The sequence below is a fragment of the Podarcis vaucheri genome (assembly GCF_965113315.1).
Source record: "Podarcis vaucheri genome assembly, chromosome: 3".
Taxonomy (NCBI): Eukaryota; Metazoa; Chordata; class Lepidosauria; order Squamata; family Lacertidae; genus Podarcis; species Podarcis vaucheri.
In genome coordinates, this window is record NC_138761.1 from 63032147 (window position 1) to 63104235 (window position 72089).

A 72089-nucleotide genomic window follows, 5' to 3' on the forward strand; every position below is an offset into this window, starting at 1 on the left:
TGTACTTGTCCTCCGCTCTTCCCCAGTAGCATGTTGGACACCTTCCGACCTGAGGGGCTCATCTTCCAGTGTCATAACTTTTATATGCCTGTTGTCTTTGTCCATGGAGTTTTCTTGGCAGGGATACTGGAGTGGCTTGCCGATTCCTACTCCAGGTGGATCACGTTTGGTCAAAACTCTCCACTATGACCTGTTCATCTTGTGTGCCCTGCTCGGCGTAGTTCATAGCTTCTCTGAGTTCTTCAAGCCCCTTCGCCACGGCAAGGCAGTGATCCATGAAGGGGATGGGAAAAATTACAACACTGTAATGGGAAGCAAAATGTTGGAAGCCCACCCCCCACCCCCACCCCTAGCTGGTCTATTTGCTTGTGTGTGTGTGTGTGTGTGTGTGTGTGTGTGTTAGCTGACCCTTGTATATAAGATTACAGCCCAAGAAGGCAAGATGCCTAGGTGGGACAACCTTAGGAGTCCATCTGGCTTCAAATCCCTACTCAAACATGAAGCTCACCTTGGCTCAGTTACTGCCTCCCAGCCTAACCTACTCCACAGGCTTATGGTGAGAATACAATGGGGAGGAAATAGGCAGGATGTGCGGCAGTTGCATTAAACAAACAAATGCAGTATTAAATAGGAAGGCGCATGGTGCCTTGAAGCACGTCCTTTGCTAACTGCCACAACACTTGAGGATGTATTTATTTATTAAATTTGTATACCAACCTTCATCCATAGATCTCAGGGGAGTTCACAGCATTAGAATACAAGATAAAAATGCAAAATGCATAATAAAATCAAGACCGAAACAAACCAATAACACCCCCCCCCAAAAAAGTACTCAAAATAAGAATATTCCAATACTATTGTGGATGAATGAATGTGCACCTCATTACTTTTGGATAATCCAAAGGGAATACTGCACTTTGCTCCCCATTCTGACCTTCTACTTAGTATTCAAAAACTACAAAAACATCAGTACACTATGGATTGTCTGTACCAATACTTTAGGTCGAAGTCAATACTACCCTATCAAAGATCTGACCCAAACGAACCCAGATCATTTAGTGTGAGCCATCTCAGCTCTGGAGTTGTTTTTGTGGGGTAATGTGCAGACAGGCTGCCCATGGGGAAAAGTGGTGAAGTTTCAAACTTGCGGGTTAATATTTTAAGTTCACTGTGGTGTGGGTGGGTGCGTTGTGTATGAGAGAGAGAGAGAGAGAGAGAGAGAGAGAGAGAGAGGCGCAAGGTTGGCTGCCAGAGATGGGCTTCCGTCCCTGTATTATCAACTGTCTTGACCCTGCTAAGCAACGCTTCCAAGAGGGCGCGAGCACCACAGATGTAGAAAACATGCGGGCGGGTGGGACGTGCTTTATTCACAAAGCAATTATCGCGTAGCCTCCTTTTTACAGCCATATAAACCTGCCATGGGTGTTTGCTTACTGCAAAACCGATTGCCTCCGTAGATACCGGGAGGCCGGTCAATCCTGCAGAGCCGCCTTTAGCCCCAACCTCCCGAAGTAAGGGCAAGTATACACTGCTGTGGCTCATGTTTGTTTACTAAAAAAAAAAAAAAAAAAGCGGGGAGAGGGAGGGGAATGCCTGGGCCGAGGATCGCTGGATTTGTTTGCAGAGCAGAGACGCCTCCGTTTGAGTGCCAAAGCTACCAGCAAAATGTGCACGGAGAAGCCGCGCGTCACCTCGAAAGCGTGGCTTGGATCTCGGTGTGCGTGCCCTGGAGGACGCGCTCCTCCAGGAATCCTGCAGGCTCTTTTTGTGCGGGTGTGCTTGCGCGCGCGCAACACACCACACCAGTGTGCATGTGCAGGAGGCAAAGGGGAGAGGCTGCGAATAAGTTAGCCCTTGCTCCAAAGTAGCCCTATTGAAGAGCCCTCCCTGTTCCCACGTGCTGGAAGGGAGCGCAGCCATTGTGGGAAGATAAAGGGGGCCAGCTTTCTGTGAAAATGCAAGGGCTTTTCTCTCTCCAGGACTGGGGAAGGACGGTGACATTATATACAGATGGCTAATAATAATAATGATGATGATGATAATAATAATTCCCATATCGAATAACCCTGCAATAAACGTCCACGCTGGGAATGTACGACAGCCAGCACCCTAATAGCGTGATAGATCAGGGCGAGGGAAGGGATGTAAACAGATCGCGGCTGAACACGAAGTGCCGCTCCATCCATAATGGTGAGCGATGGCTCTCGCCGCGGCCAGGGTTCCTGTTCCCTCTCATTGCTCTTGCCCCCCGGCAGCCCCCGATCCATTTCCGAGATCTGTGAAATGGAGGTCCTTAGCAAAGCGCGCCGACCGGAGGACATCAGCAAACCCACGTGTCACTCAGGCAGAAGGAACAGGATTCTTTGGATTCCTTCCAGTTCCGCCTGGCTTGTTGGGTTTTCTCCCCCCCCCCCCTTCTTCGCCTGCTCCAGGTTTTACTTCTGGTTGCCTGTGAAGGCTTTCGCTCCTCCCTTTTGAAATCCTATATTAGCTGTGGCCAAAGCTGGGTAGGAAATACAGCTCATTGTTGGCAAGTGCTGATGAGAAACGCGCCGAGGAGGGAAAGCAGCGGCTCTGAGACTGGTTTATGCAGCAGCAGCAGCAGGAATAGCAATAATATAAAGATTATACTCCACTTACGCGAGCACAGAGGAGGGGAAAAGACAACCGCTTGCTCTATGCTGGGAGATCTTTACTGACTGATTTTAGCAACACGTTTGGAGCAAACAAGAGAGAGGGCGTGAGGTGAGTGGCGCGCAAAGTGGGGGTCTCTTTTTTGACGGGGGGTGCTTCTTCCTGCAATGCGCTCAATGGGGATGTTTGGAGGGGAGAGGGGGCCAAGGAGTGCATTTTCAGCAGAACCCCTCAATCCACTTCTTCTCGGATTGCAAAGAACCCTTGCAGACTTTAAATTCCCAAAGTTGCTCTTGACAAGGAGAAAGGGAGAAGGTCGCGCGCCGCTCTGCCTGCCTTATGTAAGCCGTTTTGTGCAAGGGCATGCTAAAAAAAAATTAAATAAAAGAAACGTACGCGGTTGGAGGCAAATGAATTCGGGTTGGGAGGAAGGGGGATTGTTGATGGTGTGCACGCTCATTTAGCTCCGGGGTGTGCACGAGTTGCGGTGGGAGGGATAGGCGGCTGTATCCTTCCCCTTTTGCACAAGGTGCCTTCCTGCCTATTGCAGGCTGGAGAAAAGAAACCCAGAGCCGCCTGAGAACTGTAAGGAAACATTGCTGTCAGGAGGGAAGGACCCGTCCGGGGTAGAATTCGTGCCGCGAGGCGTGATTACCCTGCAGACGGTTTCCTAAGGAGAAAGGCAGTTTAGTGAGAAAAGCGGCGCTGGTTGCTGGCAAGCGCGCACGCACACACAATGTTTATCTCTTTCTTTCTCTCTCTCTCTGTAAACATTAACTTTTAAAGGCTGGAAATGGCAGACCACATGATGGCCATGAACCACGGGCGCTTCCCCGACGGAACCAATGGGCTTCATCACCACCCAGCACATCGAATGGGAATGGGTCAGTTTCCCACCCACCACCACCAGCAGCAGCAGCAACATGCCTTCAGTGCCTTGATGAGCGACCATATACATTACGGAGGTGGAAATATGAATGCAAACAGTGGGATCCGGCATGCCATGGGGCCGGGGAACGTGAACGGGGGGCACCCTCCCAGCACCCTGCCTCCGACGGCGAGGTTTAACAATTCCCAGTTCATGGCTCCTACGGTTGCCACCCAGGCGGGGCCCTTGACGGCCAGCATGCAGCTGCAGAAGCTCAACAACCAGTACTTCAGCCACCACCCGTACCCTCACAACCACTACATGCCGGACTTGCACCCTGCCAGCCACCAGCTCAACGGAGCCACCCAGCATTTCAGAGACTGCAACCCAAAGCACGGCGCAGGCAGCGGAGGCAGCAGCGTGCCGGCCTCTGTGCCCCACGTCCCTGCAGCAATGCTGCCTCCCAATGTCATAGACACTGACTTCATCGACGAGGAGGTGCTTATGTCCTTAGTCATAGAAATGGGCTTGGATCGCATCAAAGAGCTTCCTGAGCTGTGGTTGGGACAGAACGAGTTTGATTTCATGACGGACTTCGTTTGCAAACAGCAGTCCAGCAGAGTGAGCTGCTGACTTCTTGCCAAACAAGATTTGACTTTTTTTATCTGTATGAATGAAAACATTCCCTCTAGACACAGTATTTCAAAGGCTTTTAGGAGCTCAAGTATCTGGGAAGCAGAGTAAACTATAAGCTTGTATAATTGTTTCCCCCCTTTTAAATTGGCTACCACTTTTTTCTTCTTCTTAAACGTGGACACTCCATTATGCCCTCCCCTTCCCTATAATAATTTTAACTGATTCAGTCTTTTTTTAGTAATTCCTCAGCTATAATTTCTTCACTGGCAACATACCAATTATTTCAACTGTTAGATATGAATATTGGCAAAGTGCTTAATATTGTGGATTTTCTATAGGCTATCATTTCAGATGACTGAAAACTGCATTCAAATTCTGAGTTGAAGGACAAAAATATTGCATTAGTTGGTTGCATGAACTTCAGGGTAGATTCCTGCACAAATACTGCCCTCTTGCTTTGTTTTTAACTATGCATTTGCAGTGAAACTAATTTTTTTTTTTTTAGTCTGCTGAACTGGAAGCTTAACAAATGTGGGCCAAACCCTCTCTGATCAGGAAAAATAGTACTGTTACTTAAACTCTGCTGTCTGCACCCTTTCTTTCCTCCCTACCCCCCAATCTGTACAGACAATAATATAGTGTGAATGGAATGGTGTCTAGTTGTTGGGGAAAGCATTTCATAGGATTTTATTTTATTCTGGTTCTATCGTCAGCATATTTTCATTTTGGCATTGTGCATAGTTTATTCAGTACGGGGGGAGCAAACTACTGTGTTGAAAGCTTTTTAGGAAATTTGACAGTATTTTTGTACAATTTTTTTGAGAACATACTTGTTAATTTATTCTATTTTAATTTGCCAATGTCAATAAAAAAAGTTACCTGCTTTAATTTTTTCTAGACACCAGTTACCAATTTTTTTTTCTTTAGAATTTTATTTTTTCCTCCTCTCCACCTCACAAATGTTCGATACATATAACCCATTTAACTTGTTGAGCTGTTGGGTTGTGTGAAACATTCTGAAAGAAAATCTACATGACACCATTGTATGCTATATGTCATGATCAGTGCAGAAAGTTTTTTTAAAAAAAGGATTTAAGCCTAATTATGACATCAGTCTCATAAGTAACATTGTAACATGCCTGTGTGATTTTATCTAAAGTGAAATTGCCAAGAGGCAACAACTTTGTGATTTGCCAATTTACTTGCTTTAAATGTAGTCGTCCAGAATTATGATGCATAAAAGTATTTATTCTATTTATCTATTAAACTTTAATTTTATAAATACTCTCACTTATCTTATCCATAAGACTTGATTCTTCATGTAAATATATTTGCTGTCATCCAGAAGGGTTCAACAAAAGACAGGTTTTGTTCCCTCTTTAGCATCTAACGCTGTTAGCAAATGATAACCAAAAAAACCCCTTGCATTCCATGAGTTTTCATTGGGCAGAAAGAAAAGAAGGAGAACTTTGGTGGGAAATGTTTTCATTGGGCAAAGTTAAACGAGTCTTCCTGTCTAGAAGGTGAATCCTGACACCAAAAATGGATAACTTCCACATTTTGGCATAGAAGAGCAGAAACTGTGTATATACATTAAGGCAAGAGTAGGCACTATCCCCCCCCAACAATAGCTAGGATCAGGTGAAATGCTGTTTCAGTAGTAATATGAGTAAAGGTCGTGTCTTTGACAATGGATTTAATCACATTTTTTTTACAAGGTCACAGCAATTGAATGCGCTGACCTGACCCCTCATTCACCAAACTCTCTTGTAGACTAAAACTGAAATACGTGCAACAAGTTTAGACCTGCCCCCCTGTCTCACAGTAACTTCCAATGTGGTGGCATGTCATGGTTCAAGACTCCATGTGGGAAAACCTTCTGGGAACAGAAGAATTATTGGGTTTGAACTCTCTTGTACTGTATTTATAAAATAGAGAAAGGTTAGCTGGCCAGCCATTCTTATAACTGCATCTAGATCTGTGGCAGTCAGCTTGGGTGTATGTCTTGGGTTTCCGTACTTTTTCTGTTGTAACGCAAGGCTTGCCTTCGTCGCCCATCAACATTTTTTCCTTTCCAGGTGCCCTGCACCTGTTCTCTGCCATGTGGCCTTGGGATAGGTGGTTGTGGCTTGAGAGAGAGAACAACTGGACTAGAACTTATTTTGGTTCTTCTAAGTCTTCCATATGAAGATAATTCAAAAATTTCCCCATGGTTTATGCTTGTGCATCAACAAAATCATTGAATATGGGAAGGCAAGGGCAACTGAGAACAAGGGCATTGACATAAGCAAATAATATTTGGGGTTGTGCATGCTTGGTTTCAAGCAGTAATTGCTTCCAGCCATCTTACCATTACATTAGGATTTTATATTTTTGCCTGCATGTACTATTTACAGGAATACAGGTATAGCTGTGTTGAAACCTTGCATCAGTTTATTTTAAGGCTCTCTAATCTGCATCTTTGACTTGGACTTAACAAAGGTCAAGTTTTGACCTAGATGGCTTGGGGTATTTGGCTAGGAAAGTGTGTGGATCCAAGATGGCTGACATTCTATACTTCTAAAAAATAGTTACCTGGCTACTAAAGCAACTTAGGGGTCTAACATTACTTAACAATATGCTTTTAAACTAGAAGGCGTACTATTGGAATTTAAATACTCTGCGTAAACTTCATGGGATAGTTCTGCTTTCTTTGGTGACTGATCGAGCAAAGAACTATAAAGTTATGTCTAGGTAATTCTTTAGGTAGGAGATCCTTCAATAATTGGCGTCTCTTGATCATACAAGGAAAAACTTCTTGTTTACATGCAGCAAACTGCATAATAAGTTTAAGTTTATCAGGTGCTACAAAGCTGTCAAACTCTGCTATCAAGTGTTTTTTTCAAAAAATATTTAGGGCTTTTGTAAATTTATTTAAAGGGAGAGCAATTTCATGTATTACATGGCCACAAGCTCAGATTTTTCCAGTGAGTGTACATTTGATAGGGAGTTATAGCCAATATTGGCTCTTTTGAGTTTCCATATGATATATGACAGTTCAAAGGTACACCTACAGCAGAATCCTGTGTACAATTACTTGGTAGTAAATTCCATTCACTGCTTTTAGAATTGCAACCTTCACAGATCTTTCCATATAAAGCAACCCTAAGCTTCTAGAGAAGCTTAAAATATACTGGGAGTTGGATTACTCTAGTGTTTGTTTTGTAACAGTATATAAAGTCACAACACAGGTTCACATACAGTTGAAAAGCAACGTTTTGCAAACATTTTCATGAACCCTATCTCTGAACTGAAGTTTGGGAAGCGTCAGAGCTTAACACCTCAACTTCTGGCAGAACAGATCAGGTCCAGGGTGCTCCATAATATTTTCTGTAACTTTCTCTAATAATAAAAATAATAATAACTTTAAACCACTTATTTACACTAGACCAAAGTGTATAATTATGATGTGAGCAGTGACCTAGTTTGCCAGCCATTGCCAGATTATTTTGCAAACTAGGCTAGGGGAAAGAGTGTTACGTTCCTGTTTAAGTTGCTTATAGCACAGGAAACTTGACCTCTGTACTTTGGCTCTTTTTCAAAAAGTTCTCATATGGTACATGAGCTCTACTGTTCTTTAAGCCTTGGCCATAAATAGACACGGCGCTTTATTTGCAATGGAGATCAACGATAAGCCGTGCGCAGAAGCAGCACAAGAGACACTTGTTAAGAAAATAGGTGCTGATGAATAATAAAACGGCGTCGCTCTCTTGCGGCGAGCGGTGACAGCCACTTTTGCTGGTGCTGAGAAAGACGTCTCGCTGCTGCCATGCAGCTGGCAAGAACAGTTAGCTGCTCACAGCTGTTTATGAGGTGCTCAAGGGAGGCACACTAAGAAGAAGGTGACATCTATTGTGCAGTTTATAGTCTGGATGACTTTTACAACTGCAAAAGCCTACGCGGCACATAAATTGATGTCAACAGTAAAGGCCAGATCCTTTAGAGCAAAATATTAATCCCCTAATCTGTTATGGGTGGTCAGCTTTGAAATGTAAACACTCTTCTTCATGCCTGAATATATTAGGCATTGGTGCCACCTTGTGGAATGTAGATCGGAATTCAATTAAAAGAATTCCTTTCTCCCCATCCTCCACACAAAAGGAGCCATATAGAGATGTTAGGCAAATACCTAACTAGACTATGATAATTGTGTGGAAAACTGGGCCTGAAAGAGAAGAAATGATGATTCTGGCCAATGGGACATTTACCTTTCAATGTACTCCTGGATTAGTTGATCCCTATAATAAATTTTTAAAAAGTTTCAGTTATTTTGGTGCAGTAGATTTAGCCCATAGCACTTTGAATCTGGAAATTGGGGTTTATATACTAACTCAAAGCCAAATGACCCAGTGCAGTAATAGCATGCTTAGGAGTGACCGTGCTTCTTACTTACTTTTTTAACAATAGCATCTGTGATCTAGATTTGGGGCTGCAGCACAGAAGCAGGGTTGTTGTTTTTTAAAACCCTTTCTCCCTGGGCCAGGCTGCATCAAGGTCCCCATGCTAGGGATTATCAGAAAAGGAATTGAAAATAAAACTGCCAATAGCATACTGCCGTTACGCAAATCTATGACGTGACCTCATTTGGAACACCATGTATAGTTCTGGTTGCCTCACATCGAAAAGCATGTTGTGAAGTTGGAGAAAAAGTCGAGAAATGGGCCAATGAAATAATCAAGTGGATGGATCAACACCCCCTCCCCTATGAGGAAAGGTGGCAACATTTGGGACTTTTCAGTTTAGAGAAATGGTGAGTTGGAGGTAATGTGATATAAGTTTATAAAATGATGCATGGCATGGAGAAAGCAGACAGAGAAAAGTGTTTTCCACCACATAAGGCTAGAATCCGTGGATGTCCATTGAAGCTAAATGTTGGAAGTTTCAGGGCGGTATGCCCCTTGCATAGTTTTTTAAAGTATTTTTATTAAGCAATTTCAACATAACAAATTATCAAACCATATAATCACATACGTTATTTCCCCCCCCTTTCCCCCCCTTCCATCCCTCCCTCCTCCCCCCCCCATACCCTCAGCTCTTGCATAGTTAAACTATGGTGCTCGCTCACACAAGAGGCAGTGATAGTCACCAACTTTGATAACTTTAAAAAAGGATTAGGCAAATCCAGGGAGGATGCTTCAATCAATGGCTACTAGCCATGATGAAGGTGATGCTCTGTCTCCATGGTTGGAGGCAGTCATTCTTCTGAATACCAGTTGCTGCAAACTGCAGGAGGGGAGAGGGCCCTTCTGCTTGTGAGTTTCTCCCAGGCATCTGGCTGCCCCTGTGATGCTGGAGTAGAGGGGACACTGGCTTCATCCAGCAAGCCCTTCGTATGCTCTTAAGAGGTGTGGCCAGTCCTCAACATGCTGTTCCTGTTAACATGTCATTTGGCCTCTAGGGCTTTATACTGATGGAAAATGAGCCAAGTGGGGCCCCGCTCCAGAATGGCCCATGCTGGAGGCCCACATCTGTTTCTTGCTGAGAAGCAACTTTCCCCACTGCTATCTGGCCTCAAAGGGGACCTCTGAGGCAAATATCAACTGGGGAGGAGATTTTCAGCAGGAAACCAATGTGAGGGCTCCATTTAGGTAAGGAGCCTGTTTTGGATTGGGGGTCCCATGTGATTGTTCTTTGGTTAGCGTTAAAGCTAACCAAGTTTACGCACACTGGATTCATTAAACTTATCTCTTATATTCATTCACCTGTTGAACCAACCATCCTTTTCCATGTAATGCCAAACACTTCCATGACCAAGGAGCAAGCGTATGTAAATGAAGGGGTATGACTTCTAAGGGTTAGCTCAGTTCTTAGTGGCTCCAACTGCTTTTCTTAACACCTGTCATTTTTGAAAGACGAATCCTATTGCTGCAGTATAGCTTTTCGTTTCACTACATCAAAGACAGACACAACAGCCTATTTTAAACAGGATATTTTACTTAGCAGTACCAGGAGTTTCTAGATATAACAAAAACAAAGAGAAACTAGGCAGGCAACTCGGGATGCCACAGCTTTTTGTTCATTGGTATATTAACCATTCCGTGGCTGGTTTTCTCTCACTGCAACGGATGTTAATTAAAAGCTGCGGCTTTTTCCAACAGTTGCCAAGACTGTCAGTCAAGCATGACCCCTTTTAAAATAGAGTCTAAAGCATCGTACATATATGTCAAGGAGATTTCATGAGTTCTTGGGACATTAAATCCAGAGTATTTTTGATCTCAAGTCGAGTTTTACATAGTTCAAATGAAATAGGAGTAATTTAACATGATAGATGACAGGCCATGGCTGTGCCTGTGGGAAATTTGCAGTAACCTACCTGCAGCCACTAGATGTAGCTGGCACTCTGTGCACTTTGGATTGTAACTTAGTTGTAGATTGATTTCTAATACAGTGGTACCTCGGGTTAAGAACTTAATTCGTTCCGGAGGTCCGTTCTTAACCTGAAACTGTTCTTAACCTGAAGCACCACTTTAGCTAATGGGGCCTCCTGCTGCCGCCATGCCACCAGAGCACGATTTTTGTTCTCATCCTGAAGCAAAGTTCTTAACCCGAGGTACTATTTCTGGGTTAGCGGAGTCTGTAACCTGAAGCATCTGTAACCTGAGGTACCACTGTACAAGCCTCAATTTGTGCTGCAATGTCCTGCTCTGCCCAATTTCACCTGTGCGATTTAAAAATGCTTTTCCGCCTCTTCCACTGTTAGCGCACCTGTGTGGAAGGCAGACGCTCTTGTGCCAGGTTTCTAAAATGAACTGATGGTCAGAAAGGCAGGTAGATCTGCAATCAACTTTAGTCTTCCGCCAGTAATTCCACACACACCCTTAATTTGGGAATGGCTTTAAAAGAAACCCACAAACATTTTAACCTTTCCTCTCTGCATAGAAATGACTCTTTGGTGACAGGTGTGCTGTTGGAAGTGCCCAGAACAATGTTTCTGGATGGTTTCAACAGCCATGCTGAGGCTGCCTTTAGTGTTCCAGCTCGGGGCTTCAAGGCATCCATGATGACCAGGGTAGCCTTGCATGGGTAACCTCCAGGTTGGATTACTGCAATGCACGTTGTGTGGGGCTGCCCTTGAGGGTGATCCAGAAACTGCAGCTAGTGCAAAATGCAGGGACTTGACCGCTCACCAGAGCAGGGTATTACTACCATGTTATGCTGCTGCTGCTGCTGCTGCTGCTGCTGCTGCTGCTGCTGCTGCTGCAAGAATTGCACTGGCTCCCAGTTAGCTACAGGGCTAAGTTCAAGGTGCTGGTTCTGGTGTATAAAGCCCTATACTGCTTTGAACCAGGATACCTAAAAGCTTGTCTCGCCTCTTATACGGCTAATCCATCCCTATGCACTGCAGGTGAGTGCCTTATCAGCACATCCATTCTACGGAAGATTGGAATTGGGTTTTTAGTGCATAGTCCCCTTAAATATCAGACATGTGCCATTTCTGTTGCCTTTTCATCACCTTCCTGAAGACCTTCCTCTTCCAAAAAGCCTTCTAAGTAAAGATCTTTCCCACTTTGCTTCTGTATCAGAATCGCTTTTAGAGGTTTCACTTTATCCCTTGTGCATTTGCCCCCCTGAGCTGCTTTGGGAGGAAAGACAGGTTATAAATTTAACAAATAAATAAATATTAGAAGTCCTTCTGTTTTAAAAGTTGGAGAATTCCACTCCTTCACCACAGTCTATAGCCCAGGTTTGTTCTTGGCTGCAGATCATGGTTAAGGAGGAGATAAATTCCACATTCGGAATCTAATTATACTACTAACCATCATAAAAATAATTCTGCATTTTAAACCACATAATTCAATAAATGTCTCCAAACAATGTAGGTGACAGTTATACAACCCTTCTATTATCTGATTTCTTTCGAAAACCTCTGCTGCATTTAGGGTGCAAAATTATTCCTAATTCTGAATAAAATACAATCTACAGTGTCTCTTGTATCGGTAATTATCATAGGTTATGGCTTGGAATAGGCTTGGAAATCTAGGTTCAAATCCCTGCTAATTCATGAAGGTTATCAAGCGACCTTTCAGTTTGCCCAACTCACATGGCTGTTTTGAGATACTTAAAAACCAGATAATCCTGCATATTCCACACTGAGAAAGGTTGCACTAGAAATGTGGGTGGATAGATTTGCTTTCACTGGGTCTGAATCTGGCTCCTTCAGCTTTGACTGAAGATACACACCAGGCACCCCCAACCTTCGCCCTCCAGATGTTTTGGACTACAATTCCCATCATCCCTGACCATTGTTCCTGTTAACCAGCGATCATGGGAGTTGTAGGCCAAAGCATCTGAAGGGCTGCGGGTTGGGGGTGCCTGATATACACTGAAATTACCCTCAGTAAGTGTATGCAGATCTACTCAGAAGAAAGCCCTACTGAGCTCACTAAGGATTGCTAACAGGTTAAAAGAGTTTAGGATTACAATTTAAAACTCATGTTTTGATTTATTTACATAGTATAAAGCCATAGTAACTCTTGGTCAATCCTTAGTCAGTTCAATCCTTATTTCCTAGATTTTTCATAATATTAATAATATCAGTGGGTTGTATCTGTGACTTAATGATTACATGCCTTACCCAAGGGATACACTCACATATTCACTCACTAACTTCCTACAGACTCACTCGCTAACTTACTTGAATAGCACAGAGTGCTGCATAAATGAAACCATAATAATTAATTCCCACCCACCTTGAAGGACTTGGGAAATTTCAGAACTCTTAAATCCAGAGCCAGTGGGGAATTCCTCCAGATCCTTGGAGCAGCTTTCTTACACAAATCCAACTTTATACATGGGTTTAGAATAACATTATTTGCAATAAATCTGTCGTATTTAAAAGGTTTTTTGTGTCACCTAATTGGTTCTGCAATAGTTGGCCTCCACCACCTGGGTACTGAAGAAGAAGGCCAACAAACCAAAGAAGCTGTTCAGCTCAATAAAACCTTTTCAGTAATATGATGGTGGAAAACTGGGGAAATAGCTGTTACAAAAGAAACCTGATTGGAACATTCAAAAGATGTATATTATCAAAACCTCACTTAGCAAAAGGTACTAGTTCCTATTGATGACCAAGTCAGATTAACACTATATTCAGAACTTTGTAGGATAAGATCTGTGTCCCTTGATATGGGACAACCTTGTGATGTTGTCTTGTCCTCCAGAGCTTCTGGGTTGGAAGATCCTTGGTAGTATCCCACTTTCTCTTTCCTTTAGTGTTTTCTAGAAGGGACTGGTGCCCATTTGGACTGGTGAGAAGGCAGGGACCCCAACAATAAGTGGAGTCAGAGGCTATGCCTGGTGGAGCCAACCAATTCTACTTTTGTTCCCATCTTCCTATTGCTCTGTTCTATAAGAGTAACTGCAAGGGTGGCTGAGTTTTTGTCAATAGCATCTCTCAGAGTGGTGAATGGCACTATTTATCGGGAACAAATGCCAATGAAAATGCTCATTATTACATATTTTACATGGCTGTTTATTTGTATATATTTTAAAATTTTATATGGATGTTTTATGATTGCCTATACTTGTAATACCTAATAAAGGTTTGGTGAAGAAGAAGAGAGAGTAACACTGATACTAAGGAGAAGGAAGCTGACGGACAGCACACACACACACACCCAGTCAGTAGGCAGGCTGGTGAAGATAGGGTTGCCATATGTCCAGAATTTCCCGGATATAGCCAGAATATGGCAGTTGGAAACAGTGTCCAGACAAAAATCGCCAAAATGTCCAGGAAAATCTGGACATATGGCAAACCCATGTCGGAAGTCTATATCTGGTGAATTTAATGTGGGGGGGGGTTAGAAAATCTGTGTTCAGATTTTCACTTTTTGAAATATGGCAACCCTAGTGGAGACCAACCATTACTAAGAGGTAAAAGAGTATAGGATTACATTTTAAAACTCATGTTTTGATTTTATTTACCATATTTTTCTGTGTATTGGATGAGGTTTCTTGACTCAAAAATCACATAAAAAAACTGGGGTCATCCAATACACAGATAGTAGCACAGCGGGGGGGGGAGTACCACGCCGCCAGCCATTTGGTTGATGGGAGCACGGTTTCCCCAGATGCTGCAGCAAGCGGGGAGCGATCTGAGGGGTGTTTTCTGCCCGCAGCTGTGTTGAGGGGGAGAGAAGCTGCGCGCCGCCAGCCAGCTCTTTGGCAGGAGCACAAATTCACCCGATGCCACTGCACACGGTAAGCACTCCCTGGATTGTTTCCTGTGTGTGGCGGCATCGGGGGAGGTTGTGCTCCTGCAAACCAGATGGCGGGAGGGGGACAAATTCACCCAATGCCGCTACACCCGGGAAACGATCTATGAAGTGTTTTCTGCCCGCAGCTGCATGGGAGGAGAGGGTCAACAACTTTGACCCATCTCCCCTCCTTTTCTTAAAATTTAGCCCCCCAAAATTTAGGGGGGGGTCTTATACAACTGGGCGTCTTATAGACGGAAAAGTACAGTATATAGAATAAAAAGCCATAGTAACTCTTCGTCAATCCTTAGTTAGTTCAAGGCTTATTTCCTAGATTTCTCATCTTATTTAGAAGGATAAAGCATCAGTGGAGGCTTATCCACAAATCGGATGCTCTCCCCAACATCCCCAGTCGGCACTATGCTTTTAAAGCAACACCATACTACTTTAAACAGTGGTCACTTCCCCCAAAGAATCATGGGAACTTTAGTTCCATAAGGGGGCTGAGAGCTGTCAGGAAACCCCCTTATTCACCTCACAGGGCTACAATTTCCAGAGTTCCCTGGGAAAGAGGGATTGATGGTGAAAGCATTCAAAGATTAGCAGCTCTGTGGGGGGAAATAGGGGTCTCCTAAGCAGAGGCGGAGCTAGCTACTCCGGCCCCCGGGGTGGCACACATGTTGTGCACCCGGGGGTGGGGCTAGCTGCCCATGGGGGTGGGCCGAGCGTCCCAGGGGGGCAGCGCAGCAGTGTCACCCCCCCCAGGGATGACACCCAGCGCAGTCCGCACCTCCCACACACCCCTTCCTCCACCTGTGCTCCTAAGCAGTCTCAGCACCCTTAACTTCCTGCTGCCATTTGGGAACAGCATTCTGGAGAAAGGGCAAGCGGAGGACAAGGGGCTTCTCCCTTGGTTGCCGGGAAGAAGGCAATCCTCACAATTCTTGGGAGCAGGGGAGCATGCTTTCAATGTACGGTGTGTGTGCAGAGTGCAACTTTTCCCTGCCTGTGTGTTGAGCTGCACCTGCTGAAATTCCTTCATCATTCCACACAGCTGTTAAAGGCCCAAGAGCTCTCTTCTATTTGGCATTTGGTCTTGGGAGCTCGCAGCCAAACTCTGGAGAGGAGTATTCTTGCCTGCTGTGTCATCCACTCCTCCCGCCCTCTGTGGCAGGAACTGAGGGAAAGTTTCCTATTGCTGTTGGTTCTCCCTTTCTTGTCGTTCTTTTGGGCCTCCTCCTGCCATCTTCTTCTCTTCTGCTCCTTGTTGTCTCCCCAGGTAAGTGTGACAAAGTCGATAGCTGGCAGCATGGTTGAGAGACAACTATGGAAGTTTTCAAACAATATTTTGGTGCACGAGCTTTAAATAGTGTGAGCATGTGATTGCGACTATGGGAAAAGAAACTTCAGCTGCAAGCCCGTATCCACTAACCTGGGAATAAGCCCCACTCAATTCAGTGGGCCTTACATTTGAGTAGTCACATATAGAATTGCATTGTGAGGTAAATAGCCTTACCGGAGCTTCCAGTGAAGGAGACCAATGTGAAGTCGATGTTTTTGGAGCAGGGAAATTTAAAGCAGGATTAGGCTAAGACTGTGCGGTATGAGGAAACTCTTGTGTTTTTGTTGCAAAAATAAATAATGGTGGTTAAGATTTAAGCACAAAGCAAAGAAGCCTATATGTGTTTCTAGAACAGTTTTGGCTTGGGGGCTGTTTTGAAACTCTGACACTATGGATTTCACATCTCTGTGAATTCATTGTGCATAAGAGTGCCTTTCCGATGTCCGTTTTGACAAACTACAGTGCTTAAAGCCTTACAGAAATTGCACAACTGTAATTCTGTATCCAGAAGAACCATGCAGCAAAAGCAGCACTGGACACTGGACACAACAGGTGTGTTGTTTAGCTTTTGACAGAAAACAATAACAGAGGCGCACTGTTTGCTTTTCTCTGTGATGCTTAACTTTTAAATAATCTGCACTCAGTGGCTGACAGTAATAATAATAATAATAATTTATTATTTATACCCCGCCCATCTGGCTGGGCCTCCCCAGCCACTCTGGGCGGCTTCCATAAAAACCAAAAATACAGTAAAATATCACATGTTAAAAACTTCCCTGAACAGTAAGCCTGTACCTGCTTACTTAGGGAGTAATTCTCACAGAACATAGTGGGACTTGTTTCCAAGCACATAGGCCTAGGATTTGGGCTGTGAAATATACCTATGGTGAGCTGGCATGGTAGAATTCTTTATTTGTTTTGTTGGGTGAATGTGAGGAATAAAGGCAGTTATCAAGGATCATCACTGTCATCCTTTTTTTAGATGGGCTTAAAATAACTCATGACTTCAGAGCAGGTGCCATGTGTCTTTCTGTTGGATTTGAGGGGAGGGGGGCGGAAAGCTAAAAATAGGCAAGTCCTGCAAACTTCTGAACTCCTCTACTGGGAGAAAAAGACCTTGTGACAAGGAAAGTGGCACTTTCTGTAATTCATCCCTGCAATAAAGAGGAAGACCCAAACACATTTTTTAAGGCAGCTTGCTTCTGTTGGTTGATCAGTTGTTCAGAATCTATTTTAACATGAGTGCCAAGTGCAGTGAATTGGTAAGAGAAGCTTAGAACAGTGTTTCCCAACCGGTGTTCCGCGGCACACTAGTGTGCCGCGAGACGTTGCCTGGTGTGCCGTGGGAGGGAGGCGGGTGAGTCGGGCGGCGAGAGGCGGGGCGGCGGCGGCGAGGAGAGGCCGCCCAGCGCGGGGCTCTCGCCGTCTGCCTGCCTGGCTGCCTGCGTGGCGCTGACGTCACGGGGCTGTAATGTGCCCCACATAGGCACACGCGGGGCGGCGAGCGAGCTCCCTCCCACATCCCATCGCCGCTCGCTTCAGCTGGCCTACTGGGCTGTCGCAGGCGGAAGGCCTGCGCATGCGCGAGGTTTTTGCGCCTTCGGGATTCCCTTCACGCCTTCCTCCTCCCGGGTCCTTGAGAGCGCGGGAAGCGGCAGCGCGAGACCGGCGTTGAGCCTGGTAGGTATTGCGCTTGCCAAGGCAGTCATTTGGGAAATGAAAACTTGCAAAGCAAGCAACCAGTTCAATCTGAAGTACGTGTATGCTTAATATCCTGTATCTGAAACCTGTTCTGCCCCCTCCCCCACACTTGGTGCCATTTTCATCTACACATGCAGCAGAGTAAGTTGACCCAGAATAGTACCAATTCAGATGGCAGATGGGAGAATGACAGTGCTGAATGCTTTCCCATGTAGAACAGTCCCTGCAAATAAAAACCTAGCATATTTGGAAGAGGGATGCTAGCCTAACCATTACCTTCTATGCTGTTACTATTTTTTTTATTTTATTTTTACATAAGTAAAAAGTGACCTTTCCCCATCTGGCATGGTGGCGTGCCTCGAGATTTTTTTCATGAAACAAGTGTGCCTTTGCCCAAAAAAGGTTGGGAAACACTGGCTTAGAAAGGGAGCTCCCTCTTGGAAAGGGAGAAAACTTTTGCTCCGACGGTTAACAAGAACACCATTGGAAAGGAATGTGTTAAATAACTGCTGTGTTTTTAGTGGTAAAGAAACTGGGTTCAGCCACAACCTCCTGAAGTGGGTCAAATACAGGTTAACAGCACAGGGCTTCCCCCTGTATAAACGTACTCTTTCCACATCAGTATACCTGTGTATGGGATACACTACTATCAAGCTGTGGTTAGCAAGTGGACTTAGGTGCATAGGTTAAAGCTGCACATGGCTTGCTTATTTTATAAACTAGATCCGTTTCCTTTATGCCACAAAAGCAATATATTCTTGCATGCTACCCCAATCTCTGAGTGGCATGAGATTCCAGGGATTCCAGGCGCATACCCAGAGTTCGTGTTTCCTTTTGGAAATGAGGCACAGCAGAGACTGTGGTGTCTTTACGATATATGGTTTATTTACACATTTATACAACCGAGCCTACGATGGAGGCGTTCACAGCATTAACACCCCAAAAGGGTCTTGTTTCTCCCATAGCTCAATCCTTGGATTCAAACAGAAATCAAGCATCGCTCTCAAACATTGCGCTGACTCTCTCTCTAGCTTACTACTTTACTTCTAGATTACAAAACTCTGTCTTTGTCTACTAACTAACTGTGAATGGTCAGCAGGTCTTGAGGCAGATACGAAGATTATGCCCATGACTGGTGTGGGTTGCAGTTCTGCAGTCTATCATGTCTAAAATGGCATTTTATTTATTTATTGTTTGCATGGGCCCTACATGGGCCCACCACTTAGTAAGGAGCCTGCAGACTTTTACTTCAGCTTCAGCCCTGACAGCCACCATTGATCCTGAGACTAAATAACAATACGAGGATTCTTCTTCTGCATTGAGCTGTCCTCAAAGGCTGCTTGGTGCAGTCAAACCTCTTACGTCCACCTCTGCTCACGTCCATTTTGCCCAATGTCTGTGGCAAACCCGGAAGTAACAGGCAGGTTTGCCACCATTCACACATGCGCAGGAGCAGCGATCGCCATTCACACATGCACAGAAGTGGGCAATCACCACCTGCACACAACAGCGCCTCTCTCAGCAACCCGTTTCAACTTCTGGACAGGCCTCCAGAACAGATTGTGGTTGTGAGTAGAGGTTCCACTGTATTTGCATCTGTTGTAGCACATGGGGGACTGTCTTCTTCGTAGTGACTTGGGCCCACTATACCATAAACCTGGTGCCCTCTAGATGTTTTGGGTTACGTGTCCCATCAGCCCAAGGCAGCATTGCAAATAGTTGAGAATAATGGAAGTTGTAGTCTAGCAAGAAGATTGGGGGAAGCTGCTCTATGATATGTTGATCCCAGTTTCTCTCTCCTTCCTTATGTTCCAATCACAAAGTCTGTGATTTTCTACCAGCAATTTCTTGATGATGTCCTCTGTCGAAGGTAAAACTGCCACAGTAAATCAAAGAGGCTTTTTTTTACTAACGTGTGCTAAAAAGAGATAGAGAGAGTCAACAGTCGGCAAAATAATGGGGCATGGCTTTTTGTTCTGCAAAAAAATTATCTTTTGGGGATTAAGGGTTTGGTTTACTAATGGGAAATGATTTCTTACATAGCAATTCACGGCAAATTACTGGGAAGAAATTCCCCTTGGTTTGAGTACTTTCAAGTTAGATCATGCATACAGTAATACGTTGGATCAAATTGGCAGACAAGACATGTGACAGAATTTGAACCACAGTAATTATGAAGATCAAGAAATGTATGTCTGCAAAAATGCATTGCCTGCTTAATAGAGATGACACAGAACAAAGAGCAAATAAAAGACTAGATGACAAAATGGGCTCAAACTATTGGAGAAAACATACCACTTGTTACCTGGGATATTCTGTGGTAAAAGGCACATTGGTTCTCCTTAGATATGGCAATAAGCGGAAATTCCTTTATCACCCCGGTTCAAATACAAAATATATAAATAAAAATTAGCCTCCCACACACTGGAACTACCAAAAGGAAAGAGGAGATTGCTTTCATATATGATGTAACAAAAATATATCTCAGGGGGAAAGAATGAGACAATTTAAAAAACCTTAAGGTGTGAAATTCCTCTTCATCCTTTGTTCTTGTTGAACTATGGAAAGTTTGGCTACGCCAGAACATAAAGCATTAGCTGTAATAAGAATAAATGTGCTGGCTGAAGGAAATTTTCTCTCTTTTTTGCAAGAAAATATTGTGATTTATTGATTAAGGAAATAACTCTTCTCAGCTTCCCATTTCTTGTACAATGAAACAGTCCTCTGAAAAGCCTTTAGGCAAAGCTGAAATGAAACAATGAATACCATGACTATGACCAATGAATCTTGTTTAGATAAATCTATTGGTGCTAAAAGAAAGACTGTGGCCAAGTAGCTTCTGATTAATCGCCATTAATTGGGACAAATGCACAAAACCTACAGTTTTTCCAGAGGGCTTAAGTGAATGGCAAAACTGTTTGGATGTGTGTGGAAGGAAGATACATGAAAGGGCTAAATAAATAAATATCTAGGTTGTCTAAGATGCCAGTTAAGCTTGTGCTAAATATAATATTTACTACTATCAACAGGCATGGCCTTCTTTGGCAGCTTTTACTCTATTCTTGATTGCTGGTGTAGCTAAAAGCCTAACTTTGTCTCACACCCAGGTAACATCCCTAGAATGGAACATGACCAAAATGGAGCTGGCCCTCAGCCTGACCAGCAACCCCCACCTCCCATAAGCAGCTCTGAAGCGCTGCCTACTGAGAATGGTCTAGAGAAACAAAGTGAAAAGTCGCCTCCGAGGCCTCTGTCCCCTGAGAACGCAGCGCATTCTCAGCCTGAAATAAAGCTGTGCGATATATCTGAGGAGCTGAGCCGACAGCTGGAGGACATTATTAAAACCTACGGGTCAGCTGCCAGCCTGGTGGAGGAAAGGAATGCTAAAGCGACAACAGACAGACCTGAGAAAGGAGATTCCTTTAATAATGAGGATGGAGAATATGAGGATGCCCATGACGAGGCTGAGAAGGAACAGGCAGCTTCTGGGGACGCATCTGGATCAAAGGAATCCAGCAGCCAGAAAGACCAGAAGCTGGAAAAGAGAATCCTAAAGGGACTCGGCAAGTAGCTCCTTGCGTAACTGGAATGCAGAACTTAATAGGACTCGTTGGCTATGTTGGAAAAGGCGCCGCAGTGGTCGTCTCCATAACATTTAATTGTTTGGTACCAAAAGTACACATTCTCTTCTTGTCCCTGGCAAGAAACCAGTTTTTATTTTCATTTTTAATATGTGATGCAAAAATGGACATACATGGCAATTAACTGATGGTACAATTCTGTACATCACACCTAGACTTGTATAATTTGTGGGTGCAATAATGCAAAGCAGCATTTACCAGCAGTTCTCAACCTGTGGGTCCCCAGATGTTGTTGGACTACAACTCCCATCATCCTTGAGCTCTGGCCTTGCTAGCTAGGGGTGATAAGAGTTGTAGTCCAACAACATCTGGGGACCCACAGGTTGTGAAAGGCTGATTTAGGCTATTATTATTATTATTACAGTCATTACTTGGAAGTTGAACAGAATCCATCCAAAAGTCCGTTCAACTTCCACAGCATTCAAAAACCAAAGCTCAGCTTCTGATTGCAGGAGCTTCCTGCAGCCATATCAGAAGCCCTGTTGGACACTCAGCTTCCAAAAGAACGTTCGAAAACCGGAACAGTCACTTCCGGGTTTCAGTTATTTGGGAGAACTAGGCTGTTAGAAAACCAAGGTACGACTGTATTGGATTTATATACCGCTTAATTGCTAAAGTGTCTTCTTCAGTGAGTGTTTCATCCATCTTGAACTTGCACTAGGCATCATGCAAAAAATCAGTCTGGCTGTCTGGCAAAAATGTGGAAATAGAACCACTGCAACAAAGATCACCAACCTTTTGGAGCCCATGTGCCCATTTGCCAACCAGAAAGCACGTGTAGCACATGGGTAACGTGTGGGTAGCCACAAACAGTGTAGCACAAGGGTGCAACAGTGACAACCCCTACGTTACTACCATACTTAAAAGAAGGTCACCTGAAGTTGCTTCAAAAGCGTTTGGTAGAAATCTAAAGAGAAATGTTCCACACAATCTGCTGCTAATATTTCTGAATATAGAAGCCAAAACCAATCTAAAATGCAGCTTCCAGTTGCTACAAATTCTTGTATTTTGCATGAAGTGCTCTCTGTGAGAATGTCCTTTTTAAAAATTACTTCAGGAAAAGAAGCTACCCTGCTGATGCAACATTTGAACAAGCTGAATACCCCAGAAGAGAAGCTGGAGATCCTATTTAAGAAGTATGCTGAACTGGTTAGTATAGCAGCTACGGAGAAAGGATAGAGACAGCCCCACTTTAAAGTGTATACATCTAAAAATAATATTGTAGAGCTGGTGAAAGTGCAGAAAGGGGACAGCTAAAACAACTTTTCCTCCCCTGGGGGCTTTTTAGCAAGCAAGGAAGGATATGCTAAGTGTTTGAATTGATGCATGGTGTGAAGAAAGTAGATTGAAAGAAGTTCTCTCCATCTCTTATAGAATACAGCCGAGGGTCATCCAATGGGGATGAGATATAGCGATGGCCAGCAGCACAGACAGCTATAAAAGGGAATTAGGAAATATATTATTCACAGAATACCAGTTGCTGGGGTGCAACTTGTCCTCATGTCCTACTTGAGAACTTCCCTTAGGCACCTGGTTGGCCATTGTGGGGACATTAGGAAGGACCATAGCACCATGGCAGAAGATCCCAGGTTCAATCTCCAGGTGGGGCTGGGGAAAGTGCCTGGCCAAAACCCTGGAGAGCCACTATTAACTTTTTTGTCCAAATTGTAAGCCTCCATTATTTGGTAATAATGGAGCCAGTCTCTCACTTTGTTTTTCAATTTTTCAAAGCTCTGCAATTTTATTCTATCACCGTCATGCTCCAAAATTTCCCAATATTTTGGCCATTTGGCCTCCATATTGAGTTTTTTCTGTGCCTTCGCTTCCATTGGTGACAACCATCTTGGAGTTCTCTTTTCTAACAGCTCCTTATATCTTATCCAAACGTTAAACAATGCTTTTCTAACAATATGATTTTTAAACGCTTTATGTACTTTTACCTTATCATACCACAGATATGCATGCCAGCCAAATGCATTATTAAAACCTTCTAAATCCAACACATCTGTGTTTTCAAGAAGCAGCCATTCTCTCAGCCAGCAAAAAGCAGCTGATTCATAATAAAGTTTAAGGTCTGGCAGGGCAAATCCACCTCTTTCTTTAGCATCGGTTAATATCTTAAATTTTATTCGAGGCTTCTTGCCCTGCCAAACAAATCTGGAAATATCTTTCTGCCACTTCTTGAAACAATCCATCTTATCTAAAATTTGCAATGTTTGAAACAGAAACAACATCCTTGGCAGCACGTTCATTTTTATCACAGCAATTCAGCCTAACAATGATAACCTCAAATTTGTCCATATTTCTAGATCCTTTTTCACTTCAGTCCAACATTTTTCATAATTATCTTTAAATAAATTCACATTTTTTGCAGTCATGTTAACCCCTAAGTATTTCACTTTCTTAACCAATGTTAGTCCTGTCTCCTCCTGAAATTTCTCTCTCTCATTCACGGTTAAGTTTTTCTCTAAAACCTTAGTTTTCATCTTGTTCAACTTAAAACCTGCTACCTGTCCAAATTCTTGAATCAATTCCAGTACCCTTTTAGTACTAGATTCTGGCTCCTGTAGAGTCAATACTAAATCATCAGCAAATGCTTTCAGTTTGTACTGTTTAGCTCCCACTTGTATACCTTTAACCTCTTGATCCTTTCTAATCATATTTAACAAAACCTCAAGGACCGATATAAAAAGCAAAGGAGAAATTGGGCAGCCTTGTCGTGTCCCTTTCTCAATCTTAAACTCTTCTGTCACTACATTGTTCACAATTAATTTAGCCTTTTGTTCAGAATAAATTGCACCTATACCATTTTCAAAACCTTGGCCTACCCCCATCCCCTGTAGATTCTTCTTCATAAAACTCCAAGAAATGTTGTCAAAGGCTTTAATTAATTAATTATGCTGGGCAAACATTAATTAATTATGCTGGGCAAACTTCCTAAGTTGTGTCTTAGGTGGTTCTTAATCCTTGGAAATCAACAGGAGTTGAAAGGTAATGGAGTCAGCCTAATTTCCTTTGAGGGCATGGCCTGGGGATAATGAGCCACTAGCACATCAAAGGGGCAGGAACTCTCCCTAAGTTAGAAAAGGCAGAGACAATAAATGCTAAGGGGGAACTGTTTGACAGGAGGAAGTTAGGGGTCAGAGAGAGGCATGACTGGTTACTGCTGGCTGCAAGGCTGCAGTTGTTGTGAGAGGAACAGAAACCTACTGGAAACTGATGCTGCAGAACCTCTCAAGTCTACACTCAGGTTGTATATATGTGCAAATAAACCATATATCATAAAGACACCACAGTCTCTGCTGTGCCTCATTGTCCAAAAGGAAACACAGGCCCTGGTAAGTGTGCCTGGCACCCCCAGAATCTCACACCACTCAGAACATTATAAAAGCAGAGATCAGGTTCAGCAGACACCATTAATACAAAGAGTCCGATATTATAGAGAGATAAGGAATAAGTCATAAGATATTAAAATCAAAACTTTAAAAAAGCATTATCCAGAATATTTTTCAGGAGTAAATTGGGCTGAGGGAGGGGAAACAGCATTTTGGTTTAAAATGTTTTTAAAGGAGACTGTAAAAATAGATAAGGCAGAACATTTGCTGTTGAAGTGATGCATGTCCACCCTTGTTTGATAAACTTGGACAGGAATGACTGAAGAAGGCCTGTTTTGACCATCAATGCAAAGCCTTCCAGCTTCTCCATGGGGGAAAGGAGCGACCACAAGTCAGATAATTGTTTTCCTTTCAGCAAGTGTTAAAATTACTTTATCATTTTTTAAAAAATGAAAAAGGCCAGCTACAAACCTCAAACCACCTATTCTGAAATGAACAGTTACAGCTTCAGGTTACAGGAACCAGACTTTGGTCTGACCTCATATTTCCTTTGGCCAGCATCTATTTAATTTGGAACAATTTCTTTTGGAGCTGTCCACCTTTAAGTAATGCTTATTGAAATCTTGGTTTTTCAGCCGCTTTCTTTTACCATTGTCTTGTGCTGTGCCCAAGGGGGATGACAGCTTAGCAAAATCTATGCCTGGGCTGAGATGAGTGAGGTCAAGGAAGCTGCTGAAAGGTCTTGCAGTGATGTCATGGGTAACATTGTCAACTTTTAAAGTGAATTTTAGTCTTGTGCCTCTTTACCAGCTGTGAAGCCATTAGTAGGTGGTGATGCTTATCTCAGTTCTATAAAAAGCTTTGCCTGGTGATTTCTGCATAGCAAGCTGCTGTTAAAAGGTGCAAGCTCAGGCAGCCAGGACAATTCCCTCATGGCCACCATCCAAGAGTTCTGCTTTCTAAAGGTAGAAACCACTATACAACTAGTGGCCTGATTTGTTGGGAAAGTGGTTTATTAGGAACAGGATTATTGTCCTAGCAACTTATCAATCAATTAAGCACAACTCTCATTTTATCTCTTAGCTGTAAAAATAAAATGAGAAAGGTTTTCCAGCAGTCATGGGAGGCAGATGATTTAATGGTTCCCTGCAGCAAACCAGAACTCCCACTCAAATAAATATTAGTTTCTGTTTCTGTCCTCCCTTTACCCCACCCCCTTTTATTTTTTAGCTGGAGGAACATCGTGCTGAACAGAAGAAACTAAAGTATCTGCAGAAAAGGCAGGCACAGCTCACAAAGGAGAAGGACCAGTTGCAGAGTGAACACAGTAGAGCCGTCCTTGCCCGAAGCAAACTGGAAAGTCTCTGCAGAGAGCTACAAAGACACAACAAAACCCTGAAGGTAAAACAAATCCACACTTCCTCTTCTCCCGTTGCTTTCCCCCTGGGAAAGCCACTCTTAAACCATTCAGAGTCGTGCTTTATAGGCATGGAACAAGGCCTGAGAAGAACATACTGACAACCGCACTAACTTGTCTATTCCCAATCCAGAAAGTCTGGCAATTTGTAGTCCTGTGGCTAAGTGAACTGTCTTTATCAAGGAATTTTAAGCATTCTCAAATCCCAATTCAATGGTCTTCAGAAGATGCCATGACACTATTTCAAATCAGTTTAAATATATTGTTGCTGATGGCCAAGGATTCTCTTGTGCAGTAGATTAGTTTTTCAATGGCGGTCAATGTTTGGGAGTCAGCTGGCAAACTCTGGCAGGTTTGGAGTGTGTGTGGAGAAATGGCTGTTTTTATGTTATTGGAAGGGAGAGAAAAGAGGGCTGTGAATTAGCTCAAGTCTGGAAATGCTTGAAAGTACAGGACTGCTTTTTGAATAGCCTGGTCACTGCCTCAAGTTTTGCTCATATTTGTACATTTGTAAGCAAAGTAAATGTAGGTTTACCATTGCTCCAAACCCATTTTGTGCTGCCCAGGCAACTTTACAATAGTATAATGCAGATGTGCTCCCTGATTAAATTTTTTTTTTTTTTTTTAGTGAGAAGCATGCTGATTGGAGTGCACCTTATTCTAAGGTTACCAGATTTTTTTCCATGAATCCCGGGACACTTTTCAACTTCAGTCAGAATGGATGGATTTTGTCAGGGGACTGATTTGTAAATCTGGGGACTGTCCCCGGGAAACGGGGACGTCTGGTAACCTTACCTTATTCCCACCTCTCACATTAGGAACAATGACCATCTCCTAGTTAGTTATTAATGCTGTGCCATAATTGCAATTTTTGGGCTGTGCTATTGTTTCCAGTATTTACAGTTTTGTGCTAAAATGACTGAAACGTAAATATAGGTATATGGCCCAGATTGAGCATATGGTAAATTTACCCAGCATCTCTCTGGATTGCATTATGAGATTCCTGTTGATTTATGTATGACAGATGTGGGGAACCTTCCAGATGTTGATGGACCACAACTCTGTCATCATCAATCATTGGCTATGCTGCCTGGGATTGATAGGAATTATAGTCCAACAGTTTCACAGATGCCCATCCGCTATTGTATGGAAACCAGTGTCATGTTAACAGTGCTTTTGATTGCACCTGGAGTGAAAGAAGACAGCTTTGCCCCCTGTTAAGGAAACAAATTGCAAGGCATTGAGGTGGGCACTTTGTGCTTTGCTCAGTTGTGTTGCACCAGTGAAGCAAATGACAGAATTATTTGTATTGCCAGGCCAAAGTGCTTTTTAGATATTTGTGTCCTTCTTGCCAGCAGCGTTTTAGCACTGAGGCACTTCTGCAAATATCTATTGCAACACAAGCCACAGAATGTATATCCAGTCATTAAGACTGCATGCCTGCCTCACCATGCTAACTGGGATCTAATAAGTGTAGCCAATGCATTTAATTTTGATAAACCAATTTGGCACTGGAAAAGACCTTTTACTTGACCCACCTCTGGGGTTGTTGTTTTATTTTTGTATTTCCCATGTGTCTCTCTGACATAACATTGCACATGTTCAAATGGGAAGATGTTGAAACAGTGGCAATGGGGACCTATATGCAATGAATTTATGCTATGCTGCCACTGTAATGTTTTAAATGGCCGGCCAGCACATGGGTGCATAGTCTAATAACTGCTCCCAATCCTAGCTAGAAAACAAACAAACAAATGAAATACAGTGGTACCTCGGGTTACAGATGCTTCAGGTTACAGACTCCACTAACCCAGAAATAGTACCTCGGGTTAAGAACTTTACTTCAGGATGAGAACAGAAATTGCATGGCACAGCGACAGCGGAAAGCCCCATTAGTTAAAGTGGTACCTCAGGTTAAGAACAGTTTCAGGTTAAGAATGGACCTCCAGAATGAATTAAGTTCTTAACCCAAGCTACCACTCTAGCTTCAACATATTATATCAACAATCCTTCTAGTGTGTTGCAGCAGTGGAAAAGGGGAGGTAATCATTCCGAATCCTATGTGTGCTTACTACAAAGGAAGGGCTGCTAAATTCAATAGAACTTCATCCCAATTAAGTGTGCATAGAATTGGAGCCTCAGCAACATTTCTGCAGTCTACACATCCATGTTTGTGCCTTTTGGATTAAATGAATTGCAGCCAAATACTGCTTTCTTAATGTATTTTTTGTCCGTTGAGGGTACCTGATACCGTGGCATGGGGACTACCTTCAGCTTAAAAGTACTCTGCTCGAAACCTTAGTCTTAATTCAGTTACTATATCTTCTGTAACAATAAATCTTTGTTTGTGTTGGTCTGCCCAGATGTAACTCCTTGCTCTTTTCAAAGCTGCTATCTCATTAGTGGATGTTTTTATGCTCATTATCTGGCATCTACAGTGCACTCTTTTTTTGCAGGATACACTGGTGACAACTCCCATTTGTTCTGCAGCAAAAGTGAACCGTATAAGCAGCTGCCCTGCTGTTTTTGATCTCGTAATCTGAATTAAAGTGGCATCTTAAGTCTGACAAGTGAGATGGAGCCATGCAGCTCTATCCCTCTCTACTGGCCAACTGTTGTCTTGAGTACAATGCAGGGCCCAACTCCACAACCCTTCCAGTATTATATCAATGGCCAGGAGCCCTGCCAGGCACCGTGGTACAAGTTCATTGCTCAGATTCAACCCACCAGCACATGGCCAGCAGTTTCTGGTAGGAAATCCTTTGTTCCCAAACCCCATGAATCCTGAGAATAAAATGCCAGCTACAGACATGGGCTGTTAGTTACTGCCTTCTTGATCAATGTACTGTCAGCGTTTGCCTGATTTTTGGCAGAATGTGACTGAAATTAATTGTGTGCCTCCACCTTGCTTCCAGAATAGGGCCAGGGAGGCTGCATAACATGAGAGGGCTGCTGCTTAACAGGAGAACCCTTAAAAACATACACCCACATAGATACACACATGCGCCCACACACACAAAATCTAGTGGAATAGAACAGAGAGACCCACACACTCCCAAACCCCTTAAATACAGGAGATAGTGGCGTACAATGGTGTAGTGTTCAATTTTGAAGTGCAGGAGCTCATCAAGAAAGCTCTCAAAGTAATGTTCCCAAGAGGAGTCACAAGAGGAGCATTCTCGTAGTACCCAAATTATTAGGAACACTGGAAGAACAATCCTATATAAAATTTCCAGGGAGTGGTTTCCACTGAACTCAGTGATTCTGCCTGCTTGCATTCAACTTGGAAGACACAGTGAGTCTTAACAAAAGATCACCAGCCTGTTGAAATGAAGCCTTTGGCTTTTTCTTAAGAAATGCAAAAGATCTCGCTAAGAAGTATTCCTGCTGAAATTGCTAGCATGAAGCCCATCAGAGGACAGAACTATCCAACCTATCTTTGACTGATTGATTGATTGATTGATTGATTGCTTTTTCCAAATCTGCTACAAATGAACTTGTCAGCTTTATCACCTCATTTATGTGACAGGGCAAGGAGGGTCCATTGGTCTAGTATATGGCAGTGGTGGTTTTATTAAGTTGTGAATTGCCTTTTATATACCTTAACTCTCCAAGTGATTTGCAATCCAACAATAAGAATCTACTAAAAAAGATTTTAAAAATATACAAAACAACTGGAGGTGGGATTAAATGCACTACAAATAAACACCCATTTTTTTCATATAAATGGAACAGTTTGTAGAAACAAAAATGTCTTGTTTCTAGAAAGTATAAGTAGTGCACACCAGTACAAAGGGTGGGTGCTTGTCATTTCTCTACAGTCTCTAAGGTAGGAATGGGGAACCTGTGGCCCTCTAGATGCTGTTGACTCCAACTCCCATCATTGTGCTGGCTAGAGATGAAGGTAGCTGGAACTGCAGCAACATCTGGAGCGCCACAAGTTCTCCATCCCTGCGGTGTGTCTACAAAGTTGACTTCATGGATCAGAAAAGGAATGGGTGCGGGGGAAAGAGGGTGAAGAAAGGAAGACAAATGTTGTTTTTTATGCATATGTTCACATATGTTTACCCCGTTTTTTGACCTTCGTCCTAAAGGTCACCTTCAAAGATTTACCACACTTACCACGAAATAAAACCATCAATATTTTAAACTCAGTAAAACACATCTGGAAAACTTGCATAGTGGTACAATCCTGTGCAGGTTTCCTTGGAAAGAAATCCCACTGTGTTCTGTGGTGCTTACTCCCAATGAAAGAAATAAAATTTAAGAAAGCTTTCCCCTTCCTTTTTACATATACAGAGACAACAAGGGAGGGAAACCAGTTTGTAATGTTTATTTAATTGCTGTTGCAAATTCTAAGCCCTCAAATCAGAGCAAGAAACATTTCAATCTCAATATCGTAAATGAGGCGCAATAATGAATGTGCCCCCCAAAGTCATTATTTCGTCTGCCCTCCCATTCCTGTTTGAAGGGCACCCAAATCCCCCCACCTGCAAAAGGATGCGTCTCTCACTCATTCACTACAATAACAAAAATCTGGATGCTAATGATCTCCTATGGAAATAATATAATTTGCTTTTATTGGAATATTGCATTACAGGAGGAGACCCTTCAGCGAGCAAGAGAGGATGAGGAAAAAAGGAAGGAGATCACTAATCATTTCCAAGGCACCTTGAACGATATCCAGGGGCAGATTGAGCAGCAAAGTGAAAGGAACATGAAGTTGTGCCAGGAGAACAGTGAGCTGGCAGAGAAATTGAAAAGTATCATAGATCAGTATGAAGTCAGAGAGGAGGTGAGAACAACATACAAATACTGCAGAAGGCTAACTTGTGCCAGATCTGTTGCCGTAATTTCTAGTCTTCTCTGTTCATTCCTCTTGCAAGTGCATTCAGCTTTTGGCAAAAAGCAGCATAGCTATTTAGTGTATATGCTCACCCACCCATTCACTGCAGGTAAGTTTCAAAAAGCATCTCTAAAGACATATGCAAACCAAGAATCCTTCTCCCCTTACATGCCCAGCTTTGGAGCACAAATTAGTAGCTTATTAATTTGGTTATTTATTGGAGTATGCTCCATACTGGGTATACACAGGGCATCTAAAATCTAAATTTTAAATATCTAAATTAGATATTAAATATCTAAATTAAATATCTAAATTAGATACCTTGTTTTTAAAAAACTACCGTAAATCACCAGGTTTCATTTCCACTGGCACTGTCTGTATGCAAGACATTAATAATTTTGAAATAACTTTACCTTACTATAAAATATTTGCCTTTGGCTGTTGTCACGCTGGTGACTGAGTGCACATGTGGCAGCTAGGTTTAAACAGGGTGAGGGAAGCCTGGGAAGCCTGAGAAGTCCCAGGCACAGCAGTCAACCCAAGCAGGTCTTCCAAGGATCTTCCTGTTGTCATTGCTGCCACTGGTGGAATGAAGGGGGGAAATGTCCTTGTTGTTGCCGCTGCTGAGAGAAGCCCCAGAAGAAGGTGGCAGGGACTGAAGGGAAGAAAGCCTTTCTGCCCTTCATTCCCACCCTGGCAGCTAGTGGCCCATGGTCCAAACAGGAAGAGTGAGTGAAGAGGTGAGCAGAGGAAGTGAGCCAGGCCCAGGCAGGCAGGAGGACGGAGTGGGTGGAGAAAGGGAGCACTCCCTTCCCAATATCACTGGCTGCTGCCCCTAACCAAGGGGGGAGGGAGGTTGGTGCAGTAAATGGCAGCAGGAGCATCAGATTGCCTCCACCACTGTACTCCCATGACTCACTCCTCCCCTTTCAGTTAAGTGTCAGTGACCCAAGAAGTCAATCAAGTAACAGTTACAGGGAACCAGGCAGAAGACCTTCTCGGTAGTGGCACCCACCCTGTGGAACGCCCTCCCACCAGATGTCAAAAAGAAAAACAACTACCAGACTTTTAGAAGACATCTGAAGGCAGCCCTGTTTAGGGAAGCTTTAAATGTTTAATAGATTGTTGTATTTTTATATTCTGTTGGGAGCTGCCCAGAGTGGCTGGGGAAACCCAGCCAGATGGGTGAGGTATAAACAATAAATTATTATTATTATTGTATCAGAGAGCTCCACCTGCATCATCTCAGCAGCCGCTACAGTTGGAGTTTAAGATGTTGTGTGGGGAAGAGTTCAGGGTATGGTGGGTAAGCAGAGTTGGCGAGCAAAGTGAGCAGGAGCAGAAGCCCCAACATTTAAATATGTCATGCTTACTTGACTGTTAACCCTGCTATATTCAGTCAGGCCAACCTTAGATAAATGTGCATAAGGACTGCAATTCCATATGGAATTTTTAAACTCTAAAAATCCATTATTTCTATAGGCAGGGAAATCACTACAAACAAAATGCATTGCAATGTGTTTTCTTCCAGCACCTAGATAAGATATTTAAGCACAGGGAGCTTCAGCAGAAACTGGTGGATGCCAAGCTGGAACAGTCGCAGGAAGTGATGAAAGAAGCTGAGGAACGACATCAGCGAGAGAAGGAATATGTAAGTACTTGCCTTTAGCTTTGTTTTTCCCTTTAGGCCAAGCACAGGTCTGGAATGCCATCTTCCCATTTTAAGCAGTTGTTCCTGGTCTGAACTGAGACAAGTGGCCTCCTATCTTAGCACTGAGTGGGATCCACCCTGGTTTAAAATCTGTAACAATACACAAGCCGGTGCCACTGGGCCTGGGAGGGCAGAAGGCAGAGAGGAAGAGTAGGGGGCGCCTGAACCAATGGCAGGCAGAGGCAGCTAACTCTAGTTTTGCTTCCATTCTCTTCCCTGTTCCACAAAGTTGACACTGAAGCGAAGGAAGGGGAAGCTGACAAGCAGTTTCACCACTGGAGTGGTTGTAAGTTAGAGAGCAGTCAGGTGGGCTCAGGGCAGACTGAAGCCAGTGCAAACAAGCCTACAGTTTGCTCAAGCATCTGATGCCCCCATGAGAAATTATGTTTGTTTGCCATAGCGATATCCTACAGCTCTCTGGGTACACATGCGGTTATCCATGCTTCTGCTTACTTCAGCCTTGTGATGTCTATTAGACCAAGACAGGAACTAGCCTGAAGGCACCCAGTGAGATCCATGACCAAGAGACAATTCTGAATCCAGATCTTCCCAGTCCCAGCATTCTTCACACTAGGCTACACTGGCTGTGTTATGTTTTTGTGCACTAGGGCACTTGGAAATTATAGCTATATAAGCATGAAGCTTAGCAAACACAAGACTCCTTTAACATCTCTGCTTCTGTGCAGTCAAGTACTCCCCGACTGAATTATAACCTACCCACAAACAAATCGGAGTGAATGGTCAGTAGCCAGCTGTGTCTAACCTCTCCACGCTTTTTTTTTTTTTGGCAAATAAATCCTGATGTCTGCTCAATAAACAGGTGATCTGGAAGCAGCCTTCTTTTCAGAGGACAAATTGAGAGCAAAAAGCAAAGGCTGAAAGCAGGAGCCATCAGACAATGGAATAGCTCTGCTGCCTCCCTGTGGCATAGGGGAAGCTGTTCTCACTCATATGGCATACTGGCTGTTTGTACAACTAGTCGTGTTCGTCATATTATTAAAAACTCAAATGTTCAATGCAGTACTCTTATCCTTACAACTTAAAACATGCCTTAGGAAACATTTTCCAGGGATGCACACCCCTTTTCCTAGTTATCATGAATTTCAAGAGCTCCCTAGACCTTTTATCATTACAAAACTGGCAACTACTCTTAGCTGCTGAGAGAAAGACACCCCCGCCCCAAGATATACCCAAATTTCCCTTAAGATAACCAGGTTAGTAACCATACAGAGGGGCTCGATCTAGCACTGATACAGCAGGTAACCAGTTACCATCAGCATCATACTTCATCCCCAAGATCAGGCCTAGATTTAAGTGGAGGCCATGACCGCATGCATTCATCCAGACAGGTATTGCTGCCACCAAATCAGCTTCAGCATTCGCATGAAGGGGGTCACTCCAGGGAGCCAATTCCAGTTTCATTTTACTAACCCAGCTTGATGGGTCATTACTAATTTTTCTTTAGAAAGGGGAGGGGTTCCATTTTGACGGGTTGCTAAGCGTTTTGTCTGCAGGCTTTGGTTTCACAGGAAAAGGCCACTGGAAAATACCTGGGCAGGTGGATGTTGTTACTGGTATTGCCTCAGACAATATGTGAACCAGTAGATAGAAGCAGGCTGACTTCTTAATCACGACTGCAGCACTCTTCTGGTTGTTTAGTGACTCCTGGTAGAACTTTATGTCCAGAACCTTGAGGTGGTAAACACAGTCTCAAGCATGACTGGAGGTTATAAATTTGTGAGTGGGGTGTTTGCTAGCCTTCTGAATTCATCTAGCTCCCCAAAGCAGACTTGCATTGTGAGAAGAGAAACTGTTAGGTTTCCCCCCCCCCATGTTGCTTATAATTATACATATTTTTTCCCTGAGGCTCAAAGGTGCTAGATAGTCGCCACAGTTCCAGGCTCTTTGGGCAGCCTTGGGATTGACAGGCTCTGCATGACCCATTGCTACCTACAGCCACAGCAACATTTGCTCTCAACACCAGTGCTATCAGCTGATTAGAATTGCAGATGAACTCCAGGTTCCATTAACTAATTGGCAACTTCCCTCTGTCCATGTCTTGTGAATTCCCATTTATTGAAATTAGGCCAGAGCGCCTTTCTGGAGCAATGAAAATTGTCTGTGGTCATAAGAGGTTTGGAGAAGTTCTTCCCTGAAAGAGTTATTTACTACATCCCTGTCTTTTAATTAGAATGCCAGTTTAGACAGGAAAGTTCAGGCAGAAGGGAATCAGAGCGGTCCCACTGAGGCTGTGCTAAGCCTAGCCTGGAGCAGTTCAACTTTAACAAGATTCTTCGGACATTTCTATAATTCTAGGAGTGGGCAAGAGCTGAAGAACAAGCTTTATGCGTGTAAACTGCATTCAGTAGCACTGTACTGTATTCTTTACGAATTGGTATCTGCTTTGAGTCCTTCCTCGTTTCTGCTTCATGTTTTATTAATAAAAAAATACCAATATTTGTGTCTGGCTGAGCAGGTTGGCTTCTGAAGATTACCTCAGGCTGCATTTTTTATTTTGATTTTTTTTTTAAAAAAAAATCATGCTAATTTAAAACACTGCTTTGAACATTTGCTTTTATTACAGGGTAACTCCTAGCTGTTTTTTAAAATAAATATTTAAGGATAACTTAAAATACATTTGCTACAGGACATCAATAAGACCAGAGAAGGGGGGGGGGGACGACTGTTTAGTGAGCCACAACAGATTACTGGAAAAAATTATTTCTGCCTCATCAGTTATGCTGGACTTCTTCAGCATCCCTGCTGGAATATGTGACAGGGAAGGCCTGATGAAATTTTTAAGCAGTGTCAAAACCCAGACAGTTTGCAGGATAAATGACTATCCTGACTTGGCCCTCAGGCTATTCAGCATTTTGTTTTATACCGTTAAACACAACCAACCTGTAATTCTCCCAAAAGATTTTATTTTTATCTCACTTTTTAAAAAAAACCACTGGTGAAGGGGGTAAAAAAACCCCACACCCACCTATCATTTTGAAAGCCACACGAAACAGCCCTTGTGTACATTGCTTCACTTCATTGCTCTAGCTTTTGCAGCAGTTCTTTGGAAAGTTAGAATGCTAACAATGGCAGACCTTGGGGTCTCAAATTTCAGCAGTGCAAAAATTTGGTGCCCCCTGCCTCTTTACTTCTGTTCTACATCATAGCTGTGGCACCTCCAAGATAGTAGTGTGTGCAGTGCTTTTTTTCTTTAAAAAAATGTTTAGGGGTACTCTCATTTTCCTACTCATACTCAGTGAGGCCAAACTTAGATTCACAACATGTTTAGGGGTATGCACTGAGTGTGTGTGTGTGTGTGTGTGTGTGTGTGTGTGTGTGTGTGTGAGAGAGAGAGAGAGAGAGAGAGAGAGAGAGAGAGAGTGCTTTACAAGTAGATGAATCCTGGATTCTAAGGACTTTTGACTGAAATGAAAAGTCCACGTATTCCACTGCTATTCCTTTTGTGTCAAACATAGCTACTTAACCAAGCTGCAGAGTGGAAACTACAAGCAAAAATGCTGAAGGAGCAAGAGACAGTTCTCCAGGCCCAGGTGAAGAACAGCTGCTGACTGCATGATGTGCCACTTTATCTGAAGGGGGGTGGGAATGAATGTACTAAAGACAGGGGAGAGTTTAATATATGGTTGCGCTTCACGCTTCATTAAAGCATATCCTCTGCAAGCAAGGGTCAGATGAGCATGCACTTGGGAAGTATTTGCATTGATCTGACCATAAACTATGTCGCATCTCAAGGGGCAGAAAGAATCAAAACATATGATGACCTGGGTCAGAGGAATATTATTATTTTACTGTATTGGGTCATTTTCTCTTTAACTTTACACCAGCAATTATTTATTTAGTGCAGAGTGGGGAACTGATGGCCTTCCAGATTTTATTGGATACCAGCTTCCATCAGACGCAGCCAGCATGCCCAGTGGTCCCTGCCCCTGCCTTGGTGGTTTCTTCCATTGTCCCATGTCAGAGGCTATTAATTATTTGTTCTCTTTTTTATTATTTTTGCAAGCTACTTTAGGTATGTTTCACTTCATGATAGTTTTATTTCTAATGGGTGGTTAGTCTACGGGCCATATCCAGCCCTCTCAATCATTTTCTTGTGGATTCCAACCCACCCTTTCCCCCATTTTTTTAGAAAAGTAGTTTATTTTAAATTGAAAATGCAAACATATTTATGACCCCCCACCTCTCCAAATGTGCCCTTTAAAGCAAACTAAAAATTAGCTATACTTCCTTTTATACCTTGGACAAGTCCACTTTGACATGTATCCCCTGGAGAGTTCATCCTTTGTCAGTGCAGCCCCCAGCCAGAAAAAGTTAAGTCTCCCTTGTTTTATAAGATTACATATTCTGCTTTTTTATCAAATGATTCTCAAGGCAGCTTGAAATTGACTGTAATACCACATACCTCAAAAATGGAGGCAGACACGGGGCAGATCATATGGCAAGATGAGAGTTGTTGTTTTTTAATGGATACGTGATGTTCCTACTTCCTGTTTTCGAGTCAGTTACTCTTGTGTACCACGACCTGTCAGCTATAGAACAAGTAACAATAAGTGGAAGACTTGAGTGCAGGGATAGTCTTAGTACCAATCTTATTAATGCTCTCAGACTTGGAAGTTTTCCTAGATGGAGAAGGCATTTCAAGGTTTTAATGGGCAGCAAAGTAGTAACACAATTCCATAACTTGTTTTCATGTTTACAATAAATAGGTGAAATCATGCAAATGCTACTAAAGTCCCCCCTTTGAATAAATTAATCCAGTAACAAATTTATTTAAGAGAGAGCCACCCCTGTTATGTACTGTGCCCTTATGACAAAATAGCAGAGGTAAGAGAAGAACTGGATTTATGAGATATTGAAAGACATAAGGGAGAGAAGACATAATCTGTCCAAAGGGAGGAAAGAACACATTAAAAAATGCAAAAGTCTTTTGCCCTGACCACTAGAGGTCCCTCCCAGACCTTATCAAGCTTCAGAGCATCCAGCACATCTTATTTACCTACTTTGAGTTATGCTGGTGTTTTAACCTAATAACATATGTGTTGTTGTTTTTGCTTCCAAGTACCTTTTTCCTATTTTTAGTTTTTGATATCCTTCTCTCAAAAGATCATTTGCCCCAGATAGATTAAAATATTCTCTAAGTATAAAATAAATTATTTGCTAAAAATTATAATCTCTTTCATCTTGCTCTCTTCCTGCAATAATTTGAAAGTTTGGGCAGGGGTTTCACCTTTCTTGTTGTGGAACTATGAACAGAATTTGTGGAAGTGACTTATGTTTCCTTTCTCTGAATACAGCTTGCTCTCTATTCTGAACGATTTGAGGAGTTTCAGAAAACCTTGACAAAAAGCAATGAGGTGTTTGCCAGCTTCAAGCAAGAGATGGATAAGGTCAGTTAATACATTTTGTCTCTCAAATCTGTTCTGGAGGGCTTGCCATTTTGGTAGCGGAGGCCAGTGAATTTTCTTCAGGTTCACATGAGACTTTTTCTGTTATGGAATCAATCAGAAACACGTTGACATTTTCCTGTAAGGTGCAATGGATACCATTAAGAGTCAAACTCAAACAATTGGATACAGGGCAGTATTGATATTTAATAAATAATAATAATTAACCCTGCATTGCTGTCACACAGGTGTGTATACCTTATCACCATTAAACATTGTTGGAGCACAGAAACTGCATTTAGTGGCCCAAGTATGAATAAGACATTTCATCATCAGCATCATCAATTTGTGTGCCGCCTTTCCATAGTTAAAACAATGCTCAAGGCAGCTTACAACATGACAAGATTTACATAATTACCAACATAACAACATAACAAAAGTCATAAGCAATAATTAAACACATCAAAAAGTACACAACCAAATGGAAAACCATTTCCACATAAATCATAAAATCTAAAACTAAGAATACAGCGTTAATATCAGTCACAATATAAAATGACTTAGATAAAAAATAAAAGCAATTTAAAAACAAAAATGGAGCCCTCTCTGCCCAGCAGCAGCAGCAACAGTCCTTTATGGAGCCTGCCAGGCCCCACCTTAAGCCAGGTGGAGAGAAGCAAGACAGAGCCCTTCAGGCTCTCATCAGGTCAGTCCTGCTGTATGATAATCTATTATTATTTAGCAATAGGCAAGAGAGGGTAGCTACTTTTTGAATGCTCTGCTGTGTATGGAAAGTGTGCTAGGGAGAAGAGATTTAGATCAACTCTCTTGACATACTAACTTTTCCACAGGTATTTACTTGCATGTCATTCTGAGCAGGCTGTCCTTCCTAAAACAGCAGCACAGATATCTCCCGCTGCATAAGTCGGGTATTTTATGAGCCACCTTGCATCCTCTGCGAATACCTGCTCGCACTGCCAAAGTGTCTGTGGCTCCATATGACTTAGTTGTTCTGCCAGCTATCACTCACTCAGAGATTATAAATATGGATCAGAAGAACTGACCCTTTTATTTTTTTTAAGAAGGTATTCAGTGCTGACACTGTTCCAGACTATCATGGGACAGCTTGTAATTTGTGCAAAGCACTTAAAGATTGATTTCGAAGCAGTAAATTGTTTCCTGTGTTAATTATCCACAAAACCACACTGCCATTAAGGTGCTGTAATGTTTGTGTTATTCATTTGAATTAAGTGACTAATTCATTGAAAGCAAGAACTAATAGAGTAAAAGAACTATAATGGATTGGCAGTGCTATTATAGATGCGTGTTGCTCTTGCAACAAACATTTTGTGAAATCACTGACTTGTTACTGCTTTGAGGCAAGAATGTGTTCCACATACATGAGATATTGCTGTGCGCACACCTTGATGTGTAGGCTTTCAGTTGATCTCTGAAGAAAAGGAAACAGTAAATCTGACAGGCAAGTAGCACTTGGGGATCTAGTTGACAATGTCTTTTTATTCTAAGACCTTTATTTTCCACCATCAAATGTATTTTAACATGGGCAGAGTACAGTCAGAGATTTTTGTGAGCTGATCCCAAATTGATGTTCTCCCATTTTCATGGTATGATAAGTGATTACAGTCGTGCCTTGGCTCCCAAACAAATCAGCTCCTGACCACCACAAACCCAGAAGTGACTGTTCCGGTTTGGGAACTATTTTTGGAAGCCGAACATCCATGACTTCCAATTGGCTACAGGAGCTTCCTGCAGCCAATCAGAAGCTGCACTTTGGTTTCCAAACGTTTTGGAAGTCAAATGGGCTTTTGGAACAGATTCCATTTGACTTCCAAGGTACAACCGTACTGCCATAAGTCAAACTAGAACCCTTGACTATTGCCAAGGTTGGGATCAGCACTTGTTCACATGGGATATGTGTAAATGCTGGCTTGTTCCTGATGCCAACTGGATTTTCCCCTTCTTAGATGACCAAGAAAATGAAAAAGTTGGAAAAGGATACAGCTACGTGGAAAGCAAGGTTTGAGAACTGCAATAAAGCTTTGTTGGACATGATTGAAGAGGTGAGAAACCATTCCTTGAACAATTTTAAATGGCAATCTCATAAATTGTTCTGAATAATAGCTCTCTGATACAGCTTCCATTGTAAAGTTCATAGAGCATTCATAATCGCAAAGGGGTCATAGTTCAGTGGTACAGCATCAGCTTTGCATGGAAACAGTCTCAAGTCTCCATGCTTGCCTGAAACTCTGAAGAGCTTGTACCTGTCAGTGCAGACAATACTGAGCTAGATTGATCAATTCAGTCTGACTTGATGTGTGGCAATGCAATGGAAAAAAAGCAGTGGGAAACAGCTCCAAAAGCTTAAAATCACTATTTTGGGGGAGGTTTCCCCAAAAAAGCTAGACAATTTTGGGGTCTTCCTAAAAAGTTTTGCAGGTGTCAGGAATGTTACATTTTGAAATATAGCAACAGAGGGTTGGGGTGGGTATTTTTAAGAGTGGTTAAAAAAAGATGGTCACCTTCTTGCAGAATGTTTTGGGAAATTACATTCTAACTTAAAAAAGGTAAAGGGACCCCAGACCATTAGGTCCAGTCGTTATTGGCCGAGGGAGCCGGCGTACAGCTTCCGGGTCATGTGGCCAGCATGACTAAGCTGCTTCTGGCCAACCAGAGCAGCGCACAGAAACGCTGTTTACCTTCTCCCTGTCAGAGCGGTACCTATTTATCTACTTGCACACTGACGTGCTTTCGAACTGCTAGGTGGGCAGGAACAGGGACCGAGCAACGGGAGCTCACCCCATCGCAGGGATTCAAACCGCCGACCTTCTGATCAGCAAGTCCTAGGCTCTGTGGTTTAACCCACAGCGCCACCCGCATCCCTAAATTCTAACTTAGTAATTGGCTAATTAGTGGCAGCTAATAAACGGGGGGGGGGGGAGTAGTTTATTGTATGTGGGATGCTTAAGCACCTGAATGACTAGCATAGAAATGTAAGGCTTTCGAGAGGAAGCAGATTGGTCCTAGTTCTGAGATGGGGAAGCTGCCAGTATGAATGGGCAGGGTGCTTTCCTGACTGTTTTGTGGCCCCTGGGCTGTGGAAGTAACTAAAAATAATGTATCACCTTTCTTTGCATGGATGATGTCGGGTGTGGAGAAAGCTATAACATTTTCTCTGAGCAAGATGGTTCGGGCAGGGAATTAAAAATATATAAACAGAGATGTTTTAACATGACATTCTACTCCTTCTAAATTATCTGAACTTCACATTGCAGAAGTGAAAGTCTAACAGCATATGCTACGTGTAGTTTGTAACTTCCTGACTTGACTCCCTCCCCCCCCCCCTATTCTGGCAGTAAATGTTTACTTCTGTAACATTTGACCAGCTCCAAAGATTTACATAAACTATTATAAAGACCCCAGGGCCTGTAGAACCACCCCAGAGAACTGTAAGACTGTGTCAGCAGGAAAAACACTTTGCAGAAGTGGCCAGGCCACTTCTTGATTGGGGAGGTCACTTTTCAAGCCATGTTCTTTAACCATCTTCCTGATTTTTGCCTGATCTGTTAAACTGGCCCCTCTGGTTGTCCTGTGCCATTTGTCGACGCAGCAGCCTTCAAACGCTTTGTTTGCTCTATCACAGAAAGCCATGCGAGCCAAGGAGTATGAGTGCTTTGTAGTGAAAATTCAAAGGCTGGAGAATCTGTGCAGAGCTCTTCAGGATGAAAGGAATGTACTGTACAAAAAAATAAAAGATGCAAAATTCCCTGAGGAGAAGGAGGAGGAGGAAGAGGAGGAGGAGGAAGAACCACCACCACCACCACCACCACAACTAAGTGGACAGGACGATGGTCTGAAAAATGAGGCTAGTGTGAGCTCCTCTGTTGCAGACCAGGCTGCTGCTGCTGCTGAGCTACCTGCCACTGATGAGAATATTCTGAAGAATCTGGCTGCAGCTTTCATGGTGACCCATCATGAGGGAATGCTCCCAATAGCCGCTCATGTGGACACACCTGAAGCCCTGGTAGCTACTAATGTAGAAATGTCTGAAGAACCGTGTAATCTGCAAGCATGTGGTCCAGTTTGTCCCCCAGAGCCATTGCTCCTGATGCCACAAGACACAGAGAATCTCTCCATACAGCCAGCAGCATCCACACCCACAGCAGAAAAACATGAAGGGGACACGGCGAAACAACTTGCTCAGGGTCATCCGGTTCTGCAGTTGTTGGATGCTGACATGGAAGGTGTTGATTAGCATTAATGTGATTATATTTCTTTCCCAACTGCCATCCTTTCATATATTTTTGTTCTAATTATGCGGCTTTAAAATGTTCACAGATTTGCTCCTCATAATCGTGAGACGTGTCTTGTGTCTGTGACATCGAGCCCCGTCGGTAGCGATGCATTTTCAGTTTGCCCACTTTTTCATCAAATCAAAGCAAAAAAGTGCTTTCCTAAAGTGTCACAAAACGCATGGTGTTTGGTCCCATCAACCCGTTTTGAAAATCCGTAAGACTCCCTACTTTAAAAACTACAGCACTTTAATTCAACATGCTCTCACAAACACCTGAGCACGTTAGTTTGGTCTGAGGTGCCAGAATGTCACTTTTAAATATAGGAATAAATGTTACATGGGGGAAGCATACTTGGGGAAGTAGAAGCTGGAAAAGCAGTAATGTGAGGGTCAAATCTTATTCCAAAGTAACTACTAATTAGTCTATGATCTTCAAAACATTTTTGTTTGGACAGATTCTCCCAACTTCAAGCAATTGTGTGTCTCCCTGGGACCCCGATTCTTTTCTTTACCCCCAACGCAATCCTTTTCTCACAAGGAAGAATAGTTGTCTATGAGTCGCTAATGAAGTGTTGGATACAGAGAGATATGAAAAATAGTTAATGAGATTATACTTTTACTGTAGGCTAGCCTACAGGCCTCTCAGTTTTGTTGGATTCCCAACGTCCATCAGACTTGACCACTGGCCTTACTGGTTGGAGCTGATGGGAGTTGGGAGTCCTACAGTATCTGGAAGACTATAGGTTAGCTGCCTCAACTGAACTATTTACCTATGTGCCTTGCTTTAATACTTTACCCTATGTCACTTAAAGTGTCACTATTTCAACATGTTTGGTCACAGTTCATCAATTTGTCATTAAGTCTCATTGAATTAAACATGTAACTGTGCCCTTGGTGGACTGCATAACATAAAAACTGAAGGAGGGTTTTTTCCCTTGTAGGATTGGATTGATTAAATCTGTAGAATTCTATCCTGAATTTGATAATTTAACTGTTTTGCTTGCTTATCAGTAGTTTAAACACTGAATTAATACAGTTTCAATGCCTACTACTTTTCTGCTTTCCTTGTTTCCTCTTTTATTGCCTGATTGTCCATTTTCTAACATTCCTACAAAACTTGTATTATATACAGGGGTTCCAAACACACATTTGCTGTAGGCCTCCTAATTATCAACCTTGATTAAGTGGTTTAGAATGGACAAGCCGTATGATACATTCAGTAATGAGAAAAACCAGCCTGTTAAGGTGGGTTGGTATTCTTTTTTCTTTGCATTGTAGGGAAGGATGGCAATGATTGGGAATCACCAGCATATAGGCATCATTAAGCCCAGCAAGGGTCCTAATTAAGCCCACGAGACCATTTTCCTCAAACCACATAGGCCTGTGCAACACCTAATGTCACAGGTGACATCAGGTGCTGGGCAGGTAAAGACTTGGCTAGCATCTAATACACTAGGGAAGTTCCCCATCAAGAATTCCTTAGTGCAGCCAGTGGGGCTGCTGCCAGGACCTATCAGCTGACAAGCGCTGACAGCACACCTTCAAGCACACTTTCTGTCAGTGCCAGGGTCAGCTCCTTTGAAGTCAACTGAGATTAGGACCCATGGTACCTGCCGGATCTCACCCTGATGGAGGCTTATCCATTTAGGCCATAACTGCAGAGGGATTTGAACCAGCGACCCCTCCCTGCCTCACAGTACAAATCCTTAGCCATTAAACTACACCAATTCACCTTTCAGTACTGCTGGCTAGATTTAGGACTCCTGGGAGAAGCCTAGCAGCTATAAACATGTTTGAGGACATGTCTCCTTTGTAGGCCTAAACTGGAGTAGACTTGTCCTTAGCATTGGGCAATGAATAAACCTGAAAGTTTCTCTGAGCAAATGTATCCGAATGACTAATTTATTTCAGAGGGCATTTCTGGGTGTGTGAGAATTGGCAAGTCTCCAAGACAGATTACAAAGGCTATAAAAGACTACAAAGCCAAAAAAAAAAAAAAGGAAAAAGTTTCATGTAGGCAGAGTAACATCAAACTTTTTGATCCTTCTCACATAATATCCGGGAAGAGTCCACACAAATCAGCCCAGGGCATAATTAATGGCCTGCAAGTCTATACGTGAAGCCTGTGATTCAGCAGCCACACCTGTGATGCAGAATTAATGAAAGGCAGCAAGTAGTAAGCTTGCAGGTTTTGAAAACTGGGCACAGGTCCAGAACAATAGCTAGATGCTCGTGCGTACTATTGCAGGTGGAAGAGACTGCACCTGTGAATGATTTTTGAGGTTTCCTAGGTGCCTTTCTTGTCCTACACACCATCTCTTATGAGCCATCTTGGCCTGCATTGTGAAGTATACCTAGAATACAGCAAAGTCACGTACCTGAAAGCTTCAAAATACCAGGTGTTCTGGGAGAGGAAATGACTGTTAGACCAATTGTAAGTCTGTGGTGTGAGTTTTCCGCTGTCCCCCTTGACCCCTTTCACCATTAACTGCCATGCTTTTGTTCAGGCAGATTTAAACAAAACTTTAATGAAGGAATGCATTTTTTTAAAAAAAAAATGTAGAGCCATCTTAAAACAAACCAGAAATGACCAATATTATTGAAGACCAACTGGAGCTAGAACAGTATTTTCATTCAGGTCCAACTTGCAGATCATTTCAAATCTCTGACCTTGCAACACCAGCGGCTTGTTCCTTTGTGCTTCTAACACTTGTTGAGAGCTAGTGATCCACCCACACTATGAGCACCAAAATAGCTTACCTTTATGTAAATAACAAAATAACAGTAGAAGCACATCTTATATTTTGATCTCGGCAGGTCAAGTGATTCACACCCTTGATTCCAGAAAGCTGCATTTTCCTGATGTCAGCAGAATGGTGTATCATTACTGGTGTTAGCTGACGCTATTGTTGGCCGTTGGGCAGGGACATCCCAGCGTACACAGCCCTTACACAAAACAAAATTAAGCTCAACAGCCAAGACAGATTGACAAAAATGGAAAGGAGCAGAATGTGCCCACAGCTAAGGTTCAAAAATAGCAAGCCCCTGTCCACACAGCTAAAAGACTTTTCAGCATTTTTTTAAAAAGCAGCTTAACTTTTATTGTTCTGTTCTGTTTTCAAAAGCTATTCCTTCTGACACCCCCCCCCCAAATGGGTTAAGTGAGAGGAAATTTCATCTGCAGAACTTGTAAATGAGCAAGTGAAGATCATGAAAACTGAGGTAGCTATTCCTATATTCCTAGCCAAAACAATAAAACTAGTTACTGACATATGAGACCAACATCTGCCATTAGTTTAACTTGCTGTTCCTTCTCTTAATAATACAGTGGTACCTTGGGTTACAAACACCTCGGGTTACAAACACTTTGGGTTAGAAACTCCGCTAACCCAGAAGTAGTACCTCGGGTTACAAACTTTGCTCCAGGATGAGAACGGAAATCGCAGCGGCGGCAGCAGGAGGTCCCATTAGAGAAAGTGCACCTCAGGTTAAGACCTCTTTCAGGTTAAGAACAGTCCCCCGGAACAAATTAAGTTCATAACCTGAGGTACCACTGTACTCTGGTAAATTTTTGTTAGAGGGCACCAGCCTAATGATTCATTCTGCCCCAAACTGGCTTCACACAAGATGAAAGTGCTGCCTGTCTTTTTACTTTGTGTCCAGATAGCACTCTAAAGAGCCTGCCAAATGTATTTTTGCATTTGCAAACACTCCCTTTCCTTGGCACCTTGCCATTAAGTTACCAACATTCAGACTGACTGACACACCTGTTCCTTTTCTGCAGCCTGCCCATACATAGACTCTCTACTGTAATGAAAGACTAGGAGCACATTTGGGTACTATTCAAAACATTCCAGGATGCTGATCTACCAGTTAAACATAAATGCTGGAACATGAGCAAGAACCGTTCCTTGTGCAGTGTTAGCCCATTCTTTTCTCTACTGGGGGAAATACTCAACATGTAGAATAGGAAATCTCTAAGATGCTCCATACAGGCGATACATTTAAAGTAGATTTAAAGCACACACACACACACACACACACACACACAAAGAATCCTGAGAACCATCAGTCGTTAAGGGTGCAAGGAATTCACTCTGTGACGAGTAAACTACAGTTCCCAGGATTCAGGGAGAGGGTGCTTTAAATGTGTGCACAGACTAAAGGTACTGAGCATTTGTAGTCATAGGAAACCTCTGCCCATTCAGAGCTGGAGATTATGGCCATTATATGGGAGCTGATGTAAACACCATCTTTGTGGGGTTTTGCATTTGTCGCTGAAGCTATTTGCCCCGACAGAGAAAGTTTGCAAGCATGCACACGATACACAAGTTTTCTCCACAATAACTTCTGTGGGAGGATTTTAATCAGAAAAAAAGCTTAGTGGACAACAGTTCTCCAATCTCCACACCCAAGTGCCATGCAGTTATTAAAACACACACACACACACACACACACACACTTGGAAGACTCTAATCATAGACTCCCACATCTTGTCTGGTACCTTATTTCTGTGGTCATGCAATTCCCTGGGTAGCAAGCAATAACATACTGCTTCCAGAGTAAGGGGACTCAAAGTGTAATATCAGCAAATGAACCAATTTGCTTGGCAGTAGGAGACAGTCACGGGGATAAAGCAGAATGGAAATTCATGTTTTAAGCTGCCCTTCAACAAAGATGTTTGCATAGGTGTAAGGCCACTATGCACACAACAGGAGATTCTGGTGTATAGTTTCCGCCACTGTAGCTCCCATATACAGCAAGACAACCTGCAAGAGTTTTAAAACAGGCGAGAGTCACTGGGGTAGAGCTGCAACTGTGGAGAGCTTGGGGGGGGGAGAGGGGCAAGCACAGTGGGATGTGCAAATAACTTGTTCTTTGCCCCCCCCCCCGACTTAAGCTGTGCCCATGTTACTAAAAACAACAGGTCAGCTGCACATCAGTTGTGTGCCAGTGCACAGTCACTTGCTGCAATTTGTACTGTTCTGTTCTCATCTGTTCTTTGGTTACCACTACAAAAGATGCATCTGCGCTGCCACATGAACAGTCTTCCTAAGAAGAACTGTTGTAGATCAGACTGTAAATCTTTCACCACAAACACCCTCCCTTTTCCTTGGAATTGCAAGGAACTGGCAGGGATCTGATGCGATGGCAAAAAATCAAAGAGATTATTAAGGAGACTTGGCTTTTGATTTTAATTGCCTGTGGCTGATCATCAGGGAAGGTGGGAGGTGTAGCCGAACAATATCACAGCCCTGCTTTAGGCATTCCAGATTAAGATGCAGTAGATGGTTCATTCAGCTATTACCAAAATCCTGGCAGTGGCAACTGGCTTCAACAGGAAGGATTGCGAGATCAGTTTATCTCGGCAATGCAGCTCACGGGGCTACTTGCCCTCTCTCACCCTGAAGTAACTCACAGAGTTGTTGTGAGGACAAAATGGATCAGCCCTGTGTATGCTTCCTCAGCCCCTTGAAGGAAGAGTGCAAAACAAATATGAAAAAAAAAAATTTAAAAGCAAGCAGTGATTGTGACACATTATCAAGGGCTACTCCACAACATGGTGAACCTGTAATTATTATTACTGTTGTTTCATTTTTTATACCTCACCCATCTTGTTGGGTTTCCCCAGCCACTCTGGGTGGCTTACAGCATATATAAAACATAGAAAAACATCAAACATTAAAAACTTCCCAATACAGGACTGCCTTCAGATGTCTTCTAAAAGTTATTACAGTGGTACCTCGGGTTAAGAACTTAATTCGTTCTGGATGTCTGTTCTTAACCTGAAACTGTTCTTAACCTGAGGTACCACTTTAGCTAATGGGGCCTTCTGCTGCCGCTGCATGAATTCTGTTCTCATCCTGAAGCAAAGTTCTTAACCCAAGGTACTATTTCTGGGTTAGCGGAGTCTGTAACCTGAAGCGTCTGTAACCCGAGGTACCACTGTAGCTTTTTGTCTCTTTGACATCTGAAGGGAGGGTGTTCCACAGGGAGGGCACGACTAGCAGGAAGGCCCTCTGCTTGGCTCCCTGTAACTTCGCTTCTCACAGTAAGGAAACCAGCAGAAGACCCTCGGAGGAAGTCCAGGCTGAGCGATGGGGGTAGAGACGCTCCTTCAGGTATACTGGGCCGAGGTATAATGACACCACAATAATCATGAACACAATTCACTGCAATTTATTCTTTTATTACAGATAAATCACAACCAAAAAACTTAACACCACACAAAAATGGCATCATAACCAATTATTTTAAATTTCATCAACATTCATTTGCTATGTACATATTCTTTCCTCTGCAAAAGTGCAATCCAAAACTTTTTTTTTTTCCTTTTGGAAAAAAGGCTTTTTTGACAAATGTAGTGGGGCTGGCTTTGTAACCTCACAACTTTGTCCTTGAATACCTCGTACAATAAAATCAGAGAGAAATGAACATAAACTTGCGACATGTCTTCCCATCAACAGAACACACTGACAGAATCACATGTTGCCTCAAACCTTGCTCTCAGAAATCCACCCATTTCATGTGTTATTAACAGACAAAAGCCACAATCTGACACTGTCTTAGGTACACTTAACGGATTAGCAGGGCCTTGTTTGATTGTTGCCACAGAATCATACTAGATGAAGTCAAGCTCTACACTTTAGGGTTCTACTGGTGCTAAACATCTTAGGACTGCATGTAGATTTGCTGCGCTTTTCCCTCATACCATTTTAAATGTACTTTTACAACAGGGATGGGGCACCTGTTGCCCAACTCAAATTCCCATTAGTCCCAGTTTTGGCAGTGATCAGAGATCATGGCAGTGATCAGAGACTCCAACAATATCTGATTCCCAATGCCTTTTTATAGCAACAGTAGGAACAAAACTTAGTTTATATCTGCAAGTGCCAAAAAGACCCAAACCTGCCCATTTTCAACGTGTTAAGAGGTGTGTGATATATGAAGCTTTCTGTCATGTTTCTGACATAGCTTTATGTGAGTGCCTCAGTAAATAAAAGCATCCTGATATTTTGCAGAGAAACTATATGGGCATGGAATTTAGGGGTCTGTTTTCTCACTAAAACAAATAATGGATGAAAAATAAAGCCTTTCCAGATGCAATATAACCCAGGAGTTCCCAGAGAGGCCTTCGCTGCTCCCTCGCCATGAAACTGTCTTACCCCACAAGGCAGTTTGGCCTCAGAGCGTGAGAATCGTAACAGAAGATTCACAGTAACTCTCAGCTTCTGAAGAAAGGATTGCTTACCAGGTACAGAACTGTGTGCATCTTCCTTGCAGGCTTCTTTTGCCAGATTAGTGCTGCTTCCTATGTGAGGCTGGCCAGGCCAAAATAGAGCAGGTAAGGAGCCACCGCTTACCTGGCAGGCATTCCTCCCATCAGGATGTGTGAGCAGAGTGGCATGAGGAGGCAGGTGAGAAGTGATGCCATCATGCCTTGCACTCTGGCTGTAACCTGGAGAGCAGTCCAGGCACCTTCTGCAAACCACCAAGTTGCCCATGCCTGCCTGGAAGTATTACATTAAGCAACAGAACAAGACAGCCAGGCCCATATTAACTCAAGGACAATTGCCTTAAAATATAGAATTTCATGGCTAAGGTGGTTTCAAAACAAAAATACTCTGATCGTACTAAAATACAGTGGACAATTGTGCATGCTGTTAATATAAAACTGCTTGCACCTTTTATATGCAACATGGTACTCACATTTGTTGCACATAAAGCCACTGATACTTTTTGCTGGCAAAATTTAATATCCTTTTTTGCACAGCTCTCTTGGTTTAGCTCCTAACCTTTCATCTGATTAACACTGCATCCTTGCAATTTAAATCCTGCAAATACTGGTTTTTTTAGATGGTGACACACACAGTTATGCAGTGGTATCTCAGAAGACACTAGAATTCCATCTTTGAGGGTCTCAAGTGCCACTTTCCAGTGCACACGGGAAGATGCATTTGAACAGGGTCTGTTACGTTTTCGTCAGTGCAATCGAAGTGTCCGTAATAAAGTCACCGGTTTAAAACAACAAGGAGTTAAAAACCTTACCTAGCCTTGGATGGGCTAGACCCATAAATTTTGACTCCTCCTTAAAAGGCAAATTAAATCTCGTAGCCTATGAGCTGCTTTACCACTTTCCGGTCTAGAACATTAAAACTTAGCCTGAATCTCCCTTGTCATGGTCATCTGTAGTTTCAGATACCAAGTCCTACCACTCTTGTGCCACCATTACCTTAAACTCTAGGAATCAGCAACTTGAGAGTACAATCTGGCTCCCCATGGAGTGCCACTTGGCAATATAGGTGCGTGGAAGGCCTAGGAGCTATGGCAACAGGGCCTCCTGGCAGTTCCTGTTGAGGAAGCAGGGGAAGTGGAGGTCTGGCACACCCTCTGTCCCCTCCTCACAATGGCCGTTCTGTGAAGCTACCTACTGAGCACAGACTTCTGTGTACAAACTGCAGAACAGTGAGGCTGTTTGCAGAGGTGTGGGCTTAAGCATGCATATAAAACATGCACATTAAGTGTGAGCTCAGGGCCTCTGTGAGCCGCACACAGATTTCTCGAGGGCAATCTAATAAAAAATGCAAATTTGGAAGGAGCTTCAGGCCTCAAACAGTGAGGCATACAATGACAGAACTGCCACCATTCTTCCCTTCAGATACAGAACGGTCAATCAGTGCCACATGATTTGAAATCCATGCAAAATGCCTAGCTGTATGGAGTATACAAACTGGAAGATAAAATCTGAAAATGCTTATATCCAGTTCAGCTGAAAAGAAACAAAAGCTTAATTGCAGCTGACCTGCCTTGATTGCAGTTGTTCTGACCTCTTGATTAACTAAGAAAAATATATATGAAAGTGAGTATTTTGGGAAGTGAGAATTCTAAGTAGCATTATTTTGATCCAAAGACTACATCAGCTGTTCAAGCAGTCAGAGCTGTTGCAAGGACTGGACATTTTAATATTAAGCAGAAGCCTTAGTTTACGAGGCAGCGTACTGTGTGTTACATATTTGCTTTATTAGGTTTTTGCATTCTTTTGAGACTGTGTGACTCATTTTAAATCCATACTTGCCTTAAGTATAATGGAGGAGTTACATCTTTGCAAACTATATTTTGCCAAGCTACACAGTGTCTATTATGCAGTAGGGAGTTTGGGCTGATTAGATCCACTTAAATTTCATGGAGCTTAAGTGTGTATTCTCATGCACTGAGGTTGTGCCAATGACTTAGGATCAACCTTATATTGATGAACTGTGATTTGCTCTTCCCATGTCATTTTCTGCACCTAAAAACAGCTCAGGGGGTAGATCTGACCAGAGCTGCAGTGCACAAGGTGGATGGCTAACCCCACTCCATCCAAATAAAACACCCAGGCAACAATGTAGTGGCCTATGTGTTCCACCGGCTACAAGGACATTTCTGCTAATTTACAGAAAGTAATTTAAGCTACTTCTCTTAGGAAATTATTTTATGAATAATAGTCCCATAAAGTTTTCAAGCAGATTGCCCATTTTCAATATCTGTTCCAAAAAACAAAATACTCCAAACTATCACAATTTAAAAGATAACATATTCCCTCCTTTAAAAACCAAACATCTTGCACAAAATCATAAGGAGCCTATGATAAGAATTAAAATACAAACATCATGTGAAATTTTTGTTCATAAATCTCACTGGTTTTGATTCTGAATCTATTGGGAATGCAAAAATCAATCAGTTCATTAATTTCACTTTGGATTCCTCAACCCAAAGCTAAATTACAGGTTTTACAAGTTAAGTAAAAATGCCATTTCAAAATAGGTATCCAAAAGTAGAAGTCAACTGGTTTAAAATAAGGTAGCATCTACCTTCATATTTTAGCACCACCTAGATCATGGCCAGGGTAAACAAACAAGAAAGATGGGGGTCTTCAGGCCACTACTACATGACAAAGTGCTGCAGTTTGTTATATGGCACAAAGACCTGTTAAAACAGAAGCCCATTCTGTGATCCAAAGATGCTCTTCGGAACCTTTAGCCTGCCATATCCCAGCTGATTCCACAATTCCCATTTACACATGAGCCTACACACAATCTTAGGGCATGCTTACACCAATACTAGTTATTTTTTAAAATGGGGTGTTTGGACAAACCCTGTACCACTGGTGCATACCAGCTTGGCTCGAGTGAAGGGTTATATTCTTTAAAATGTAGTATTTCATTTAGTTTATCTACCCTACAGGAAAATTCAGGCATCCGAGTAGACCACTTTAAGCAACACAATCCATTTGGTTTGTACCTCATTTCCTACATTTGTGCAGTAAGAGACAAAAGGGTCAAACCAACCGATGCACGGAACCTCTTAATAACAGGTTTTGCACTGAGCTCAATAATCCTTCTGAGAACCGCAAGATTTTTTTTTTAATGCTTTCAAAGAAGCTGAACTAATGCAACTAATTAAGATCTCAGTGTTTGTTTTGGTAGAAGCAACTTCCCTGACTACTAGAATTACAATGTTAGCGGAAACACTATGATCTGTCAGTGAGAGTAGCTCCGATTATCAAATATATACTCCAGGAAGACACTATGCAAAAATAAGGGGGGTTGTTTTTTTGTTTTAAACAGTGCATTTTCTGACATAGCATTACATTCATTTGTCAATGTTTTAAGTTCACCTCATCAGACAGAACCTCAAAGTATATGAGCTAGAACTACTTATACTATCAAGACAAGATCTTGCTCCCAGGGATGACGATGGCAAATTCAGCAGGGAACAACAACGTGGGAGTTTCTCTTACGAAAGAGGCAAACACTGGGATCTCATCCAGCCTGACCACCAACCTCATCCAGACACAGCAAATGCACAGAGTGGATCTAAGGGCAAGATGTGAGGCTTTGTGGTTTAAACCATGGAGAGATTATGCCAACTTGAGACCCTTCAGAGTGCCTCTTTCTCTTCTCAGTGGCCCACACATCATACTGGGATGTGGAGTGTATTTGAGTGCATGGGGCCAGGGCAGAAATAACGACAAAGAGCTCCTTAGCTAGGAGGTCCTATCACCCTGTTCCATAGATAATATTCCATCCATCTGTAAGGACAGTCATAGGATTTTCCATCCACTTCTTTGAGCCATTTATGAAGATCCTCCCCCTTCCCTCCAAATCTACACGTACAACAAGAAAAGAAATCTATTTGGAACCAGTCTCTGGTTTCCATAACTTCTCTCCATGTATTGAAGTTACTCTGCCCTAATTAGAAGAGAGTGGTGTTCCCCCCTCCCTGCTTAGATGAGTGCAGAGAGCGAGAGACGATCTGTTGCCCCATCCCTTGCCTTCAACTGAGATCATGGCAAGAGGACCACGGTTTTGATGACACATATCTACATTAGGAACACATGTACACAATCACACAAAGCTGCTGCACTTTCTTTCAGTTAGAAAAAAAAAAATAAGCCCCCTCCCCTCCCCTCCCCCTCACAGAACAGATCTTATAAAAGATATGTAAAATAAAGGAACAATACTCATAAAATAGCTATTACTATGGCAAAGCTTTTGTCAATAAGCCTCCAGAACTTTAAACGACGAAAATGGCTTCACAAAATGGTAGTCCAAGTTTCCGCAGTGTGGGCACTGCTGAACATTGCTGTATTCAGAGAAATACTGCATTCCAATACGTACATCTATAACAGGTTTCCCACAGTGTTTACAGTTCAGTCGAGCCTGAAAGAGGGTGTGGGGAGGCAGGGAGACAAAACAAGAGAAGTCTCAAAAATCATTTACTCGCATATGATTCAGCCAGGAACTTGATACAGATTCTCACTTAATTCTTTGCACTCGGGCAGACATGTGTGCCCCAGTAAGTGCGAATAGCATATATGTTTGGAGTCAGGCAGGCATGTGTTTCTTTTTAGACTTAAAACAGAGGGTTGTTGTTTGTAACTGTTTTGCCTATTTGTGCAACAGAGAAGTAAAGACATATTTGATTAAAAAACAACAGAGGGTTTTATCAAAAGTTGCCATTGCACTTGTGCAACAGACTTCTGCTTGCACAACGGAACTTCCTCCTCCTTTCCTCTCCCCTGCAGCCCCCAGCACACCCTCAAACTCTGCTCCAGGGGGTGGGGGGACCCTCCAGGGCAGGTTTGGGGAGGGGTGCAGGGGTAAGAGAGGAAAAATAAGTTCTGTTGTGCAAGCAGAAATCTGTGCAAGCAGTGCTGCATGCAGCCCAAAAACACCGAAAGAGAAACTCTGTCAGGATTTGTTTTGCGGGGGTTTTGCAACAAGCTTTCTACATATGCCTACCTTTCGTACTTGAAAGGCTGTGCATCTATTTTGTTTTCAGGTACATGTGCCGAAATACAAAGAAATAAAGTAAGAATCAGTCCTGAGTAGGGAGGGATTGGAAGTGCCTTTTTATGTATTCTGTCTTAGTCTCTGACCTTCTTGTTACCAAGATAATAAATCTATGGGCCCTTTCCAAGCGTTCAGCTGTATAAAAAGGAACAAGGCAGAGAGGAGGGAGCAATGATGCAACAAACTCTGCCTCTCCCTCACCAGAAGGCTTTCAGGAAACCCCCATGCATAACATATATATAGTGGTTCCTTGCATCTTTTCTAATTATTGCCGCCCTCCCCTCTCCCCCATTTTATCTAGATAAATTGAATGGAAATCTCAACTGTCTTACTTTACCGATCAGAAATCTAACTCTTCTTCTTTTCTGCCTAGTTAAGAGATAAGATAGAAACTGTAATTCTGTATACTAACCTGACAACAGGGAGACGCTGCTAGAATATCATACGTGTACATGGTTCCCAGTTGATGCCAGCTTCCATCCCACCGGGACTTGCACTTTATGCAGATAATTTTGTGAACTCCTTCTAAACAGTCTACACAAACAGCATAGAGGTGCATGAGCCTTCCTGTAAAGAGGAAAACAAAGATTTGGTACTCTGAAAGACATTTTTGGTAAGAAAATGCATTCTGAAAACGTCAGGTATGTTCCTGGGTACAATAAACGAAAAAGGGGAAGTTCCAGTTTCCAGACATTTCCAGCTACCGCTCCCCAAGTACTTTGGAACTGCAATAGCGAAGTATTTCATCCATCTATGGTTAGTTTGGCCATTTTATAGTGGCAGATCTTAGGAAATTTTTGAGAGAGACAGAGAAAGATCCCATGTTCTACTTGTAAGAGACGTACACTGTGTGTGTAGAAATGAGAATGTGGTAGCATCCTGAACTCTAGAATGTACTATCATTTATTTATTTTTTGCTGTTTTTAATATTGTATTGTGGATTTTATACTTTTGTGATCACCTCCCTGAAGCTCATTTTTGTGCCGTATATAATATCTAAAAAATAATAATGCAAAACTGCCCTTTTTAACTGTGTATGTTATACAACGGGTATGTTTCACAACAGGTTTACCAAATTTTAGGCCTGTGCTCTGGAAGTACCTTAATAATTTCTGGAAATTGTACCTAGATGCATGTGTCTACTTAGATGTATCTACTGAGGTACTGCAATAATTATATACATATAAAATTACTAAGAAATACCCAGCTTTTGGCACATATAAAGGAACCCCTCCGTGCTCCCATTTGGCATGTTAAATAATGGGCACATGAAATCTCACACGCTACTTTTCCAAAAATATATGAATAACATGAAATGTTATTCTCACATCCCACTTTTTATTCTAGAATATTAACGACAGCCACTGAAGTTAACAAGGGAAATATAGTATCTTTGGCTATGGAAGGGGAGGGAGAGAGACACCGCTTCAAGAGGTTGAGAATTGTTAAAGTGTAGATGGGAGAGAAACTAGGTGGTATAGTAATAAAACTCTGCAAGATTATAAATGGCCTGTAAAGGCAGAGAGAGAAATGATTTTCTGTTTTGAAACAGTGGAGTCCATCCTGTAAAGAAGGCAGGAAGTTAACATAATTAACAGTAACTTGCAGAATAGGTGGAATTCATCATTGTGTACCATGGTGGCTATTAGCATACGAGGAGGTTAAAAGTTTATTGTAGAGTTTAAAAAGTGACCAGTCATGGTAGCCCACAGAGGAATTGATATAGCCAGGCAGGTTTACCTCGGATACCAGCAGCTCTAGACTAGAAACGGGGAATAGACGTGCCTCTGAAGTAGCCTCCAATTCCATGATGCTTGGCCGCTGGCCACTGGCCATTCTGGCTGGGGCTAACAGGACCCAACCATAACTGGCAGGCCACAGATGCCTCAGCCCTACTCTAAACAAATGGGGGATGTCTACCCTGAGCTTGTCCTCACTCTGAGCTTCCTAAGGCCCTCTGGTTGGACCTGCTGAAGACAGGATGCTTGCCTAAATGTAGCTTTGCCATGATTTAGCATGGCTATTCTGATCTGATTATGCAATATATACGTTGAGAAATTCCATGACTGGCATAATTTGATAGGTCAGTTGCCTTTCTGTCTTACAAAAATTTCAGCAAGTGAAGAAAATAACAGTGTGGATTTGGGAGAAGAGGGAGGGGACTTTGCATTGCAAAAGTGGAACGCCTTCTGTGAACAAAATGATTTCCTTGGCTAAAACCCATTAAGTGCATTCAAAGCTTGAAACCTACATATAAGCCTTTTACACAGTGGACTATAAACTATTCAAAGAGTAGCTCACACTCTGTTAGTAAGCAAGTCTTAAAACACTGGCCAGAAGGTACCAGTGAAGTAAAAAAAAAAGAGATTTTTCAAAATATTCTCACAAACTGGGCTTTGTAGGATTGTAGTTCTCAACCTGCCTATTCCTCTACAGCCAATCCCACCAGCAGCAGCCACTTCCTTGCTATTAACCGGCAATTCTTGACTTCACCACTACCACTGTGGATTGTTCAGCAGAGGTTACTCTCTAAAAACAGTAATGCGAATGTTCAGATCTAAACATTTAATATTAGAATATTAATTTCTGATTACTATTTAAACGTTTAAAAAATGCAAGCATTGAAGTTGTCTAAAATTAACTCTGCAGAAAATATGTTTAGCATTTATGCTACACAATTAAATCATGTAGATCAACAGCACTAAGAACCAACAAGTGAGCATGGTGTAGTACAGGCTTCCTCAACCTCGGCCCTCCAGATATTTTGGGACTACAACTCCCATGATCCCTAGCTAGCAGGACCAGTGGTCAGGGATGATGGGAATTGTAGTCTCAAAACATCTGGAGGGCCGAGATTGAGGAAGTCGGGTGTAGTAGTTAGCATGTATGCCAGAGTATGCTCTATGAGACCAGAGTCTGAATTCCCACTCAAGCATCAAATGCATTGCATGACCTTTGACCTTTCTTCACACATCGATCCAAACCATAGTTGTACATGGACATGATGCACCCTCCCCTTGTTCTCCTCCTCCCGCATGGCCAGGAAAAGGACTTCTGTGGAGATTAGCTTCCCTTTGAAGGAAGAGCAGCTCCTTTTGTAGTACAAACCAGGAATCCTGACTTACAATAAACTTCAGTAAGTTTCAAAACAAGCCAAGTTCAATCCATGGATTATGAAGCTGGCTTTTTTAGCTAACCAAACTTTTAAAACTAATTATGTTCATCACCTTGAGCCCCTTGAAGAACAAAATCACGGAAGAGAGATGTAATTTCCTCTAAGCTGCTATTATTATTATTATTATTTAGCTGCCATGAACATCTGCCATGTTAGGTTAGTATGAATTAATGAAATAAAGGTCTTACATAGATGTCCTGGTTGGGCAGAACAGAAAATCATATAAGCCCTTAGAGAAGAGAAGTATTCAGGAAACGCAAAAAGTATCCCACTGACCAAAAAGTATGCCATTTCTCCATACCACAAAGTCACTGCTTTAACTCAGTTCCATGAAATAAAAGAAGAGCTCAGACCACAAGAAATGAATCAATCTGTACATGGGCTGGGTGCGTAAATATAGAGAGGATTCAAATGTGAAAGCAGGAAAGTGGTGCAGTGTCTATACAACTCTACCCAATTCAGAATACCCAGGTTACTCAAACCCTATCTTCCTTCTGAAGGCTGCCAATGCCCCACCACTCTGGCCACTCCAGATTGGTCCAATTCACAAACTATTGTGCAATCCTCTAAACCAGGAGTGGGAGCATGCTGCAAGAGTAATCCTTGTAAGCATATTTCATGACATATGAAGTGGGTGAACTATGGTTAACACGCAACTTCAAACTATGATCTGAAGTAGTTTTCAAACTCTGGTTTGAACACTGCCCAATGTAGATACGGGGAACCAGAGTCACAAAGAACTAAAAACCACAACCTCTACCTTCCTCCTCTCTATAAACACGTAGTTGGAATATTCTCTAAACTTTCATATATCTATCACGGCATACCACTTCATTCTTCTTCTCCTGTCCCTAACCATGTCATTTTTCACTTCTTTTGCAGGGACATTCCACCCCACCCCCATCAACTCTTCTACCCATATCACTTCATCCCTGGCAGAGATTGACATGTTTGTGAGAGTAAATAGAAGTCCGTTATTGATGGCTGAGGCCTAACAGTAGGCAGAGAAAGAGCACAGCAACCCATATTCCTTTCACATATTACCCCGACTCAGGTGTTAAGAGAAATTGGAGAATATGGCACATGAAAAGGCCACTGTGACAACACTAGATCCACTTTCTTTCCACCCCTGTAATCCCTGTTGTCCTCAACTGTATGAAGCAGAGGAGCCTCTCATGGAGACAACCCATTTGATGTTGAATCTTGAAGCCCCTCTCTGTAACAAGGACTTTCACAAGTAGAAGCAGCTTGCTCACTTCAGACTTGTAACTAGCATGGACTGATGGAGATAGAGATGGATCTAACATCTTCATCCCCGTGTTCCCACTCCTGTGTTAATATTCTTCCATTTCTCTTACACCTGAACAAGTATAGAGCTTCTCTGCAGTTAAACACAGTTCCATGGTAAGGTATATTTCTGCCAGAAAACGCAGCACAGTAAATGAGATATAAATTGCAAAGTTTTCATTAAGAAATGAAGCAACCCATACCTTGAAGGTGACAGGGAACATCATATTCAATTTCATCATGTCTTGATGGGCTAAGAAACAAGGTTCCATCCACCAAAGGAAACTGTTCAAATACTGGCAATGCCCTGTGGCATAATGCACAGTTGACAACATTTCGGTGACTGGCACTGAGCGCTGCAAGAATGAATTTCCGTAGATCTTCTCCTTGACCAACCTGGGCATCATCTTCCATCCGAACATGGAAAGTGTTCAATTTATGCCGGGGGATGTGAGCAAGAAGTTCTGATAGGTCAAGCCTCCTCAAAAACTGGACAGGGGCATCAAAATGTCCTGACCTGTGTGCTTGTAGCCCAGATGCCCCATAATCGAAGTGGGAATTCCGGAACATGCCGCTATTGGCCATGTTCTTCCTGTGAGGTTCTAGATGAATGGCGTTCTTCAGAAATTCTCCTAAGTATCGTGAAGAGCGAGGCCCACTGAAATGTGTGGGGGCAAGGACAGAGTAGCCGGCGGGAGGGGACTGGCCTGGAGAACCACAGGGAGAACGGACTGGGTAGCTACTGCTAGCAGTGCCTTTCTCTTGAGAGTTCTGCCGATCCATCGAATGCCGCCGCTGGATATCGTGGTTTAAACCTTTCTGTGGTTTGTTGACAGGTCTGCACTTCTTAACATCTTCCGAGGACTCCGAGGTTGACCTCCCAGTGCTCTTTTCGGACACAGACTTCTTCTTCTTCTCGTCTTGCATCCGTTTTACTTGGTACCAATCGGTGTCTTTCTTTAAGTGGCCTTGTCCACACCGGCAAGAGCAAAAACGAAAGGCGAGATCATATCCCTTCTTGGTCCACATGTTTTGTCGACACTGCTTCTCATTCCAACTCCTTGCTCTCCCGATGCAATTGAACTGGGCCAGAATGCTGCTCTCCCATTCATAAAAACACTGAAGATGCATCCAAGTGCTGTAGGGACAATGTTCATTGTTGCATACCACTTTCTGGTAGTCGTCTTTTTCGAGGTCAACAGGCCGTCCAAAGCTACATATCAGTGGGGTAGCACAAGCAGCTTCTGCAGGACAAAGAACAGATAAATGTATCAATTGTATTGTATGCAATCAGTATCCGCCATTGTTATTCAAAGGGCTCAAGAACAAGTTATCCTGAGACAATCCAGGGCTTCTAGTACACAAATGAAGCTGCATGAACACACTGGTACTATTCTACAAACTGAGGAATGTGTAATGGGAGAATCCATATCGTTTCAAAGAAGGGAGGTATCAAGCCACTTAACATATTTTTCCGTGTACAGTGGTAACTCAGGTTAAGTACTTAATTCATTCCGGAGGTCTGTTCTTAACCTGAAGCACCACTTTTGCTAATGGGGCCTCCCACTGCCACCGCGCCGCCAGAGCACAATTTCTGCTCTCATCCTGAAGCAAAGTTCTTAACCCGAGGTACTATTTCTGGGTTAGCGGAGTCTGTAACCTGAAGCGTATGTAACCTGAAGCGTATGTAACCCAAAGTACCACTGTATAAGACAATGCTTTTTGCTATAAAAAAAAATAGGCAAAAATTGGGTGTCGTCTTATACACGGATAGTGAATGCAGAGAAGAGACATGCGATTAATGGCAGCAGCAAGCAGGCGATTGGCAGCAGCAATTGGGTAAGTGATTGGTGGATGCGGCATGGCCTGCTGGCGACTGGCTTTGGCAGGCGATTGGCAGCTATGGCAAAGGTGGGCAAACAATTGGCGGCTGCGGCTAGGTGTACGATCGGCAGTGGCTGTGGCAAGCATTCAACAGTGGGGGGCAGGTGGGTGAGCAATTGGCGGAAGTGACCTCCCCCACCCCCCAAAAAAAAGCTAAACAACTTAATTTCTTAATTTTGGGTTTAAAAAAATAGGGGTCATCTTATACATGGGGTGTCTTATACATGGAAAAATACAGTATGTTTTGCTCTCAACAGTGACTAAGTGAAAATTCCTCCAGAAGACACCAGGAATGTCTTGTCTAAGATACCAGGTTCAACAATTATTTATTTTACTTAGGGTGTTTATACAACCCACTCCATAACAAAATTCTCAATGTGACTCACAACATTAAGTAATATTATCAACTGCAACACTGTGTTCATTGAATTAGTAACAAAATAATTTAACAAGTTGTATGTTGCATTGCTGCCTAAACAGAATGCATCCTTTATAAAAGGGCCCACAGCTCATTATTTCCAGATCGGCCTTCATCCTAAATGTTTTTATTTTAGAGCCCAAAATTATTCAGAAACAAGATTAGACTCCGATTGCTATCTTCTCCAAACTGTGCATGCCATAAAGAAGTTATTCAATCAAGCCATATGGGTTAAATCCAACCTTTTTAAAAATTGTGCCTACAACTAAGCAAAGACAAGCCTAAGAGGGAGAAGATGTTTTCAAGCTCTACAATGCTAAAAACAAGACATGCTTGTGCATTCCAATGTCAGAATTTCCCATGGCCTTTAATACACTTGATGAACTTCAACCAGCTGTTCCAATAAAACACAGATTTCCAACAGTAAAAGTCTTTCACTTTCAGAAATTAGACCTCCTGGTGTGAAGAAAACTGTACCTTAGGAAGACTAAGAGGTATGAGGAAATAATTTGAGTTAAATATCTTGCATAAAAACATAAGGTGGCTAGCTCAGGTTCTACCAATTCTTCCAGACCGAGACCATAAAGTCCATTAGCACCCAAGTAAAAGAAGTGCTCAGAGAGGAAACCCCCCTTTTTTCATACAGCTCTTGAAACTAGTGATCCATTGCAAAGTTGGCAATTAAAGAAATCCAAATCAATTAAATTTGCTCAAACCTAGTTTTGCATAGGTGCCCCAGAAGATATATTCTTTCCTATGCGAGATAAAAAGAGGAAATGCCTCTTCTAAGATTATCCCTACAACTTGCAATTTTAGAAGCATTTGTATACAAAATAGGGGGTTTTTTAATTTTTAAAAAAACAGCATTTCCTGATTAGTTACATACTATAAGTTAAATTAAATGGCTCAAACTTTCAAGTCATTTAAAGCGATTCATTTGATATAATTAATTAATTTTAGCCCTACTAGGAAGGCACAGCAGATCATATATTATTTAGTAAACTTTTTACAAATGCAATTCTATACATGTTACATTGAGTTCAATGGAACTCCCAGGTTGAGTATGTATACTATTCAATAAAGACTGGTCACACCCACTTTTGCACCATGGGTCTCAGCACACTTACCATGGGCTAATGCGGAATGCATCCCAAAAAAGGTTAGCTATCCCTAATGGGCTACTAACATGAGTTTGACCAAACTAAACAACAACAACCCCCTAATGGATCAGACTGCCATGTTCTGAACCCTGTAAACCGCCCTCATCTCAACTTGAAACAAAAGCAAGTAACTGCATTTGCTCACATTCATTTTTGCCTCTCCTGTTCCTCTTCTCTCACAGTTTGTTTTCTATGCATCTGTGACTGAGAAAGATACGTATGTGTAATTTGTGATAGAGAGTCGGGAGAGATTTGTGGTGTTTATGTTGGATGGAAACAGAGCAAGTTAAAGAAGACAGTGGTACCTCAGGGTAATAACTTAATTCGTTCTGGAGGTCCATTCTTAACCTGAGGTAGCACTTTAGCTAATGGGGTTTTCCACTGCTACCGCACCGCTGCCGCGTGATTTTTGTTCTCATCCTGAAGCAAAGTTCTTAACTCTACTATTTCTGGGTTAGCGGAGTCTGTAATCTGCAGCGTCTGTAACCCGAGGTACCACTGTACATCTATTTAGGACAATATATATATATATACTGGGGAGATAATATCAAACCAAAGAATAAAGTGGGGGGGAGGAAATAATAATGGGCCACCTTTGGAAAACTCAGCTTCATAATGAAAAATGAAAATGTCTCCTCAGATCTGAAAGCTATGCACACATTCGTTAAGTGTATATTACCCGTAGTGTGTTATGGAGCAGAGAACTGGACCATGACACAAAGAAACATAAAAAGGTTAAGAACAATGAAACATGCCCTGGAATGAGCAATGTTAGACACATCATTAAAATAAAGAAAAACTAATAATTGGACCCAACAAAGATAAAAAGTTACAGAGCAAGTGGGAAAGACTGCAAAGTTGAAACGGACACATGCAGGGCATGCGGCAAGAGAAAGCTCAGGTTGATGGAGCAAAAGCAGTGCTGGTGTGGAAACCCTACAATATTAACAGACCATGACGACAGAAATCTATGTGATGGATGGACTACTAAAACTAACAGCAGGGTTTGTGTGGATGCAGCAAGCAAACAACAGAGAGCACTGGAAACAACTTGAAGAGGTGTATACCCAAATATACAGGCGAGATGCTATAGAAGATGTTTGATGGAGGGAAGGATATACTGTATTTTTTGCTCCATAAGATGCACTTTTCCCCTCTTAAAATCTAAGGGGAAATGTCTGTGTGTCTTATGGAGCGAATGTGTGGTCCCTGGGGATGGGGGGGAGGGGAAACCGGGCTTCCCTTGCCAGCCCCGACAAGCTCGGGGAGCAGCGGGAAGGCTGCACGCAGCCTTTCCGCTGCTCCCCAACCTGCTCTTTGGGTCGAGCAGCTCTGGGGTAGCCCGTGAAGCCTTCACAGGGCAGCAGGGAGCCTTCAGCAGGGGAGGCTTCGCGCAGCTATCCCTGGCTTTTGCAGGAGGTGGGGGAAGGGACAGAGCGAGGCTCTCTCACTTCCCCCACCTCCCGCAAAAGCCCCCAAAAGCCGCATATATATTTTTTCTTGAATCCCCCCCCCCCAAAAGTAGGTGCACCTTATGGAGTGAGAAATACAGTATATGTTTTCTGTGTACATGTGAAACAAAGGGGTGTGCATGTATGTGTAGTCTGATGCAGTCAGATGTAGTTGGGCAGAGAGGGAGTGTGGGGTGTGTTTGTCTGAGAGAGAGAGAGAGAGAGAGAGAGAGAGAGAGAGAGAGAGGAAGAGGAGGTTTATGTGCATGGGCGGTGCGTGTGAGAGAGGAAGACATGTACCTGAGGAAATAGAGACATATTTGTGTGGTTGTGTGTATCTGAAATTGCTTGGTGTGAGAGACAGACATATACACAGAGAGATGCATGTGTGACTGCATGTGCATGCAAGAGTGTGGGGTGTGGCTGCCTCGTACATTTTCCCTGGTGCAGGGAAAGCTGCTTTTTGCTATTCGACAACAGCATCATTGTGTGTGCAAAATCAGTGTCCTTTCATCTCCACAATCGGGACCAGCAGGACATAGCTGACTTCCCATGGAGTCCCTATGAAGTAGGGCTGGGGGTAGCAAAGGGGCAATGATTGTACTGTAATGTAATTTATTCCTATGCCACCCCCCCCCAATGGTTTTAATAAAATCTTGTCTATAAGGTGTTGAACACTGTTATTTTATTATGTGTATTGTTACAAATTTTATTTTATTTTTAATTGTTCATAACAAATTCAGTAGGGAAGGGAAGAAGGGGCTTGGAAGAGGGATGCAAGAGGCTTTTTAAATTTTATCAAGATACGAGTAGTCCTAAAGTACAAAATACATGCAACATCAAAATTGCATGTGCAGATTTTTGTTGAAAATTTGTATTTCAAAAAGAAGCCACATTAGCAACTGGCCACTCCAGAATCTGTTAAAACCGCTGAAAACTGCCTAGCATGCAAACAAACGTAAGCCATGAACTATGAAATCTGATTAAAACATGAAGCCAAATAAGTTTTAAAAGCTCACAAGTGTAGAACTCTAAGCCGCCAGATTCATGTTTAAATCAAGACCTCAGGCACTATGCAGTACCAGAACAACACTTCCTAGGTAAACAATTTTAGCCTACCTAAGACCACATTTAAACTGTTCTTCAGTGATATTTTAAAAGGTATTCACTTTAAACCATTTCTCACTCCAGATTCAGCACCAAACCCAAGTACAGGTGCTGTTCAGAAAAAAATCAACACCAAGGCAAAAAAAAGGTAAAGGTAAATGATCCCTGAATGGTTAAGTCAAATGCAACTATGGGGTTGCGGCAGTGGCGTAGCGTGGGGGGTGCAGGGGGGGCCGGCCGCACTGGGCGCAACATCGGGGGGGCGCTCGCACTCGCAGCTCTCTGCCCCTACCTGGCTCACTCACTCTTTCTCACTGCAGTGCTGGCTGTGCGAATCCGATCCGAGCCGCTGGGTCGCCGCCCACTGTGGAGGGGGTGGGTGCCAGGCGTGCGGTGTGGAGAGAGAGCAAGGGACTATCTGGGGGAGGGACAGTGCAGCGGCTGCCCAGCGCAGCGCTTAGTGCGGGAGAGAACCACACCACACCTGACCAGGCAGCAGCAAGAAGAAGCTTGCAGCGGCGGCAGGTTAGGGGTTTGGGGGCGCAAATTACTTGCCTTGCCCGGGTTTGGGGGCGCAAATTATTTGCCTTGCCCCGGGTTAGGGGGCGCAAATTACTTGCCTTGCCCCGGGTGCTGACAACCCATGCTACGCCGCTGGGTTGCGGCACTCATCTCGCTCTCAGGCTGAGGGAGCCGGCGTTTGTCTGCAGACAGCTTTCCAGGTCATGTGGCCAGTATGACTAAACCGCTTCTGGCACAATGGGACACCATGACGGAAACCAGAGTGCACAGAAACACCGTTTACCTTCCCACCGCAGCAGTGCCTATTTATCTACTTGCACTGGTGTGCTTTCGAACTGCTAGATTGGCAGGAGCTGGGACAGAGCAATGGGAGCTCACCCCATCGCAGGGATTTGAACCACTGACCTTCTGATCAGTAAGCCCAAGAGACTCAGTGGTTTACCTTTACCTCACCAACATCACACCCTAAATTGTGTAGACTACCAGAGGGGTCTATAATCCCCATTTATCATACCTAGTGGCAAAGGGACTATGACATATTTTGCTTGTAAGAATGAGATGTGATGAAGGGAAACAGATTCAGATAAGTCATGTTTCTTGCATCTATGCATATTATTAACACTCAGTATGAGGACACACTTCTTCTAGTGTGTGGAATGGTGGGAGACTCTGTTCAAGACTATGTTTTGGACATTAACCACTGGGAACACAATAAGGTCATAGTTTCTTTACACATAGCCCTGACATCTGATCTACTTAAAAAACTGCCAAGTACCAGGGTGGGATGGGGGCAGAAAACTACACACAGATGTGTTCTTACAAAATTATGAAGAAAGCCTAATATGTATCTGTAGCATCCTGTAAGAAAGGTGAATAGAGATTGATTTCACATGTCAACTAGGCAGTAGCAATACAAGAGACTAGATAATGATGTAAGTCAAGCAATCTTCTTACAAGAGTTATTCAGAAAGGATTTGTAGATAATATGAAGTGATATTTAACATAAAAAATAGCTTTAGATTGGCATATATGTTGAAAGCAATTTTGTAACATGGAATTCAGAAAACATGCAGGAAGCAGTGAGCTCTGGAATTTAACATTACACTATTCTTGTCTTGAACTCCTGCTTCCCAAATCTCAGAACTTCCAAAATAGGTGATCTGAAGATTGAAGTAAATATTCTAAGAATTTTATTTACCACCTTTGTTTATAAAAAGCTAAGTCTTACACAAAGTAACACTCCACATACCTGAATGATCAGATATAGGTTGCAAAAAGGTAGCAGTTGCCCATCTTGTGTAAGGGGAGGGAGATTATTAGACAGTATAAAAAGTGTGCGTGTTCAAGTGTGCAGGTAAGAACATTGCTGTTTTCACTTCACTTGGTAGCATTAATGTTAGATATTTTAAACAGCAGTCATCTGCCCTTTGTGACGTTAGGTTTATACTGTATGACTCAATAAATTAGACTTAGTCGAAACTGCCATCTTCCCAAAGAACAGCAGCTGCCTGATCAGATTCTTGCTTATCTCTTACCACCAGCTACTGCTTCTAAAGTAGTTTGTAATCGTTCAAAGATAAGTAATAGAATTGTGCCCAAATGGGACTTCTCCTGTTTTGCTAAAACTTTAATCAGAATGTTAAAAAAGCACACCACATTTGGGCAGTTTTTTCAGGAATTGTGTCAAAAGGACAGCAGAAATATTAGTTCTGTGATCCATGATTGTGACCTGGATAGGAAGCCTTGCTTCTCTGTAAATGGACTTGATCTGCTCTTAGTGCAGTAAGCAGCCAAGTCTGAATGGATGCACAGGATTGTAGCATCATCACATCCAGTGATCTGATTAGGTGGGATCACATGAGGAGAGTGAAAGGGGGGCAGCTACTGAGGCAGCAAAAGGCTGATAAACTGCATATACTGTATTTTTCGCCCCATAGGACGCACCGGCCCATAGGACGCACCAAGTTTTTTTGGGGGGGGAATAAAGGGGGGGAATTATTTCCCCCCAGGCGCTTGTGGGGCCGGCAGCGGGGGAAAGCGCTCTTTTCCCCGCCGCCTAACTTCAGACCAGGTCCGGGGACAGCGGGAAGATGCGCTGCGCCTCCCAGCTGCCCCCGGAGCTTGTGGGGCTGGCGCTGGGGCTCTCCTGAAGCCTGGAGAGGGAGAGGGGTCGGTGCACACTGACCCCTCTCGCTCTCCAGGCTTCAGTGAAAGCCTGCATTCGCCCCATGGGACACACACACATTTCCCCTTCATTTTTGGAGGGGGGAAAGTGCGTCCTATAGGGCGAAAAATACGGTACCAACCCAGCCATGGAGGCTAAAGGTAAAAACGATAGATTTTCAGGGTCTCCCAAATCACTACTTTTAAGATTAGAAATGAGAAACATTCAGCTCAGCTTTTATAACCACAACAGCAATTACATCTTTGTACAACAGCTATGTGGTGAAATACAGAACGTACACGAGCTCTTAAAAGAGGCATAGTAAAAGGAGCAGCTAAGTACAGGCCTAATTAGGTAACACATACATTACAACTTGCAGCAGTGGAGCTTTTAGTAACTGTAAAGTGACAAGCAACTTTTCCCCTTCAATCAGATCACTCAAAAAACTCAAAACAGGTTAGTGCTTGCACAGGAGCTCTAAAAGCAATCAAGCTTCTATAGAAAGAAGGATGAATGCAAATGTATTCCATTTACAACAGTAAAAAGAAAACAGTTCTAAATGGGGTGTATTCAGGTTAAACCAAGTACTGCTGTCAATGACAAGTATTTGGTTCACCCATGTGCCTCTCTCATTTTTCAGGTAGAAATCAAACCCTCTCTTCTCCAGGCCAGGGGTAGGGAACCTTTTTTGATCCTGAAGGTCAGATTCTATTGTCGCCATCAATCCAAGAGGAGGCCAGTGATGGGTGGGGTCCAAAAGTTGGTTGGGACCAAAGTTTGCCACACAGATGAACCACAGGCAGACACTCGCACATCTGCACACACACCCCATCAGCAAAATCCCCAAATGGGCAATGCAGTTGAGGAGGGTTAATCTATTATTATTATTATTATTATTATTATTATTATTATTACATTTATATCCAGCCTTTCCTTCAAAGAGCTCAAGATATACACTTTCCCCCTTTACGTTTTATCAACAAAAAAGTCCCACTGCCAAGAGCGGAACAGATCCCAATTTTAGATGCCCACACAAGCTTAGCTACCAGCGCTGCTTTATCTCTGATCTTCAACTCAGATCCACATTAACTTCCTGCTGCCCTCTCCTCTAAGATAGTGACCCAATGATAGATGTCTTTTTAGCAGGAGATGGCTCCAAGTCTTTCCACCTTGCAAACAAGCAAACATGTGCACTTATATACACGCACCCATAATTAACAGTACAGTTAATACTGCTTCTTAGCATCCCAACCAGAGCATGAACTGCAACAGGGAATTTTGGTGCATCCTTAGCACGTTCCTTACTGCCCATATATTGAGAGAGAAGGATTAAAAGCTGCATGAGCTTCTTCTCTCTAAGTGACAAGGTACAGTGGATGGATTCAACAAGCCGGCATATACTCAACTCAAACACCACCTCAGCTTGAACCTTCTCGTGTATGAACAAGCAAACCATGATTTAGAATTGCTCTGTACTTTCATTTTCATCTGCTGGCTCACCACTCAACTTTGAAAGTTCATTTCCATCCCCATAGTACAACAGCCTCTGGAGGCAATTCTGGGAAGTACTGTATAATGAATACAACATTTTTTCAGTCACTTACAGGAATGGAACAAAAGATACTGTTTCAGACATCGCAGAAATCAGCCCACGTATGGCCCAATGTCTAAGCAATCACGGCCAACCCTCCATGGCTGCCCAGCTGTTAATCATATGACATCAGGGGGCTACAATCCCAAGCAAACCAAAGCATTCAGCACCCAATTTAACAGTACCAAAGGCAAACCATGCTTGCTAAGGAACAATCAAGAGTGAGAGCCCCACACTTGCAGAGGGACAATCAGGAGCCTTCACTCCGAATTGAAGCAGCAATAGGCAACCTTTCGTCTGTTGATGGCTGCCTTTCTTCAGGAGTAGTATGTTGGGGACCACATGCTGTGGGCAGGACGAAAGCCAGCAGTGGGTGAACCAGAACCAAAAGTGAATCAGGTCACCCCCATCTCTTTCTACTCCTTAAAGCCCAGCAGGCTGCTGAGGAAGCAACCAGGAGATCTGATCTGAGTGCTTGTAGAAGACTTTTGAAATTGGGTCAAAGGCTGCATGTTTTCAACCCTTGCTCAAAAGCAGAGAAACAGTAACAATAATTAAGTCAGGGAACTGTAAGATAGCACTGAATGGCATTTCAGGACAACCTTGAATGAAGCCTATATAAGGCAAACCTTGCAGGTCTGGGGTTGTTTTGTTGACTAGCTGAACAAACAAACCGTACTTGTCAGGGATTCGTAACATTTTGCAATGCTGATTAATATCAGCTAAAAATGGCAGCTTCTGTACAACTATGAAGAAATAAAGCAAGTCTCTGCTAGCAGACTTCATTCCAAACTGGTCTACGACTTTGGTCCAACACATTGGTAGAGCCCTCTCATGTGCCTATACCACCCCTGAAAAACATCAAAACCTCCATTCATGTGGAAATCATGGTGGCATGCTACCTTTATACATACAGAAGCTTATAATGTGATGTGGGGTGTTTTCAAACACCCAGTACCTGAATACTGAGTTGGTACAAAGCCTTGAGAAGACTGTATTACGTGCTGAAAGTTGCATGTTTGAATTAGCTCTCAGCCAGTAGAATAGGTGTAAGAACAAATCGTAATTTCAAAACAAAAGGAGTCCAACTACTCTACAATCTCATTCTGTCTTACACTTTTCTTTTAGTAGGGGCTAGTTAAGGGCTTTTTTTAAAGGCAAGGGCTGCAGCTGAGTGATGGAGCATCTGCTTTGCAGACAGAAGGTCCCAGATTCGTTCCTCGGCCTCTCCAGGTAGGGCTCGGAAAGATCCCTGTCCAAAATTCTAGACAGCCACTGCCAATTAATGAAGAGAACATTGAAGCTTGATGGATCACTGGTCTGACTTAGTATAAGGCAGTTTTGTATATACCCAGGTATGATATATATGGCAGGACATGGGCTATGTGACCCTCTAGATCAGGCTTCCTCAACCTCGGCCCTCCAGATGTTTTTAGCCTACAACTCCCATGATCCCTAGCTAGCAGGACCAGTGGTCAGGGATGATGGAAGTTGTAGTCTCAACACATCTGGAAGGCTGAGGAAGCCTGCTCTAGATATAGTCAGACACCAACTCCCATCAACTCCAGCCAGCATAACCAGTGAGCAAGGGTGATGGATGTTGTAGTCCAGGAATTTCTGGACTTCCTCATCCCTCACATACGGACAATCCATAAAGTCATTCTTTTTTAAAAAAAAATCTACCCAACATGTATATTTTAAAAGGAGATTCAACTCCAGTCGAGAGGGTTTTAGCAAAAGAAGTTGACAACACAATATACTTCTACAGCAGCCATGAACATTTCATGAAGATCTAAAAGCTTAAGACAACAGCAGTGACAGGTTATAGAAAACGGGTTGTGCAAAAGTATGAGATGCTGGTTGCATTTGTACGTAACAATGAACCAGAGCTGACTATCGTTTTTTGGCTTGAAGGCCACACTGAGGATTGTCAACACTCCAAGTGTGATATGCCAGCCGTGGCCATGGCCAAAGCAGCCCAAACACTCAACCATGCTTGTTCATACATACACACACACACACACACACACACAGTCACTCATGTACACACACATGTGCATCCATGTCCTCATGACACACACAAACACTAAGGCAGGCAGGCAACACTGTTGCTCCTCCCCATTACAGCTGAACCTCTCCTCCCAGCTTACTGTTGCATTGGGAAGAAAGTCCTCCATTTATCCTTTCCTTCTTCTTTTCCCTCTGGTGCAACATCATTGCAATATATTACAGCTCAGTAAACAGAAAAGAGGGCCAATTTTTGGAGAGGTAGCAGGTCACCGGCCAGATATTATCCATGGGCTTGCCACCCCTGTGAAAAACCAAGAATCTTGGCTTTTAAAAACCTTGAGTTGCAGGCTAATGCATGCAGCACAATTGCTCCCACTTCCCTTCTTTTGAATGTGTGAGTAAACAAACCAGGAAGGGTATAATTTAGTGTTACATCCAAACCTGGGAATCCTAGTTTGTTTTTCCCTAACAAGCTGGGGGGGGAGGGGTAGCCAGCCTTGCACCAAGGTTTGTTGTTGGCTTACAAATCTTGGGTTGTTAATGGAAAACAAACCATGATTCTTTTTCCTGAAAGAGGAAAGTGGGAGCATAGACTGCATATTAAGTATGGTTTATTAAGCCAAGGTTCTTGATTTATCATTATGTACAAACATGTACCTTCCCTTTTATAACTTAACAAGTTAATGGCTCATAAAACAGGGACTGAAGCTCATTGCAAACCTATTCTAAACAGCAATCTTTTGTTAAGTGTAATACAGTACAGTACACATTACAATTAAGCTTGCTGTAGTGTATAGTAACTTTGGCTGAGTTTGTTGCTGAGAAGACCACTAAGGCAAATGCAGGGCTAGTTCACACAGTATCATAGAATCATAGAATCATAGAGTTGGAAGAGACCACAA

General features: G+C 42.8%; 3 protein-coding genes across 3 annotated transcripts in view; 2 read left to right on the plus strand and 1 right to left on the minus strand.

The window, feature by feature from the left end:
* The first annotated feature begins 2412 nt into the window (after positions 1-2412).
* Positions 2413-5422, plus strand: CITED2 (Cbp/p300 interacting transactivator with Glu/Asp rich carboxy-terminal domain 2). Its single transcript, XM_082217145.1, has 2 exons — positions 2413-2745; positions 3421-5422. The coding sequence occupies exon 2, from the start codon at positions 3428-3430 to the stop codon at positions 4133-4135; it is 708 nt and encodes a 235-aa protein (XP_082073271.1). The 5' UTR covers positions 2413-2745; positions 3421-3427; the 3' UTR covers positions 4136-5422.
* Positions 5423-15455: 10033 nt separating this feature from the next.
* TXLNB (taxilin beta) lies at positions 15456-43131 on the plus strand. The gene is made up of 10 exons (XM_082216012.1): positions 15456-15652; positions 20524-20979; positions 22115-22206; positions 25623-25793; positions 30410-30604; positions 32187-32306; positions 35843-35917; positions 37682-37774; positions 39757-39852; positions 41433-43131. Exons 2-10 carry the CDS (start codon positions 20538-20540, stop codon positions 42042-42044), a joined length of 1896 nt encoding a protein of 631 aa, XP_082072138.1. The 5' UTR covers positions 15456-15652; positions 20524-20537; the 3' UTR covers positions 42045-43131.
* A 9381-nt stretch (positions 43132-52512) lies between these two features.
* HECA (hdc homolog, cell cycle regulator) overlaps positions 52513-72089 on the minus strand; it is a 24042-nt gene continuing 4465 nt past the window's right edge. The window contains exons 2-4 of the mRNA XM_082215961.1: positions 59084-60124; positions 54831-54985; positions 52513-53785 (exon numbers count right to left, since the gene is read on the minus strand). Coding sequence (XP_082072087.1) covers positions 53621-53785; positions 54831-54985; positions 59084-60124 — 1361 coding nt within the window. The 3' untranslated portion in view covers positions 52513-53620. The remainder of the gene's footprint in view (positions 53786-54830; positions 54986-59083; positions 60125-72089) is intronic.

What these genes read in the sequence shown, in the direction of transcription:
- CITED2 (XM_082217145.1), top strand. Translation starts at nt 3,428, where the DNA reads ATGGCAGACCACATGATGGCCATGAACCACGGGCGCTTCCCCGACGGA.
- TXLNB (XM_082216012.1), top strand. Translation starts at nt 20,538, where the DNA reads ATGGAACATGACCAAAATGGAGCTGGCCCTCAGCCTGACCAGCAACCC. An exon ending in GAGAATCCTAAAGGGACTCG is followed by an intron (nt 20,980 to 22,114) that starts GCAAGTAGCTCC and finishes AAATTACTTCAG; the next exon opens with GAAAAGAAGCTACCCTGCTG. An exon ending in ATCAGCGAGAGAAGGAATAT is followed by an intron (nt 32,307 to 35,842) that starts GTAAGTACTTGC and finishes TGTCAAACATAG; the next exon opens with CTACTTAACCAAGCTGCAGA.